A 60,948-nucleotide genomic window follows, 5' to 3' on the forward strand; every position below is an offset into this window, starting at 1 on the left:
TGCACCCGACTGTTTTTTTTCCTTTGGGCAATGGAACCAAGGTCCATGTTTGATTCTTTAGTAGTGCTCCCATTTCTTCCTCTATTGCCTGTGTCCACTTGGGATCAGCTAAAGCTTCCTGAACTGTAGTGGGAATATGACATGCAGACATCTCATGTGAGAATGTGAGAGGTTCAGGTAGCTTTTCGATGGAAACATACTTGGCAATTAGATACCTCGACCTTCTTTCTTCAATGTCTGGAGAGTATCTATTTGGTGGCTTGCCATGGTTATGCCTGAAAGGTAAGGTATACCCAGCACACGTATTTATGTTATTCATAAATGAGTGTGTAGTGAAATTGCTTACCTCATGAATATTCTCAGGAGATGGGTCTGCAGGCACTGAGAGATGGGGGGATTCGGGTTCTTCTCCTGATGATGTGAGCTCAGTTGCCGAAGGCCCTCTAGATTCAGAGGATATGTTATGCCCTGAAGATGTATTTGTCGATTCCTTGCCAATCATTGATGTGTCATTCCGATCTTCAAGCCAGTCAAAACTTAGTCAATTCAACTCTTCATCTAGTGTTTCCCCCTGAAGAGAAGAAGTGGATGCCGAAGAAGGATAGAACGGTTCGGATTCCGGAAAGGTGACATCCATAGTCACATAGTTACACTTGGTAGAAGGATTATAGCAGTGGTAGCCTTTTTGATGCATAGCATAACCCAAGAAGAGACACCGAAGGACACATGGGTCAAGTTTGGTGCGTTGGTTCTTAAGGAGGTGCACATACACCACACACCTAAATATGGGAGGAGGGAGCATTAGAGTCGTAGGTAGAAAGACCAAGGCTGATAGAGACTATAATGGAGTCTTAAAATTTAATATTTTTGAAGGAAGGTGATTGATTAAATATACGGCAGTGGTAATAGCATCGGGCCAATGTCGTGTGGGAACATGAGCGCCTAGAAGGAGAGCCCGGGCAGTCTCAAGAATATGTCAATTCTTCCGTTCAGCGACTCCATTTTGCTAAGGAGTCTGAGGACATGAGGTATCATGAATAAGACCATATTGTTGAAAATAAGAATGAAAGTAGTAATTAACATATTCACCACCATTGTCAGAGTGGAAAATCTGAATATGAGCGAAAAACTGGGTCTGAACTATAACATGAAATGACTGAAAGATACGAAATACTTCATCCTTATGTTTCATCAAATATAGCCACGTCATCCGGGTGCAATCATCAACAAATATCACAAACCACCGTACACCAGATATAGTAGATAAAGGAGAGAGTCCCCATACATCATAATAAATTAAAGCAAAAAGTGTATTACTTTTATTCATACTTAATGGATAAATAGCACGATGACTTTTGGTTAAAATACAAATATCATAGTGAAATTCAGAAGTCTCCACATTAGAGAATAAATCAGGAAATAAATGTCGTAAATACTCAAATGACAAATGTCCCAAATGATGATGTCATAGCCAAATTTGTTGAGCCTTAGAACCAAGTGTAGAAGACATATGGTGCGCACAACCCAAGCTGAAATGTTCCATGTAGTATAATCCCCCCCTCTTAGTACCACGCCCAATTATCTCCTTGATGAGAATATCCTAAATAAGACAAAAATCGAAAAACATTAACACAACACAATTTAGATTTGTAGTAACTTGGATAACAAATAATAGCTTGTGAGATAAAGAGAGAACAAACAGAGTGTTGGGTAAATGAAGAGAGGGTGATAGGGTTACAGATCCGGCTCCTATGACAGGTGAGGTCACTCCATTAACATTCGCAATGCTAGTGCACCTTAGAGGTGAGTGATGGGAGAAATCTGTAAGATCAAACGTCATATGATCCATGGCCTCAGAGTCGAGGAGTCAATCACTACTGTCCACATCATGATGACGACTAAGCAAGGTATGATAGATGTTACCTAGATCCATAGGAGAGAAGTTCGATTTAGGTGAGGCAGTGGGCAGGATGAGAGAGAGATAAGGTTCGGCTACTGCCACAGCAGCCTTTCCCGCACCTTTAGCCGTACCGTCTCGTTTTTTTGGCTTGAAGCTCGTGCCACCAATCGGGGTACCCATGCAACTGGAAGCAGTTTTTACGTGTATGCTTCGTATTGCCACAATAAGAGCATTTGAGACCATCAGATGGGGTACGAGCTTTAGAAGAAGATTTTCCAGTATGCTAAGAAGTCGATCTAGACATCCAAGTGCCTTTCAAAGCAAGCACCACCCCTAGAGGTGGTTCGTGGTTGCCAGCGTTCATCACCACCTGACGAAGAGCCTCCCTGTGGACATGGGCATACACTTGCTCCACGGTGGGAAATGTGTGCATCTGCAACATGTCGCTATGAATATTGTCCAACCTATCATCAAGACCATTCAAGAATACATAGACCTGATCTTCTTGGAGAAGATTATTATAACGTTCAATATCGGCAGGGCACTCCATCGGATTGGGACGTCGAAAATCAATCTCACGCCAGAGGCCTTGCAAATCGGTGTAGTATTTTTTTAAGGAGCCACCCGCTTGGCAGAGACGTGAGACACGCAGCCGGAGATCATGGACTTGAGAAGTATCGCCACCATCAAAATAGGTGGTAGCAACTGAATCCCAAACCATTTTGGCCGTGAAAAATCGAATGAAATTTCCAATTAACACCGGATCCATGGAGTTAATCACCATCCTTTAACAATGGCGTTGTCAGTACGTCATTTACGGAAGGACAGATCGGCCAGAGATGGCTGAGGTAACTCGCCATTAATATAGCCCAACTTGTCTTTGCCGAAGATGTACATCTCGACAACTTGAAACCATAAAGCATAATTGGATCCATCTAACTTGATGCTAATCGGGACAACCGCAGGTTCAGAAAGCACGGTCGGGGCCTGAGCTTTGGACAGAGCTTCGGCCATTTTTGTGGTGAATATTTCAGAGAGGAGCGTATTATGGTCGATGGAGGAGTCACCGGACTTCGTCGGGGTTTCGGTGTCTCCCATATGTGAAGGTGGCGGCGGAAGAAGGCTATGAACAAGGGTTAGACGTAAACCAAGAGCCAGAAATCGACTAGCTTTGATACCATGTCAGAATTTCTATTATCGTATTTCTTTCATCTTTTCTTTACAGAGATATTACAGAGATATTGTACAAATATATAGGGAGATTAACAACCCTATTCTTAGTTATACATAAATATTGTACAATCAATCAATGAGTTGTACAATCACAAATATAATCCTTCTAATTTTCTCTTAATTGACAACTCATTGATTGATTTGACGACAGCTCATTGATTGATTTGACAACTCATGCCAACAACAAAGACCCAGATGAATGTAAAAGAAAAATATGAATAAGAAGTTTCTAACGGTAGATATTCAATCTTCAATATTTTCTATGATAGGTCCACTTGAAATTTGGATCTACTTCATTTTTAAGCTCATGCCCTTAAAATAACTTGGCAAAGCTGGTGGATCCTTACTCTTGCTCGGATGGTAGACTCTCAGGAGTTTCAACACCCAGACAAGGGTTCGAGCATCCATAGGTGGTGAAATTCCACCAGCGTGAGTGTGTGGGGGTGCGTGTGAGTGTGTAAAAAAAAAAAACTTTGGCAAAGCCGGTGGACAATGGAAATAAAACACATACAAAACGATGTAGATAAAACACATAAAAAAAGGTAGGGTCATAGAGCTTGGGCCACCTCGCGCAACAAGGTATCAGATCATCTATAAATCATGTTTGAAAGGAAGCTGATTTCGTACTACCCTGTCGGTCCCAAGCCTGGAATAAGCTAGGTTATGAGGGGCCCACCTTGATGTATTGGTTTATCCACACTGTCCATCTATTTTTCTTTATAATTTAAGGGATTGTTTGGCACCATGGATTTGGGGGGATTTGAGGGGATTTCAAATCCCTTAGTTGTTTGGTGCTACAAAGTAACTGGGGGTTTCAAATCTTCCATCAAAGAGGGAGTTTGAAATCCACCGTGAGAGCTTGGATTACATCCAAAATCTTTTCAAGAGTTGTATTTGTAATATGCATGTCACTATACTATTAAACTTGATGATATCCCAAAACAACTTGATTATCAATTGCATCACTGTAATTATTTTAATATAATGATCAACACTGTCCAAACATTGTTCATTTAAATGGGTATAAAAGAAGTGATAAAAGATGAAGAGCAAGCATGTGTAACAACCCTAAATTTTTGTGCATTAAAAAAAACTAAAATAAATATTTAAAGATTTTATTTTTAAATAAAAAATAAAAGCAAGTCAATAATTGAGTTGGTAGATACATTCTTAGTTGAAAGAGAGGTTTAGGGATCAATTCTTGAACTAGTAATAGTAAATTTTTTATCAAATGTCATAAAAAAAAAATTCAAATTCAAGATAAGGGAGGATGTGCTCATCCTATCTTATCAAGAGAAGTTTCTTTAAAAAGGGATAGGGTGAGGATCTTTTTAATTTTTTATTATGTTGTTAATTTCTTCTTGATTTATACAACGGATGATGTGGATCATCCACACGATCATTATATATGTGTGTAGAGACAATTTTAACAAAGTGAGGTTTTTATGATTTCAGATCTTATTAGTAATATTTTAGAAATAAATTAAATTGATAGAATCTGATTGTGTCAAAATAGATTTGAACGGGTCAAGCACCAAAAGATAATAGTGCCTTGAATTTCAGATCGATCCGACCATCAGATGGGCCACACTAGTCACATCTATGAATGTTTTAATAAAGAAAGTTGAGATTTCTATGCAACTGATTGATATCACTCAGCATAGAAAGTTGAAATGGACCATTGACGTATATGTGGTTAGATTCACACCATTCATCCAATGTGTAGAGGCAAAATATGCCAAGATCTGAAGAATCTAAATGATCCAATTATCCGATGGGCCACCCCAATTAATTATTTGATATTCACTTTTAGGATCTTAAAAAGAAAATCTAAATCTTGATAATTAAATTTAATAAAGATATAATTTTAATTATTTGATCATTTAAGGTTTAGCTACTTAAGATGTATATCAAAGGTGGGTCACACCATGTAAAATAACTAGATGAATAATAATGTTGTTGATATAACTAATAGGATCTCTGAATTCAAACCAACCTAATTACCTTGTAGATTCTACACTACCAGACTCAGGTGAGTAACCTAACATGTCTCATGATTTATTGGAATTAAAATAAATTATTTGAGATGGTTTGATTGATTGATCTACTGATTTGAATGTTTTATTAAATAATTGTATGATGCGGTAAATTATATGCTAATTTGTGTCAAATTGCATAAAATTATAATTGTATATTGAGTTTATTTATCAAGACAAGTATATATGGTAGTTTTGAAAATGATACATTCATACATCGTCTATCATTCATTGCATTTGCATTATGCATGGTCGATCTTAGGGGCCCTCCCTGGAAGAAATGTCAATCTTGTTAGAGTGTTACCAAATGTGGGCTATCCAAGCCTATCGAAAGATAGAAGCCTACCCAACAAGTAGATGCGAGTTGATGACCTCCAACCCAAGCAGATAGACGATCATCCCATCTAATGCATTCATACACCATTTGTATCTATATCATTGTACATACATTTTTATATTATTTTAATTGCTATGATTATAAACCATGCTGGGTTATCTCACTAAGTCTGACCAGCTTACCTTTTTATTGATGAAAAAATCGTAAAGAGAAGCCATTTGCAGATGATGTGGCGAAAGAACCGGAATGATTTACTGCACCTGAACACGACCCATGTGAAACATGACCATACTTATCTGAAGATGAAGTGTCGGCATTAGACCATTTTTAATTATATGATTTATTTACTAGAATAGTTTAATTAGCGTATAACGCATATTGGTATTAATTTTGAGATTTTAAGAAATTGTTTAGATTTATCTAATTGAAATAATGTTAGTCTGGAATAAACAAATTTGTAGTATGATGATATAATAAATGAATGATTTTTAATATTTATATTATTTGAAGGGTCGTCAAGATTTATATATACTTATTTGATTGGTGTTAAGTGTTATGTATGTGTGATTGAAGTTGGGGTGGAACTTCAACTGAATGTAATTATCACCTCTGATTAAACTAATCAAGGAATTAAGTTAGTACACTTTGTGTACGAGTTATAAACTAAAACTCAAGTCTAAGGGTGCACACTCTATACTCGAATTTCGTAACGTGACATGTAGCCCATCCGAGACTTAGGTTGATGCATAAATTGACTTACTACACTCACTGCATAGGCAATATCTGGACGAGTATGGGAGAGGTAAATAAGTTTACCAACTAATCTCTAGTACCTTCCTTTGTCCGTTGGCATTTGACTTGGATATTCTCCGAGCTTGTGGTTCTAAATTATTAGAGTGTCTGTTAGCTTACAATCCAACATTCCAACCTCACATAGTAAAACTAATATATGTTTTCGCTGAGAAAGAAATATATCTCGCCTTGATCTAGAAACCTCTATTCCCAGAAAATATTTGAGTCCTCTTAGATTTTTCATCTCGAACTCGGCCGCCAATTATTTCTGAAGCTTAGTGATTTCCTCCTTATCATCCCACGTGATGATTATATCATCGACATATACAATTAAAGTTGTTACCTTGCCCTGTTAGTGCTTTAGAAATAATGTATGATCTGAATTACTTTGGTGGAAGCCATATTTTTTCATTGCCAGACTGAACCTCCCAAACCATGCTCGTGGAGATTATTTTAATCCATACAGTGCTCGCTGCATTTGCACACAACTTCAAATTTTGAAGATGCTGTGTAGCCTGGAGGAGTATCCATGTAGACTTCCTCTTCAAGATCACCATGAAGAAATGCGTTTTTTATATCAAATTGGTGCAATGGCCAGTCCAAGTTGGCTGCGAGAGATAACAGGACCCTAACTATATTTAACTTGGCTACCAGCAAAAAAGTTTCTTGATAATATACGCTATATGTCTGAGTGTATCCCTTTGCGACTAGCCTTGCCTTGTATCGTTTTATAGATCCATCTGCCTTGTGTTTAACAGAGAAGACCCATTTGCACACGAATATTTTTTTTCCTTTGGGCAATGGAACCAAGGTCTATGTTTGATTCTTTAGTAGTGCTCCCATTTCTTTCTATATTGCCTGTGTCCACTTGGGATCAGCTAAAGCTTCCTAAACTGTAGTGGGAATATGACATGCGGACAGCTCGTGTGAGAATGTCTTGAGAGGTTTAGGTAGCTTTTCAGTAGAAACATAGTTGACAATTGGATACCTCGACCTTTTTTCTTCAATGTCTGAAGAGTATCTGTTTGATGGCTTGCCACAGTTATGCCTGAAAGGTAAGGTATACCTAGCAGACGTATCTATGTTATTCATAAATGAGGATGTAGTGAAATTCCTTACCTCAGGAATATTCTCAGGAGATGGGTCTGCAGGCACTGAGAGATGGGGGGATTCGGGTTCTTCTCCTGATGATGTGAGCTCAGTTGCTGAAGGCCCTCTAGATTCAGAGGATATGTTAGGCCCTGAAGATGTATTTGTCGATTCCTCACCAATCATTGATGTGTCATTCCGATCTTCAAGCCAGTCAAAACTCAGCCAATTCAACTCTTCATCTAGTGTCTCCCCCTGAAGAGAAGAAGTGGATGCCGAAGAAGGATAGAACGGGTCGGATTTCAGAAAGACATCCATAGTCACATAGGTACGCTTGGTAGCAGGATTATAGAAGCGGTAGCCTTTTTGATGCATAGCATAGCCCAAGAAGAGGCACCGAAGGACACATGGGTCAAGTTTGGTACGCTGGTTCTTAAGGAGGTGCACATACGCTACACACCCAAATATGCGAGGAGGGAGCATTAGGGTCGTAGGTAAAGAGACCAAGGCTGACAGACACTGTAATGGGGTCTTAAATTTTAATATTTTGGAAGGAAGGCGATTGATTAAATGTATGGCAGTGGTAATCGCATCAGGCCAATGTCGTGTGGGAACATGAGCGCCTAGAAGGAGAGCCCGGACAATCTCAAGAATATGCTCAATTCTTCCGTTCAGCGACTCCATTTTGCTGAGGAATCTGAGGACATGAGGTCTCGTGACTAAGACCATGTTGTTGAAAATAGGAATGAAAGTGGTGATTAACATATTCACCACCATTGTTAGAGCAGAGAATCCAAATATGAGCGGAAAACTGGGTCTGAACCATAACATGAAATGACTGAAAGATACGAAACACTTCATCCTTATGTTTCATCAAATATAGTCAGGTCATCCGGGTGCAATCATCAATAAATATCACGAACCACTGTACACCAAATATAGTAGATAAAGGAGAGGGTTTCCATATATCAGAATGAATTAAAGCAAAAGGTTTATCACTTTTATTCATACTTAATGGATAAATAGCACAATGACTTTTGGCCAAAATACAAATATCACAATGAAATTTAGAAGTCTCCACATTAGAGAATAAATCAGGAAATAAATGTCGTAAATACCCAAATGACGGATGTCCTAAACGATGATGCCACAGCTAAATCTGTCGAGCCTTAGAACCAAGTGTAGAAGACATGTGATGTGCACGACCCAAACTGAAATCTTCCATGTAGTATAATCCCCCCTATTAGTACTACGCCTAATTATCTCCTTGGTGAGAATATCCTGAATAAGACAAAAATCAGAAAACATTAGCACCACACAATTTAAATCTGTAGTAACTTGGCTAACAAATAATAGCTTGTGAGATAAAGAGGGAACAAGCAAAGTGTTGGGTAAATGAAGAAATGGTGATAGGGTTATAGATCCGGCTCCTGTGACAGGTGAGGTCACTCCATTAGCATTTGCAATGCTAGTGCGCCTTGGAGGTGAGTGATGGGAGAAATCTATGGGATCAAACGTCATATGATCCGTGGCTCCAGAGTCGAGGAGCCAATCATTACTATCCACATCATGACGACGACTAAGCAAGGTATGACAGATGTTACTTAGATCCAGGAGAGAAGTCCGATTTAGGTGAGGCAGTGGGCGGGATGAGAGAGAGATAAGGTTCAGCTGCTGTCACAGCAGCCTTTCCCGCACCTTTAACCGTACCGTCTCATTTTTTCTGGCTTGAAGCTCGTGCCACCAATCGGGGTACCCATGCAACTGGAAGCAGTTTTTACATGTATGCTTCATATTGCCACAATGAGAGCATTTGAGACCATCAGATGAGGTACGGGCTTTAGAGGAAGATTTCTCAGTATGCTGAGAAGTCAATCTAGACAGTCAAAGCTTTAGGCCTTTCGAAGCAAGCATCGCCCCTAGAGGTGGTTCGTGGTCGCCAACGTTTATCACCACCTGACGAAGAGCCTCCCTGTGGACATGGGCATACACTTGCTCCATGGTGGGAAATGGGTGCATCTGCAACACGTCGCTACGAATATTGTCCAACCTGTCATCAAGACCATTCAAGAATACATAGATCCGATCTTCTTGGAGAAGATTATTATAACATTCAAGATCGCAGGACACTCCATCGGATTGGGACGTCGAAAATCAATCTCACGCCAGAGGCCTTGCAAATCGGTGTAGTATTTTTCTAGAGAGCCACCCGCTTGGTGGAGACGTGAGACGCGTCGCCGGAGATCATGGACTTGAGAGGTATCTCCACCATCAAAATAGGTGGTAGCGACCGAATCCCAAACCATTTTAGCAGTGGAAAATCAAATGAAATTACCGATTAACGCCGGATCCATGGAGTTAATCAGCCATCCTTTGACAATGGCGTTCTCAGTACGCCATTTGCGGAAGAACAGATCGGCCGGAGATGGCTGAGGTAACTCGCCATTGATATAGCCCAATTTGTCTTTGCCGGAGATGTACATCTCGACAACTTGGAACCATAAAGCATAATCGGAACCATCCAACTTGATGTCGATCGGGACAGCCGCAGGTTCAGAAAGCACGGTCGGGGCCTAAGATTTAGACAGAGCTTCGACCATTTTGTGGTGAATATTTCAAAGAGGAGCGTATTATGGTCAATGGAGGAATCATCGGACTTCGTCGGGGTTTCGGTGTCTCTCATATGTGAAGGTGGCGGCGGAAGAAGGCTATGAACAAGGGTTAGACGTAAACCAAAAGCCAGAAATCGACTAGCTTTGATACCATGTCAGAATTTCTATTATCATATTTCTTTCATCCTTTCTTTACAGAGATATTGTACAAATATATAGGCAGATTAGCAACCATATTCTTAGTTATACATAGATATTGTACAATCAATCAATGAGTTGTACAATCACAAATATAATCTTTCTGATTTTCTCTTAATTAACAACTCATTGATTGATGTGACGACAACTCATTAATTGATTTGATAACTCACGCCAACAACGAAGACCTAGATGAATGTAAAAGAAAAATATGAATAAGAAGTTTCTAACGGTAGATATTCAATCTTCAATATTTTCTATGATAGGTCCACTTGAAATTTGGATCTACTTCATTTTTAAGCTCATGCCCTTAAAATAACTTGGCAAAGCTGGTGGATCCTTACTCTTGCTCAGATGGTAGACTCTCAGGAGTTTCAACACCCGGACAAGGGTTCGAGCATCCATAGGTGGTGAAATTCCACCAGCGTGAGTGTCTAGGGGTGCGTGTGTGTAAAAAAAAAAAAAAAAACTTTAGCAAAGCCGGTGGACAATGGAAATAAAACACATACAAAAAGATGTAGATAAAACAAATAAAAAAAGGTGGGGTCATAGAGCTTGGGCCACCTCGCGCAACAGGGTATCGGATCATCTATAAATCATGTTTGAAAGGAAGCTGATTCCGTACTACCCTGTCGGTCCCAAGCCTGGAATAAGCTGGGTTATGAGGGGCCCACCTTGATGTATTGGTTTATCCACACCGTCCATCCATTTTTCTTTATAATTTTAGGGATTGTTTGGCACCATGGATTTGGGGATTTCAAATCCCTTAGTTGTTTGGCGCTACAAAGTAACTGGCGGTTTCAAATCTTCCATCAAAGAGGAAGTTTGAAATCCACCGTGAGAGCTTGGATTACATCTAAAATCTTTTCAAGAGTTGCATTTGTAATATGCGTGTCACTATACTATTAAACTTGATGATATCCCAAAACAACTTGATTATCGATTGCATCACTGTAATTATTTTAATATAATGATCAACACTGTCCAAACATTGTTCATTTAAATTAACATTTAAAAATCATTGGTTAGTCACTCAGACATGATCTTGTGCTTGTAGTGTAACAACCCTAAATTTTGGTGCATTAAAAAAAAACTAAAATAAATATTTAAAGATTTTATTTTTAAATAAAAATAAAAACAAATCAATAATTGAGTTGGTAGATACATTCTTAGTTGAGAGAGAGGTTTAGGGATCAATTCTTAAACTAGTAATAGTAAAAATTTTTTATCAAATATCATAAATAAATAAAAAAATTCAAATTCAGGATAAGGGATGATGTGCTCATCCTATCTTATCAAGAGAAGTTTCTTTAAAAAGGGATAGGGTGAGGATCTTTTTAATTTTTTATTATGTTGTTAATTTCTTCTTAATCTATACAATGGATGGTGTGGATCATCCACACGATCATTGTATATGTGTGTAGAGACAATTTTAACAAAGTGATGTTTTTATAATTTCAGATCTTGTTAGTAATATTTTAGAAATAAATTGAATTGATAGAATCTGATTGTGTTAAAATAGATCTGAATGGGCCATTTGATCCTTAGCACCAAAAGATAATAGTGCCTTCAATTTCAGATCGATCTGACCATCAAATGGGCCACAGTAGTCAAATCTATAAATGGTTTAATAAGGAAAGTTGAGATTTCTACGCAACTGATTGATATCACTTAGCATAGAAAGTCGAAATGGGCCTTTGACGTATATGTGGTTAGATTCACACCATTCATCCAATGTGTAGAGGCAACATATGCCAAGATCTCAAGAATCTAAATGATCCAATCATCCGATGGGCCACCCTAATTAATTATTTGACATTCAATTTCAGGATCTTAAAAAGAAAATCTAAATCTTGATAATTAAATTTAATAAACATATAATTTTAATTATTTAATCATTTAGGGTTTAGCCACTTAGGATGTATATCAAAGGTGGGTCACACCATGTAAAATAACTAAATGAATAATAATATTGTTGATATAACTAATAGGATCTCTGAATTTAAACCAACTTAATTACCTTGTGGATTCTACACTACCAGACTCAGGTGAGTAACCTAACTTGTCTCATGATTCATTAAAATTAAAATAAATTATTTGAGATGGTTTGATTGATTGATGTACTGATTTGAATGTTTTATTAAAATATTGTATGATGCGGTAAATTATATGTTAATCTATGCCAAATTACATAAAATTATAATTGTACATTGAATTTATTTATCAAGACAAGTATATATGGTAGTTTTGAAAATGATACATTCATACATCATTATCATTCATTGCATTTGCATTATGCATGGTCGATCTTAGGGGCCCTCCCTGGAAGAAGTGTCGATCTTGGTAGAGCATTACCAAATGCGGGCTATGTCAAGCTTACCGAAAGGTAGAAGCCTACCCAACGGGTGGATGCGGGTTGATGACCACCAACCCAAGCAGATAGACGATCATCCCATCTAATGCAATCATACACTATTTGTATCTATATCATTATACATACATTTTTATGTTATTTTAATTGTTATGATTATAAACCATGCTGGGTTATTTCACCAAGCCTGACCAGCTTACCTTTTTATTGATGGAAAAACCGTACAGAGAAGCCATTAGCAGATGATGTAGCCCAGTGGCAGATTGGAGCAGGCAACTAATCCCCGGCAATGGCGCCAAAAACTTGTTCACACCCCAAGTGCAGGGTTGTGATGTAGTAATAAACTCGGTAAGACCGAGGTCGAATCCACAGGGACTGATACCTGTACGTTATCTGAAACCAAGTAGAACTAGGACCAGACTAAGATGTGATCTAAACCAAATAGAATTTAAGAAATATTTGTGGAATAATTATCTAAAACTTTAAGGAATTCAGAGGAATGAAACTAGGGTTTCAGAGGATCCACTTGTAGAGATCAGGGAGATCTTATGCCTGCTTCAAAAATCATAAAAATTAAACTGAACTTCTTCTGATATAATTTTAAAGAGATGAAAGGTATATGAATTAGAATGGATTCCATCACCAAACCATGCCCAGGAGACAAAGTAAACAACAGAATTAAACTAATTACCAACCAACCAACAATGTATGAAGATCAGGAAGGGTACTGTCATCCTACCATGCCCATGGGACAATGATGAACAACAGGGCTTCCTGACTTCATAAACATAAAAAAGGGGAAGGAAATACTCAAAGCCATTGCAAACCCATTGTAATTTCAGTCACAACAGACCATAAAAGACTAAAAAATATTCCTTTAATAATCACTAAATCAAATTTAGTTTATGAATTAAAGGCACAAAGTAGAATCTCCCATCTCGCTACAAGCTTCACCTCTTAGCCCTAGCTAAGAGGTTTAGCCTAGCATGGATAGGCTATACATCTTAAAAGAATAAATAAGGAAACCAGTAGAAAAAAACTAACTGTTACTCTCTCTCCATATCCCTGCTTCAGCCCAACTCCCAGCCGTAGATACCCTTGGCCAGCCCAAGCTTTTCTCCTCTTATAGGCCGAGGTTGGTGTGCGAAAACTAGGCCTTCCACAGAGTCTTCCACCTTCCGTATCTAGCTGGAGAAGAGTCAGTTTAGAGGACTGACTCTCTGTTACGTAGCAGAGCAAAAGACCTCCGTTTGAAACGGAATTTTCTGCAACAAAACTTGATCCAAGACGTTCAGTCGTCTTGGTTTTAATCAGACCCACCATGGACAGAATTTGGACGGTCCAGATAGAGAATCCGATCCTCCCCCTGATTACAAACGGCCCGAAAGTCTCGATTTTCCCGGACTGCGTATACAGAACTTTCGAACGCACTGAAACTTCTGTTGGCTGACGGTGGGGTCCATGATCGGATTTATCAACGAAATCCACACCGTCCGTCGGATGTTGGAGGAAATTTCGGTCGGAGAGGGCCTGTTTTGGATTGATTCTGACGCGGCCCACTGGATATTCTATTCCGCCGTCCATCATGAGTTTCGGCGGTCGAAATCCGATTAAAACTGTCCTCTGCAATTCCACCACCTAGGCGCTGTTTTCAGGGAGCATGGGCGTCTGATGAACGATCCAGATCCGACTGATAAGTCACGACAGTGGCCCACAAGCTTTCTCCGCAGCCTCAGACGCGAAACAGAGCTTCCGCGTCGGAATATCCGTTGATTGATGGACCCCACAGTGATGTTTTTGATAAAATCTACCACATGCACTGAGTTACTGACGAAAAATCAGTCAGGAATGGACGGTTTTGGAGTGTAGTTGGTGTGGTCCACTGAACTTTGCTCGCTGCCGTCCAACCTGCGATTTATAGTTACGATCTTCCCGTAGCTTGCATGAGGACAAACGGACACCTAGGAGAGGGTTTTCGCCCCCTATGGACGCAATAGACGGCACTAATCATCCATTTGGATGGTGTGTGGGGCCCACAACTCGAAACCGCGATGCACGGCGTAAAGCGCTGTTGCGTTTTGGTTGGAATTGGAAGAAGGAGTCGGTCAGAAGTCGGATTGACCGACTTCTCGTTCCTGTGCACGGCCAGTGCACTTATGCACTATGCACACGTATACTCCAGTGGGGTCCCTTATGATGTTTTTGAGAGATCCACTCCGTCTATCCGTTTTTTCAGCTTATTTAAACAGTTGAGACCAAAACTTGAGAATATCCAGATATCAGGTGGGACCCACTTAAGGTTTTAAGGGGCTGATCTAACCGTTGGGCCATTTTCACAGCGGTCCGATAGCTGATTTTTGATTTGTACGGCTTATTTAAGGTCTTCAGGCCACGTATGGAGTTTTGAACTGATCAGATGGTGGGAACCCTATGATCTTGCATTCTGGACACTTTTCAGCCACTTGAGCTTCAATTTCTCAATTTTCTTGGATCCTTGGCGTGTAAATTTATCGATCTTGGTCTCCTGGGATCCATCCCATGCTTTGGTGTCATCAGAGCGTTAAATCCATGCTTTAAGCATCCCGATCCAGTCCCAGCTCGCAATTCCACCTTACAACACAAACATGATTAAAATAGGTTATTAAACGGTACCATGTTCATAAATCCAGGTAATAACTGGGTCTGATATGCAATATTTGACCCTCAACAGCCGGCATTAGACCATTTTTAATTATATGATTTATTTACTAGAATAGTTTGATTAGCGTCTAATGCATATTGGTATTGATTTTGAGATTTTAAGAAATTGTTTAGATTTATCTAATTGAAATAATATTAGTCTGGAATAAACATATTTGTAGTATGATGATATAATAAATGAATAATTTTTAATATTTATATTATTTGAAGGGTCGTCAAGATTTATATATACTTGTTTGATTGGTGTTAAGTGTTATGTATATGTGATTAGAGTTGAGGTGGAACTTCGACTGAATATAATTATCACCTCTAATTAAACTGATTAAGGAATTAAGTTAGTACACTTTGTGTACAAGTTATGAACTGAAACTTAGGTCTAAGGGTGTACACTCTATGCTCAAATTTCATGACGTGACATGTAGACCATCTGAGACTTGGGCTTATTACAACCATTGTGTCAAACATTACATACATTTACTAGTTAGAGATATTAAGTTGATTTACTAATTAAATTCAAACCCCGTAAATATATCATGCATAACTACTTTTGGATAAAAGTTGATTCCCAATCTAGGGTGCCAAACACAATAAGGGCGTGTTTGGACGGATGGATTGCAAGGGATAGGAAGGGATAGAATGGTAAAATCCTAAGAGTGTGAAGGGTGCATGTGTTTGGGCAGGTATATATCCCACAGAGGCGTTGGATTTTGAAGGGATTTATCTGCGAAGGGAGGGATATATATCCCACAGGCGTTACCTCTTGGAGATGACGCCTGGGACGCTGCCTGCATCGAGCCCATCCCATAGCTCTTCTTCCATCCAGTTGTACAGATTGAAGGGATCGAAGCTTTCAACTCGACATGGCCGCTCGAGTTGGTGGGAGTGGAAATATTGGCGTGAACAGGTATGTCTACAAATAGGGTTGTTTGAAACGATGGTGGTTGTCTTCATCCCTGTGACGTTCGATTTCAGGTAAGCAACAACCTTTGATTCAAACCCATTTCGGTCGAGGTACGTCTCCCTCTTCAATGATTGAAGCAACATAGATTGTTACTCTAATTTCTTCGAATCGAATTATTATATTGATTTCTCATGTGATGCTTTCCTAAAATCATGACCTTGTTGGTCCTACTTCGGATTTGAGATAGAAATTGGGGGTTATGCTTCCTACATGTTGTGATTCGTTGTTCCTTTGATTATAATGTCGAATGGATTTTTTCCTGAACGAATTTTGAGGGCTTGCTGTCTACGGATTGTGCATGGTACCTGAGATGGTTTCCATGATTTCATATAATTTTTCTCGAAATTTGGGGGTTTGCTGTAGATGAAGTGCATGGTACTCGAGATGATTTTCACGATCTTATAAAATTTTTCTGGTTATTTATGTGTTTGTGGTTGAGAACTTTTGCATGAGACCCTAATCTACATCATTTGGATTTATCGTTTTTGTCTGAAACATTAGGGGTTTTTAATCTACATGTGTTAAAAAATAGAGATCTACATGAGTGCATGAGAATCAGACTGTTGTTCAAGTTCCTTTTATCGTGTGATTTCATTGTAGCCAGACATACAGAGATTGTTTCATGTCCTTCAAATTCATGAGTCAATGTATGTGATTGGTGATGCCTTATTTGTAGAATGGGTCTGGCCATTATAATCCCATTTGAATTGTTGCTCAGTATTTTTTTTAAGTTTTTTTTCTTTTTTTTCTTTTTCAAACCATAGAAGTGTCTCAGTTACCGTTACACTTCCTATGTGCTGGGCAAAACAAGTATTAGATCCAAGTCTCAAGTGGGAAGAACATATATTGGATACTTTTTCCTTTTTTTTTTTCTTTTTTTTTTGTGGCCCATATTTAATTTACATTAGTACGTCACCACTGTTTCTTATGCTATGGTCCACTTAAGATGTCAATGAGTTTCAGTCCACTTAAGATCTTCATGTTCATTGTTTAAGTATGAGGTATTGGTGATGTATTTAGACTGGTTGCATTTCCTATAATTTTGGTTACTCTGAAACTGTTACATTTCCTATATTTAGAGTTTCATGGACACTGAACTGTTATAGAGTATGTTATGTTAATGGAGACCCTAATTTACTTCATGGATTTTCTTGATATGTGTAATTTGTGTTCAGTCTATTATGTATATTAGCCCCTACAAATGGTTCATTTCCAACTCCATGTCCTTCATTCTTCCTAGGACAAGAACTGGTTGGCTTGGAATGACATTGCCTTTATGAATGCTACAAGAAACCCATGCCAGTAATGGCATTGCCCTCATTTAAGGCAAATCAATAGGTTATGGCCACCTTGATGTACATTCTTTATCCATGAGGTATTGGTGATGTATTCTGCAGTAAAGTATGTACAAGCCATGCTAAATCAAACGTCTCTTCTCACATATATTCATCAAGTCATTTCATTATGGCCAGATATACAGAGATTGTTTCATCTCCTTGATCATGTTCAAGACTTAATGTATGTGATTTGTGATGCCTCTTTTGTAAAATGGATCTGGCCGTCATAATGCTAGATTGGAATATTTCATTGTATTTTTATTTTTCTTAAGTTTTTATTTCTTAGAATTGACTCTGTTACTGCTATACTTCCTAAGTGTTGGGCGAAGCAAATATTAGATCCATGCCTAAGGTGCGCAGAACATATATTACATACTAAATTGTTTTTGCAACCCATATGTAATTTAAATTAGTAAGTCACCACTGTTTCTTATGGTATGATCCATATAAGATTTCAATGACTTTCAGTTTTGACTCTGAAACTGTTACATTTCCTGTATTTGAGTTTCATGGACACTAAACTATTATAGAGTATGTTCTAATATATTGGATACCCTAATCTACTTCATGGATTTTCATTATATGTGTAATTTGTGTTCAGTCTATTATGTATATTAGCCCCTGCAAATAGTTCATTTCCAACTCCATGTCTTTCATTCTTCCTGGGACAAGAACTGGTTGGCTTGGAATGACTTTGCCTTCATAAATGCTATAAGAAACTCATGCCAGTAAAGACATCGCCCTCATTTAAGGCAAATCAACAGCTTATGGCCTCCTTCATGTACATTCTTTATCCATGAGGTATTGGTGATGTATTTTGTTGTAAGAGTTATAGAGTATGTTCTATTAATGGAGACCCTAATCTACTTCATGGATTTTCATGCTATGTATAAATTATGTTCAGTCTATTAGTGTAAACTAGCCTAATGGATTGGTTCATCTTCAGCTGCATATATTTCATTCTTCCTGGGACATGAATTGGTAGGCGTGGAATCGCATTGCCTCCTTCATGTACATTTTTTATCTATGAGGTATTGGCAATGTATTTTGCTGTAAAGTATGTCCAAGCCATGCTAAATCAAATGTCTCTTCTCACATACATTCATCAAGTGATTATATTGTGGTCAGACATACAGAGATTGTTTCGTCTCCTTTCTGTTCATTTCTTAGTGTATGTGATTTGTGATGCCTTTTTGGTAAAATGGGTCTGGCCATCATAATCCAATTTGAATTGTAATTTATGTTTTTTTTTTTTTTCCTTTTTAAAACCATATAAGTGACTCTGTTGTTGTTACACTTCCTATGTACTAGGCAAAACAAGTATTAGATCTGTCTCAGGTGGGCAGAACATATATTAGATACTTTTTTTTTGGCCCATATATAATTTACATCAGATAATCACCACTGTTTCTTATGGTATGATCCACTTAATATGTCGACGAGTTTCAGACCTAATAAGATCTTCATGTAAATTCTTTTAGTATGAGTTATTGGTGATGTATTTGGACTGGTTGCGTTTCCTATGATTTTGTTGACTCTGAAACTGTTACATTTCCTGTATTTTGAGTTTCACGGACACTGAACTATTATTGAGTATGTTATGGTAATGAAGACCCTAATCTACTTCACGGATTTTCATGATATGTGTAAATTGTGCCGAAAAAATAATACATTAGCCCTTGCAAATGGTTACATTTCCCACTTTGTTGAACTCTTGTCTCCACTTTTTTGCAGGTACCTCTTCTTGTTCTTGAAATTCGTGGCATCTGTAATTCCAACAATTGAATATGACTACACCATGGACTTTGACCTTGGGAGCTCCAGCCACTAATTAGAGGTAAGCCTGAATAACTATATTATTTCTCCCCAATCACTTATTATCTCTCTAATCACTGATTATTGGTGGATTTGCATGTTGGGATGAGATAGCCTCTCTTTATTATCACATGTTATGAAAGAAGCTTTAGAGTGATTTTCTTTATTCTTAATTATGATGGCTTCTTTACATAACTTGTCATGTCTGCTTTACTTTTGATGTGTAATTCTGCATATGGGCTTCTCTGAAACCATGTTAAGCAGATTGGAGATTTGCTCCGTTTTGTCACTGATGTGAAGAACCCCAGATTTCCTCGTATTGGGATGTCTTTATCTGAAATGGGTCTATATGGCATGTCAAGGGATGTAGATTTAGTCAAAGGCCCTTCTTGTAAGCCAAGGCTGTGATAATTTTCCCCGAAGTACAAAGTTAGTCATATAGTCTTATCCGCATGAGATATTTATATAATTCACTGTTACCATGGGATAGTTTCATGGTTGATATTGCAAAATTGAAACCCTCATTACTTGCCAAAAAAGAAAATACTTAAATATTTAACCACCAGTAAAGGCCAGTTTTCTTTTAGTGAATGGTTGGACAATGGACACATTAACCGTTGTTTGGTAGGAAATAGAGGTAAGATCCCTGAAAGTGCTCTTTAGCCTCTCGCTGTCTTAAATGGAAGATAAAAATGCTATAATATGATCTCCAAGGACAATCCATCGCTTGAGATGGGCATCCCAATGTATAGCTGGTAGGTATTTTGGTACTGACATGTTCCCTTGAAATATGACTCAAATAAAAAACTTGTGGAAATCACTTCTCAAAGTCCCATGATTCTATTAAAACCTGGCCTAATGGATTGATATTTTGCTTAGATGATCCATGTAATGGACTCATACCTGCAAAAGTTTTTGAGGGTTTGAGGAATTGTTTTCACCATCACAAATTGCATTTGACTTTTTACCGAAATCCAACACAGATGTACATGTATCAAACTTTGATATCCAATTTTCTATGAAGTTAATTTGGGTATAAATTTTACATATTATGATGGTAGGTTTTTTTTTTTGGATTGATATATTCGGTATACAATGTATACCAATGTGAATGATGTTGTAATGAATACCTTTTGTTATTTAATATATTTAATATATGTAATCACATGCTTGTTGTATGCACATTAAGACAAATATGACCACACACTTCGTTTGGAGAAAGGGTATGTACTCACAACTTTTTTAATACAGACCATTTCATTGTATTTTTTTCTCGGTTGAACAATATTTCATATTTTTTAAACATGATTCTATTCCAATACACGAATCTCATGCCAATAATGAGCATGTCAAAGCAGATGACAAAAAAAAGTACTACGTTGTACCGGTGGGCCGTCAGCCAGGCATATATCTGACATGAGACTATGCTAGATTGGAGGTCGATGGATACAATGGAGGGAGGCATCGAGCTTTCAATAATTGAAAGGAAGCTGTTGCATGTTGGGATAGTCACTTCGGTAATACCAGTGCATAGTCGAGACTTGGCACAAAATCTCATGCGGGATATGTTGCCGCATATTCTAACGAAATTGACATCCATCATTCATCAACTTCGTCTATCCAACACACGACCCGGGCCATGTCAACAATGATTCTGCCCCATCATTTGGAGAGAGATTATGTGCACTTCTGATTGTCATCCTAGTTCTTTTCTTTGCGTTATTTATTATTTTTAAATTCTATGTATTAGTGTCGTTGTATACCTAAAAGAATATTACATATTTTGAAGTGTCATTGTATGGTAGTTGATTTGGGATAGATTGGTAACAGTTGTCGTGGTCACCTGTATATTATCAACTACTTCACCTTGTCGATAATTGTCTCCAACTACTATCATTTTGTGTGGTCCACTAGATATGTGGACTTGATACATGTGAAAGTTTTTTTTATTGGTGGCCGAATCATTTGGTGTGGTCCACTGGATATTTGGACAGCACCCATTTTTTGCCTAACTTTTCATAAATGAACTGGGCAATTACATTAGATGGTCCAAATTTGGCAATCTTTACGTGGTGCACTGCTTCATTAATGGACTTGCTACACATGCATATGATTATAATGCCCCGTAATGAGAATGGTGTGGTCCACTGGATATCTGGACCACATTCTTTTTCTTGTAAGACGCTAAGTCTTCCTTACATCAGTTATATTAGATGACTTGGATGACACTGTTTCAGATTGTGCGGTCCATTGCAGACCCGTTTTCATTTGTTGGACTGTGTACAACAGATTGTGCATGTGGATGGAGTTTTATCCAACCCAATATCAATTCTGGAATTTTGAAACTATAATCCAAACGGGTAGTATGTTTGCGCCCAATGAATTCGTACCATTCCATGCCACATCCAAACAATCTCACTTCCGTAATCTTGGGATATGTCAAATGTGCCAAACAGACCCAGTGAACTTCTCCCAGGATATAGCAATATCATGGATCTTAAACCAATCCACTGACATCACCATCATTACCTTAAAATTGATCCCATCCCTCCTAATCCCATTCAATCTGGCCGGCCAAACAGGCCCTAAGAAGATTTTAAATCCAGGGGTTCCAAATCCACGCCTTCAAACGGCCAAAATAATTCCAAGAATGAGGTAGATCCAAAACTTAAGTGGACCGCATAACAAGAATTAAACACATATCATTAAAAACTTCTTAAGAATAAGAGTAGCAGAAGTTTTGGATCAAATTAATATGTGTTTTGCCTTCATGTACCCTATTCGTTATATCGAAAATTAGGAAGCTTTCAACGGTTGGGCCATAGGAAGGTTTCAACGGTTATATGTGGTGTTGTCCACTAGCTCTGTTTCATTTTTACAAAAAAGGTTATTCCATAAAACGATATACCCCATTCTCGGCTCCTAACGTCCATACGCCAGATTCCGATCCTGGAGATCCTACAAGGAGAATTTTTTGTACATTTAACTCATAATAAGCATAACCACAAGATTAGCCAATTCACAAAGGCAACATCATCATCACATATCCACTAATATAATCATTTGAGTACAATGCTAAAAGGGAAATACATAAATCGAAATTCCAGCTCCAGAAGACCGATGCATACTCTAAGCTCAACACTGCTGCATCCTAACATCACCTGCAAGCATCTATCGTGCATAAGCTTATAGAAAGCTTAAAAGGTGGTCTAAGTGTGTGCACAAGGTAAGTGCTAAGTATTCAATACAATGCTATCATTATACAATACTGGAAATACTGGTAATTCATAAATCGTACAATATCAGAATAAGCAGAAATACTGATAAGATCATGAATAATCAGAGTAAGCAGGAATATTGACAAGAGCAGGAATTATCAGAGTAAACATAAATACTGACAAGATCATAAATCATATGATAACAAAGTAAGCGGAAATACGATACCGAGGGTACAAAGCAAGATGTAAATCCTGCTAAGTCCGTCTGGGCCATATAAATGTCGAAACATAGTAACCCAAAATGCTAAGTATTGCGAATGCAATGTAATATACTGCGAATGTAATGACCATGCCGGAGTGTGAAGTCGGGATGATAGTACGTAGTATGCAGATTATGGTCTATCACAAAGGACTTTATCCAAACTAGTCTCATATCTAAATTTGGATAGTCGGACTCATTGTGGTAAACTCCTAATCTCGATTAGTAGCGTGCCCAACCGAAATCCTGGTCACACGAAGGTACACGTAACAAATAGTTACGCACCACCATCCGAGTGGATAGTGAAGGAATGAATAAATGAGTATACAACTCCTGCTCCATAAGTCCACATATCGGTATAGTTCCTCTCTGAAAAATCACTGGGGTCTAGTACACTCCAAACCAGATTGCCCCCCTATCGCGTATAACAAGGTGAGTGGAAGAGACCTCACTATCCGCCTGCCAATATCGGGCTTAGCTGGTCGATAGCGGACTCATTCCTCAAGCTAGTCAAACTCAGCCTAGTTTTGCCCCCTCCTCTCAGGCAAGTAAAGCCGAACCCTATTCCAACTAGCCACGACACAGTGAGAGATGCGGCCTAATGGTATACGACCCTCATGCACTCATACATCCACTCGGTCTAGATGTTGGAGCAACCTTTGGAACCAAGAGGGTTTGGAGAATTTCACCTAGGGTATCTATAGCACCCCATGTAGAATAAATTTTTAGTGTCCAATCTGACCATCCACAATATACCTGTGGAGGTTACGACCCTGATGTCACTAGGGTGTACAGTGATCACAATGCAAGATGCATGAGTCATACAATCCAGTCATGCACCACTCCTACGCAAACAATGCACTGAGGTGAGACACTCTCTGCCTATCAAGGAGTCCCATAACAACCTACCTAATAACATATGTAATGGTCAACCACATCTCATAATAAACATACATATGATACGTATGGGCATGTATCATGATGCTATGCTATCAGATAGTCATAATCGGTATCAATAACCGCCAACGACAATCGACCTCAATAATGTGGACATTTAACCCACATTGCCCCCAAAGAATGGCCCACATAGAGCCTAACATATAGTGGACCCATGGCCTCTCACAAGGGTTAAATATACAACACCATGGGCCTCACTCAAGAGCCACATATACACAACAGGTGGGCCCTACACATAGGTCACGAATACATCAAATGCGTCATACATCCTAGGCTTAATACATATCACAATGGCCTTGCCCATAGGCCACGAATACACCACAATGGGCCTTGCCCATGGCCATGAATACATCACATTAGGCATCAACTACGGCATATACATCATAAAGGTCTCGACAATCTAATCGACACTTAATCACTCAACAATCGGGTGGCTTATACAATCGACCTCGACAATCGGAATCACCTTGATACTCGGCCTTAACAATCGGGATCGATCGATAATCGGAATCGTAAATCGGTCACGATAATTAGCCTCGATCGCTAATCGAAATCGGCAAATCGGCCACAACAATCGGATAGATCGATAATCGAAATCGGTAAATGGCCACGATAACCGGATCGATCGATAATCAAAGTCGGCAAATCGTCACGACAATCGGATTGATGGATAATCAGAATCGACAAATCGGCATGACAATTGGATTAATCGATCGATAATCGAATCGGAAATCGGCCACGACAATCGGATCAATTGATTGATAATTAGAATCGGCAAATCGGCCACTACTATCGGATCGATCGATAATCCAAATCGCAAATCGGTCACGACAATCGGATCAATCGATCTATAATCAAAATCGATAAATCGGCCACGCAAATCGGATCAATCGACCGATAATCGACCGAATCACCACGAATCGGATCAATCGATCGATAATCAAAATCAGAATCGCCACGACAATCGGATCAATCGATCGATAATCGAATCGGCAAATCCCACGGAAATCGAGATCGATTGATAATCAAAGTCGGCAAATCGGTCCGATAATCGGATCAATCGATCGATAATCGAATCGGTAAATCGGTCACACGAAGTCGGCAATCGGTCATGACGATTAGAATCAATCGATAATCGTAATCGGTAAATGCCACGCCAATCGGAATCGGTGTCGGTCATGACGATTGGAATCAATCGATAATCGGAATCGATAAATCGGCCACGCCAATCGAAATCGTCAATCGGTCATGGCGATTGGAATCAATCGATAATCGAATTGACAAATCGATCAAATCGGCAATCGGTCATGACGATTGGAATCAATCGATAATCGTAATCGGCAATCGGCCACGTTAATCAGAATCGGTAAATCAGTCACGACAATCGGATCAATCGATCGATAATCAAAATCGGTAAATCGGTCACGTCAATCGGAATCGGTAAGAATGGGCTTAACAAGGCTTAAGGGAAGGTCATAATGAGGACATCTAACCATCATTGCCCATCAATGTGGACATTTAACCAACATTGCTCCCAAGGAGTGGCCCACATAAGGGATTCATATGTAATCGCAATGGCCACACATATATCACATCGGGCCTCGCCCATGGGCCTCAAATACATCACAATGGGCCACAACCCATGGGCCTCGAATACATAATAGGTGGGCCCTACACATGGGTCTTGTATACATCAAATGGGCAACGCATCATGGGCCTAATAAATGTCACAATGGGTCGCACGATAAGGGCCTAATACACCTCATAATGGGCCTCGTGGACATCAAGTCGGGCCTCATCATATGGGCCTCATATACGCCAAGTGGACCGCATCAATAGGCCGCACTAATGGGCCTCATACACATTAAGTGGGCTGCATCAATGGGCCTGCTACACAACACAATGTGCCTTATACTTGAGTCACAAATACACATCAGGTGGGCCCTGCATATGGGCCTAATACATCATGATGGGCCTCATGGATGGGCCGCACCGATGGGCCTCAAGTGGGCTTGGACCACACCAAAAATCATTTCAATAGTTGTAGAGGTAACATGTGCGTCACTGTACACTGTCAACCCATAGGGCTCATGGCACATCAATGAGGACCAGCGCTGCCCAAACATTATCCATATAAATCAGCATCCTCCAAACCGTTTCCAGGTGCATCAGCACCTTCTAAACATTCCCCAAGTAAATCAGCACCATTCAAACTTGTTCATACGGTCACAAAGACCTAGTTGAGAGGAAAAATAAATATCTTTTGATCTAAAGCTGTTGTGGTCCTTAAAAGGATTTCAATGGTGGACATTCAATCTTTACTGATTTGCAGTGTGGTCCACCTGATAGGCGGTTGGATGTAACATATACATCATGGCATGGTCCATGGAACTTCCTGCCTAAAAAAACAGCAGCTATATATATATATATATATATATATATATATATATATATATATATATATATATAGGGTCCCACCGTCCAGATGGACGGTGGAGATACTACCAGGCCCATGCGACTTGCTGACGTGAGAGGTACACCAGCCAATCCTCATCCACGTGGGTGGGTCCCACGTAGGACCCACCATCATATAAAATAATATATTATTATTATTATTATTATTATTATCTTACAAACGCCTGGATGATCATTGATGGGCGGTTGGATATAACACAAATGGCAAGGTGGTCCCCACCCTCACACGTGCAGAGTGGGTCCCACAGGACTTGCTGACGTCGTGCACAACAGCAGCTGGTGCTGCTCATCCATCAGATGGCCGGTGCAGCTATAACACATTCATTAAGGTGGGGTCCACATCCATGTGGACGGACGGGGGGATGGAACCCATATGCCTGGGTGGTCCCACGTAGCTAGGACGACGTGGATGAAACAATACATTATGGTGGTATCCCATACATCACAGTATGCACCACCGTCCAGTTAACTGGACGGTGGATGCAAAATAGATGGACGGCATTGCTAAACACATGCACGTGGAGTCCACATGTGCGTGGGTCCCACAGCTACTCTGCAGCATGGATAAATCACATATATCATGAGTGGGGTCCACAGGACCTACTGCTGCAACATGGCAGCTATAAGCTGGTGTGAGACTCCCCAGCCAAACCGCATCCACGTCCGGGAGATCTGACGGTGTGGGTGGAATAAATACATCACGGTGGGTCCCTATCCAGCGTGGACAGCGTGGACATTCATCATCAAAGTGGGCCCCACGTGCTGTACTCAACACGGACGGCATGGATATAAACCACACGCATCATGGTGGTAGGGTCCACCTAACTTACTGGAGTCTGGGGTAGCAGCAGCTGCCTACTACAAGGGACCCAACAGATGGACGGTTTGGATATATACACATCAAAGGTGGGTCCACGATCGAATGGCGAAGATAATATACATGCAACAAGGTGGCCCATGTCCAGCACGTCCAGCAAGGACAGACAACCTGGATGTAATGTATGCATCAGGTGGGTCTCATTGTCCAGATTTGCTGGACGGTGTGGATCATACACATTGCAGTGGGCCTTCCACTGGACGGTGTGGATAATACACCTAGAAAGACTCCACTGTGATGGGTGGCATGGATATAACGCATGCATCAGGTGGGCCATTCATCAAAGGGGGAAAAATAGAGAAAGGGAGGAAGAGAGAAAAAGAGAGAAAGAGAGAGGGGGACGGATGGAGGAGGGGCCCCGCCACTATGGGCCCCTCTATACAATATATACATCAAGATGGGTCCCACCATGTGGGTCCTAAATCCACAAAATACTCACAAACAATGAAGATTCACCCACCGTTCTTGCTTCTTTTAGATTTCTTGGACCCTTTAGCTCCAAAGCTCCAACATTGATGGAGTATGATGGGGGTTGGACGGTGGAGATGAGAGGTGAGGAGGGTAGGAAGGTGGGCCACACCAAGCTCTCTCATGGAGCTTGGACGTGGGTTGCTTGGAGAATGAGGGAGAGAGAGATGAGAGAGAGGGATGATGGGAGAGAAGTAATGGTGAGTGATGTAAATAGGCATGTAAGGGATGGGTAGCTTTGACTTTGGGGTTGCTTAGGGATGGGGTGTGAAGTGATGTGTACTTGACCCTAGATTGATTGATTGATGTGACATTCTCTTGGAATTGCAACGCGCGGCGTTTCTCTCGAAATGAACACGGGCCCACATCTCCTGGCTCGGGTATCGTCTCGGCGCGTGAGATGCGGCATCGGAACCGCGACGACGGCGCGGGCAGAAGTTTTGGATCAAATTAATATGTGTTTTGCCTTCATGTACCCTATTCGTTATATCGAAAATTAGGAAGCTTTCAACGGTTGGGCCATAGGAAGGTTTCAACGGTTATATGTGGTGTTGTCCACTAGCTCTGTTTCATTTTTACAAAAAAGGTTATTCCATAAAACGATACAGAAAAATGGATGGCTAATGTTGATAAACCCATGCGTCATGGTGGCCCCAGCCTACTCTGAGCTCCGGCCTGCAGGGGTAGTGTCGAATCCACGTTTATGAGTGCATGGTCAGTTCAGCCATTTCTAACAACACCACATGGCGCCATCAAATCCTACCACGTAGGGTTACCGTGATATGTCCTGGTGGGCAACTCGCTTCCTCAAACGGGAGGCTAACTACAAGGTCACTTTGATATATTATTTTTATTATATCCAAGCCATTCATCGGTCTATTCAGATCATTTAAGACACTATTCCAAAAATAAAAAAGATCCAAATTTCAGGGGGAACACACCATCCGAAACAATGGTAATTGATCATTAAAAATTTTTGGTGGGGCACAAAAGTGTTGGATCAATATGATATTTATGTATCCCTTTCATCTATGTCCTTGTGACATTCTCAATAGGTTGGATGGAAAATAAAAAATTTGGTGGACCCCAAGAAAATTTTAATAGTGTGCGTTCAATCACCACTATTTCCTTTTTTGTCATCCACATAAGATTTTTAACCTCTCCAATTTTTATGTTGTATCCTAAAATGATCTGGTGAAACGGATGGACGGTGTGGATATAATATAAATACATCAAGGTGGGCCCCATAGTCAAAGATCCACCCAAGGCGCATCCCCCCAAACACTGCCATCGTGAAATTCCAATTCACAAGAACCATAAAAGTGAAGGAAATAGGTTATTCCATATCTGGACCACGTTCTTTTTCTTGTAAGATGCTAAGTCTTCCTTCCATCAGTTATATTGGACAACTTAGATGACAATGTTTCAGATTGTGCGGTCCATTGCAGACACAGTCCAGCGAATTGTGCATGTGGATGGAGTCAATTTTGGGATTTTGAAACTATAATCCAAACGGGCAATATGTTTGCGCCCAATGGATTCGTACCATTCCATGCCACATCTAAACAATCTCACTTCCGTAATCTTGGGATATGTCAGAAGTGCCAAACAGACCTGGTGAACTTGTCCCAAGATATAGCAATATCATGGATCTTAAACCAATCCACTGACATCACCATCATTACCTTAAAATTGATCTCATCCCTCCTAATCCCATTCAATCTGGCCGATCAAACAGGCCCTAAGAGGATTTTAAATCTAGGGATTCCAAATCCACGCCTTCAATAATTCCAAGAATGAGGTAGATCCAAAACTTAAGTGGACTGCATAACAAGAATTAAAGACATATCATTAAAAACTTCTTAAGAATAAGAGTAGCAGAAGTTTTGGATCAAATTGATACATGTTTTTTTACCTTCATGTACCCTATTCGATTATATGGAAAATAAAAACGAAGGCAGGCCACAGGAAGGTTTCAACGGTTGAGCCATAGGAAGGTTTCAACGGTTATATGCGGTGTTGTCCACTAGCTCTGCCTCTTTTTTTTCTTTTTTTTTTTTTTTAAATAAAAAAGGTTATTCTATAAAACGATACAGTAAAATGGATGGCTGTGTTAATAAACCCATGCGTCATGGTAGCCCCAGCCTGCCCTGAGCTCGGGCCTGCAGGGGTAGTATCGAATCCACGTTTACGAGTGCATGGTCGGTTCGGCCATTTCTAACAACACCACGTGGCGTCGTCAAATCCTACCACGTAGGGTAACCGTGATATGTCCTTGTGGGCAACTCGCTTCCTCAAACGGGAGGCTAACAATAGGGCCACTGTGATATATTATTTTTATTATATCCAACCCGTTCATCTGTCTATTCAGATCATTTTAGACACTATTCCAAAAATAAAAAAAGATCCAAATTTCAGGTGGAACACACCATCCGAAAACAATGGTTATTAATCATCAAAAACTTTTGGTGGGGCACGAAAGTGCTGGATCAATATGATATTTATGTAGCCCTTTCATCTATGTCCCTGTGACGTTCTCAATAGGTTAGATGGAAAATAAACATTTCGGTGGACCCCAATAAAATTTTAATAGTGTGCGTTTATTCATTACTATTTCCTTTTTTGTCATCCATATAAGATTTTTACCCTCTCCAGTTTTTATGGTATACCCTAAAATGATCTAGTGAAACGGATGGACGGTGTGGATATAATATAAATACATCAAGGTGGGCCCACAGTCAGAGATCCACCGGAGGCGCATCCCCCCAAACGCTGCCAACGTGAAATTCCATTTCACAGGAACCACAAAGCGAAGGAAGGGCATTTCAGACAATTCAAGGAAAATATCAGTCGGATTTTTTATTTTTATTATTAAAAAAAAAAAAGGTATCTCCAAACACGATCCGCCCAGGGGTATGGCGGTCTAGACATTTTGGAGTGTCTTCGCCATCCAATCCGGATAACTCTCTCTCTCTGTCTCTGCACCATGAAAGCCTGAGAGAGAGCTCCAGAACCAGAAACCCTAGCCATGGCTGCCAAAACCTTTATATCTCCTTCTCCCTTCCTCGCATCCCCTCTCCCTTCCCTCTCCCGCCCTTTCCACGACAGATCTCTGCTCTTCCGTCCTCGAAAATTCAACACCAGGATCGTGAAATTCAGCTTCAATGAGATCCCCCCTCTTCATTCCCTCGGCTCGGCCGTCGATTTCAACGGAATCGTCAGCCGAGCTGAGAGCCTCTTGTACACGCTCGCTGATGCTGCTGTCGTTGCTGCCCATCCGTCTGCGGATGCTGCAGCAGTTCAGAAGAGCGGAGGTTGGTTCGGGTTCATATCTGAGGCCATGGAAGTCGTTCTGAAGGTATGCGTCGAATTCTTTAATTGTCTTCTGGAGTTCTGGAATGTAGTTGGAAGTAATTTGATTTTGTCGACGTTGCCAAATTCCTGATTATTCTTTCTGTGGGAAGGGATATTTGCAACATGTTTCTACTTGTGGATATTAGAATTACTACAAATGGAAGTTAGAATTTTAGTGAAGTGGTAGTATGCAAAGCTCGGTAGAGCTAATAGACAGCAACTTTACATGTGGGCCCCACCTCTTGGCTATACAGACTGTTCATCTAGTGAATTACTGTAAACATTTCCTCTGTGTGGGATGTTTTGAAGTGTCTGATTGGTGGTCTACAAGTGCTTAGCTTGCTAATTGGTCCATGTTCAACTGCAAATGAATTTGCAGGCCATGTGGCTAGGACTCTTGGGGGCATCTCCTATTCATGATGGGTTCCACCAGATGAAAGAAATGGATCACAGAAAGGAGGGACCTTAGCTGTATATTTGCTGGCGTTAGAAAAACTTGATGTTTTTGCTTGGATGAACATTTTATATTTTCCATTTATTGCAAGATGGAAAGTTATGAAGATCGTGTCAGAAATATCTGTAAAAAAAAAAAAAAACAAACTGTATTGCAATTTGCAATCTAATGGTTATGATAATAAGACATATATATATATATATATATATATATATATATATATATATATATATATATATATATATATATATATATATATATATATGTTCAAAAGAGCAAACTATATTGCAAATTTCCAACTGAATGGGCAGGGGCTGTTTTAGATTACCGAACTGGGTAATTTCTGTGGGGCTGAGCACCTACAACTTGTTGTGGTTTAACCTACATTCCATTTTACAACCTTCATATATTTTTCAAAGGGAAACCTCCTAGAAAATTTTTATTTGAAGCTAACAGTGCAGTGGTACGGTCGGACCTTATCAAAGATACGAGAATCAGTTTTGTCAGTTTCTGCTATATATTTGTTGTAGTTTCCATTGGTTTTTTCAGTAGCTGTGCGGTATTCTTTCTGTGCCTGGGTTTTCTGTGGTTCTCGGCAAGCTGTTCTTGTTTACAGTGTTTTCCTGCTAGGTCTTCTGGTGTGATTTCCAGGTCATAACTACGGTTTGCTGTATCTTTGTTTTTGCCTTTTTCAATAATTCAGTTTATCCATTAAAAGTCTAGAAAAATCTCAAGGTAAAATTAAATTGTTGTATTGCAAGTTAAGTAGTTAACGTACAACCCATTTTTACAACCGTTATGTATGCAAGCTCACAAGACAAAAGTAAATGGCTGGTAGCTTGCAACTACAACACATTGTAGGTTAACCTACAACCCATTTTTACCACCATAATACAAGGGCAAATTGGAAATTTTCTGAAGGCAAGTAAATGGATTGTAGCTTGCAACTGTTTGTAGGTGATAATTTGTCTTCTCTTTATGATATTATACATCTTGCATCTTCTTACATTAGAATATATCTATGTGCGCAAATTGGCATGTTGAGTTTCAGAGTTTCATGGGTTTGTTGTATTTGATACACCGTGCCCATGACTAGCACTATACGCGCGTTTATGCCCAAGTTACAGGGATGTTGGCTTGATTATATCTGTTGCACATTCAGTACCTCGGTCTCCTTTTATCATTCTTGAATGAAATTATGCTGGAGTTTAAAAAAAATAAAAAAAACTCCAAATTGACTGACTAGAGTCATTTGACAAAGATTCATCATTCAATCTGAACTGTTATTTGATCTCCATACGAGGGATTTGTTTATGTTGTCATTCACTCTAGCACAAGATGGTTGACACATGGTTATAAAAAATGGTTACGATATGACCGTATCGGCCATATTGTAATTGTATTAGTCCACACCATTACATGATGAAGGGTGAATCAGTTGACTGGAAAAAAAGGGCCGCATGGGCCTGTATTGGCAATACGGTTCAATAGGGGCCGTGTCGTCATCAATAGGGTGCAAATACAGCCATAAAGGGCCTCTTTTGTTTTCTTTTTCTTTTTTTGTTCTCTCTTTTTTTTCTTGTTCTTTTTTTTTTTTTTCAAATTTTCTTCGTTCAAGCCTAGAGGAAGCTTAGAAACTTATTTGAGACCAAGTTCCGGGCCTATTCTTAGGAATCAAAACATGAGATTTGAGTGGAATTCAATGAATCAAAGTGGAAAGGGACCATCTTGGGGAAAATTAGGAAAACGGTAAATGTCACCCTTTGTCATTTTTTTAATTATTTTTATTTTTTTTCTTTTTTGTATTTCAATGAAATGGGCCATTAATTTATCCACCAAATCATGTTTGATTTGCGTTTGAATGGGATCGAATTGGTTAACTTTCAGCATTTCATGCCGACAAACAACAATCTTATCAAGGAATAGTCTGGTACACCATCAAATGCATGTTAAAAGTACAAAGATTAAAATCTTCGCAACTGTTAGAGGAGAGAATTTGAGAGAGAAAAGAAGCTCATAGGGATGGGATGTTTAGCCTCACTTTGTTTATAACAATAGGAGAAGGGTACAACTACATATATACCCTTATTAGGCGGGAAAAAAACTAAAGAAAGATAAGGGACAAATAAGGAAAGTCTTCGGCATGAGAGAAGGTGAGACCCGCGACGAGAAGTGTGGCATGAGAGAAGGCGAGACCGATGGCGGGATGCGCGACGCCAGCCGAGATCGAAGGAACCATAGGAAAGGCGACAACATAGTAAGGAGTAGAATCGCAGGAGCTTTGATCCACTTTTGAGAAGAAACACGGGGGTGTTCTAAAGGCTAGGGAAGAAGTGGGACTAGGAGATAGTGTGGAGGTAAGGTGGCTTTGGAAGGAGGGGGTGGAGATCTGACGATCAAGTTTCATCTGACGATTGTTGGCCTAGCTTGGGAATCTCTCCAATGGATTTTGGTAATGACGGTGGAGGAGGGAACTCTGACGAGGGTGGTAGAAGAAGAGATGATAGAAATTGGAGGGTTGGATGCTACACTATTTTGCTATACTTTTCTTCTACTAAGATTTGGTTTTCGATGAAGTAGGAGGTGAATCTCGATCAGACTCTCATGGTGGCTGCTCTGTGCCGAAAAATTCCAATCATCAGCCTGGCCAAGGTATTCCGTAATGGTAACGGTGGCCATAACGGCCACCACTATTACCTTTATGACACAGGTCGTATGGCTTTTACGGCCCTCGTAACGACCGTTATAATTTCTTTTTTTATTGAAAGAAAAAAATCCAAAAAACTTGCATTTGCTCTATAATGTTGATTTTATTTTTTTCGAAAAACATGTATTTGCCCCATAACAGACCATTACGAGGTTGTTACGACTTTATAGAGGGTGTAACGGGCCGTTAACGATAGTTACATGTCATTTTTTTATAATGGTTGTTACGACTGTTATGACCTTATAACATGTAACAGTTGCCACCATTGCCTTTACGTAACAACCTTTACAATCCTGTAATAGCCTTTACAGCACACCATGAGCATGGCCAAATGGGCTGATCGATTGGCATTTGCGTGGGAGGATGAGTGGTTTCGACTCGCGAATATTCCCTTTGAGCTTTTCTTTCTAGAAGCCTTTACGATGATCGTTTCATCCTTTAGCTAGTTGTCAGAGATGTCTCTGACGACAGAGAAAAGGGAGGAGATGAGGTGGGCCAGATTGCGGGTGCAAAGGAAAATGATGATTCCGATGCCGGAGAAAGTATTTGTGGTGATCGGTGATGTTTGAATCCCTGTGTCGGTGGAAAGGGAGGAAGCTCATCTCCATTCTTGCTGGTGGGAAGGCTTCGAGTATGCTTCTGGGAGGCCGAAAATGGCAGTCCGGGAATCAAGTGTTGATGAGGGAGCATGGATTCCCTTGTCTTACGGAGTACCGGTTAGGGAACTTGATTCGTGGCGACAATCAATGGTAGCTCGGGATCGACCAGGGGAAGGTTTAACTATGCAAGGTTCGAACTCACAAACCGATGGTTAGTACACAATCGGTTGATATTGTTGCGGCATCCATCTTCGAGCCTCCCTATTAGTCAGGCTCAAACGTACGAGCTATATATACGTTGAACACATGTAAAAGAAGGTCGGCAATGGAGGATCTCAAAAGTTCGACTCTTACTTTGGTGCCACATGTGTTTCAGAACACATGTCTCTTTACACCCAGACTTCACACGTTGCATAGATGTGTTAAGTCATCGCATGTGCGTCGACAAATCGTATTTCATTTCCAGAGACTCCTTCCTCTTTCCAAAAGTAGATGTTTTCGCTTCGGCTTTCGGGTTTGCGACGGTTGCGGACTTCGTTCCTATGCTTCCTCTTGACAATGACGGCGACGATCAACTTCTTGAGACGGACGTTTCCCTAGCTCTGGTTCTTGTCCACGATGACCAGGTCATGTTTTCTCAAGCCTGGTGTACTTCAAACACTCTTCAAGTAGCGTCAGGGGACATTAAAGCCAAGAGTGCTAGACTTGGAGGCTCTAAAAGGTAAAGTGCTGAATGTGATTAGCACAAGGGTGTCGATAGATGGAACACTGGATGCGGGCACGCGGGATGAAGACACTTCGGTGTGTCTGGATGGCAGCTTAAGCAGCCAAGTGGAGACCATCAAAGCAAGCAGTGGATCAGAGGTGCGTTGATGCATATTGGTAGATAGGTGGGAGTTGTTTTCGACGATAGGGATGGGGATTATTATGATCTCTTCCACTTTATCGAGGCTCGTGGTAGAAAGGGGCATCTTGCTATATCGCAAAGACAATCTTAGGTAGCAACAAAGAACTAGTACACCTTCATTCTTCTTTGTCTTCTAAGGATGGCCAGCTACACAGAGGGAATAGATTGGGGCGCAAGGTGAGATCCTTATCCAATTGAGGATCTTGTCCTAGAATGTTAGGGGCTTGGGTTCTAGTGATAAAAGGATCCAAGTTTGGTATGTCTGCAAAAGGGTAAAGGTGCGGCTTTTAACCTTTCAAGAAACAAAATCCCCTACTTTTGATGTTGTTCTGTTGGAGTCTGTCTAGGATTCTAGGGGGAAGGATTGGGTTCTTTTGGAGTTAGATGGGTCTGCTGGGAGAATAGTGATGGCCTAGGATTCGAATATGTGGAAGAAATGCTCTTCTTGGTTCAGGAAATACCCTATGTTTGTGTTCTTGGAAGGGGTTTCTGATGGTTTTCGTTGGTTGTTTACAGTTGTCTATGGGCCCAATGTGGTCGCTGACAAAAACTGCATTTTGGAATAACTCAATCAAACCAACGGCATCAACCCGAATCGATTGATTTTTTGTGTCTTCTTCCTAGGTGGAGAAATATTCTCAATGATCTCTCTCTCGTCCGGTTTTAGATCACCGCTCGATCTTACTTGATGTGGTGGAAGAAAACCGGGGGCCGAAACTATTTAGGTTTGAGTTATGTTGCTTAGAAGTGGAAGGTTTCTTGGATCTGGTTAAACAGTGGTGGAATTCACTCTCAGTTGAAGGTTAGGGTTTAGATTAAGTTAAAAATTGAAGCTTCTAAAAGGAAAGATTATTGGCTAGAAGAAAGAAGTGTTGGGAAAAAGATTTATTGAAAATGAAGCAGTGTTGGAGCAGATTCATGAGCTGGACATTAAAGTGGAGGATGTGAAGTTTTCAGAGGACGAGAAATGCCTTCGTGGAAAGCTTGGCCGTGACTACGCTAATCGTCTCAAGGAGGAGAAAATTAAATGGAGAAAACAGTCTCGGTCTACCTGGCTCAAAGAATGGAATAAAAACACTTGAGTTTTTCCATAGCAATTTGGTGCTCGTGCTAGATGCAATAAAGTGTCTGGTGTGGTGGTGGGGGAGGAAAGGTTTGATGAGAAAGAGAAGGCGCGCAAGGAGTGTGCTTCGTGCTTAGGGATGGCAAAAATATCCGTTTTTGAAAAGACTAGTGGATTGGAGAGGAAACCTTGGAGTTGTGATTCCCACGGATTGCAGATTATTGATGGACTGCAATGTGCTTGTGGGACGGTGCTTCTCTCGAAGTGGGAATAATATGGCTTGGACCCTTCCTTGCCGTCTCTTTATGTCTGAAGAAGAGGTGGGGGAATTGAGCTGCTTGTTGGATCATATCAAATTTTGTTATCTAGCTTTTGGTGAAAAGGATAAGATGTGTTGGCAGTTGGAGAAGTTGAGATGTTTCTTGGTCCGTTCCTTCTACAAGTCGCTTCAAGCGGGAGGTATTGGTGAAAACTCTAGTGGTGTAGCCACTACCAATTTTATTTGGTCCTACGGTGCCCCGCTGAAAGTTGTAGCATTTGCATGGTTGGTAGGCCGAGACAAGGTTTTGACAATGGATCATTGTTCAGAGTATCCCTGATATTATCCGTATCTCCACCTTGGCAGTACCGATAACATTGGCAGCGATACAAATAACATTGGTCGTCCTAGAAATTCCAAGTATTGGTGATGTATCACTAAGTATCGCCAATATTTTCGATTATGTAAATTCCAAGTATCGCTTCTAATGCCAGAGTGTATCAACGATATTTTGATAATATCTCCAATGTATCGCTATCGCCAAAAATCTGCTTATTAAAAATATTTCCTTTTCAATTTGTTTATGGGCACATGGTTGTATGCAGTGTTCAAATTGTCAACGATAATATCAATGATATCACGATATTATCGTTATCACAACGTGGGTGATATCAAGGCCACAATCTTTTGTTTACTTTGCAGTTGTCAACGATTTCTCAATGAAATATCGTGTGTTGTCAATATTCTAAAATATCGATGGACGTTAGGATGGAATGTTGGATGGTTGGACAAGTTTCTTACGGCAACACATGCGTTGAGGCTTCCATTAAATGGAAACTAATTATGTATGCATTCTTTTTGCAATTTTTTAAAAAATTCCTAAATGTGCAAATATGTGTATTTTAGTATATCCTGAAGTTTCATTGAAAAATTCCACCGTTTTCCCCATGTTTCCCCGCATTTCCGGTTATCAGCGATATCGATATTGTTTCCATATCCCCAGCCAATGAAACTTATAGCAATACCGATACTTCGAACACTAAAGCGGATAACCTTTGGAAAAGGGGGAATGGTTCTCCTAAATGTTTGCCTTATGTGTATGGCTGATACAGAATCTATTAGCCACCTCTTTATGCATTGCCCGGTAGCCTCCTCTTTGTGGAATGTCATACTATCCATGTTCTGGGTCAAGTGGGTCTGCCCAAATTCCATTGATTTATACCTATTGTCTTGGCACGGGGTGCAGCTCAAAGAGGATTTGAAAATCCTTTGGCGTTTGTGTCTCTTAATGGGGCTTTGGGCCATCTGGGAAGAGACGAATGGGAGATGCTTTGGGAACATGAGCCACTCATGGGAAGTGTAATGTTGAAAGCAAAGGGCCTGGTTATTGCATGGGCCATGAGCTTGAAAGGGGAAATTGATTAATCTTTTATCATGTAATTAGTTTGGGTGGCTGCCCATCCTATCTCTGTACAGTTTTTTTGCCTTTTGGCGTTTGTTTATAATATACTTTTCGTTTCCTTTCAGAAAAAAAAAAAACACAAAAAGCAATACAGTCTGCTTTGGGTTTTTTTTTTTTTTTTTTCTTCTGTTTCTTGTTTATATTCTTGTTTCTTTTTTTGGCCCTTAGGCATTCATCATCTTTTGAAAAAAAATAAAAATCCCATAGTCCGATATGGTCCGTTTTGCCCCATATCGTATCATTTTGACCCTGATGGATACACCGCCAGATACCGCCACCTTATACTGATATTCAAAACCTATTTTGACACTTTCATTAGTTGCTATACTATGCTATTTTACTCTAGAACATTAAACAGACCAAAAGCAACTGGGTAGCTGAAAGTTCTGTTCTCATCTAGAAGTTAAAACAGTACTAGAACAATGCACTTCCTCATCCACAACATTGATTTTGTTTTATTTATACTAAGGAGGCTATGTTGAATGAAGGGGGGGAAAAGGCATTGTTTGGGATCAAGGAAATGAGAATGTGAATTTGGTAAATCCAGTAACTTGTCAAATTAATGGGTTTGCATTGGATTTGGATTTGACAAAGTCCTAAGTCAATTGTTTGGGAATAAAACTACAAATCCATGGTTTTGGGAGTATTTATTGCAAAAGAATTACTTCTTTGCTCTTATAAGAATATCTCATTTTGAGTATTTGCCAAGTTTTTTGTTTTTTTGTGGATTTGGATTTGTCCCCAATCCATTGATATGAATACAACTAAGAAAGAAACCAAATAAATGAACATCTCATCTAATAGAAGTTGTGTGTTGTGTAATTGCATCTATGTATCTATTTAAAAGCTACATTGTGTGAGGGCCTGTTTGGATTCACGTATAGTATTGTATTGTATTGTATTTGGGTACTGTTCATGTATACATTGGATGGTTTTCAGAATACATCCAAATCAATCAGATACTAATCAATGTTTGGATAGGAGGTATTGTTTGGCATAGTATACAATATGTTATACAAATCAATGTTTGGATAGGACGTATTATGTCTTTGTATTGTACAATCTTAATTGGGTTGGGTGGCCTGTTTGACATATGGAACTTTCTGATTTCTAGCCCAGATGATTTTCACGTTGAAATGTACCAAATGAATGGTCCCGATCTTACACTGCATAGGTACCAGATATCTTGTAATCGTACAAATTTCAGACTTTCATCCGCTGCCGAATACAGCGCAATGAATACGAAGTATTGACGGCAACAGAACCCACTGACAATACTCTACCGTCTGTTCGAAAATTTGGCTGGAGTTTGTATTCGCACGTATGGGATTCAACTCCTATTCACTCCAATCCAAACACGGTAAACGTCAAATCATAACTTCTAATACGATACAATACATCCCAAAACGCGTATCCAAACAGGCCCTGAAAGTTTCTGGATTTACTCTGTATTTCTTGAACTTCAGCACAGTAGATAACCTAATCTGATTGAACTCATTCTTGCATAAACATTCTCCCCATTTCTTTGCTTTTGCTGTTTGTCATGACAGATGAAATATTTGTGTTTAATTTGCTCAACTGTTCTGGATTTTGGGTGCATTGAGGACCGGTGTAGATGTGAATGATTGAACTATTGCATTGGTGACAGGTGCTGAAGGATGGACTTGCAACTTTACACATTCCCTATTCATATGGATTTGCAATTATCTTGCTCACTGTTATTGTGAAGGTGGCTACATTGCCTTTGACAAAGAAGCAGGTAAATGACTCCACTGCCACTCTAATATATTAAAAAGCAAATGTTGACTTCTGATTCTTAAACATCTTAAATCTAATGTTTTTAGTGTAGATTGACTGTGCAACACTGGAAGGAGTGTATCTTTTTATTTGCGAAACATCTCATGCATGAACGGTTTTCAAGAATTGCTTTTAGCTTTTCTTTTCTTTTCTTTTTTCTTTTTTTATTCATTTGTACTGACTGGATTTTAGTGGGAGGTTTTCTTATTAGCACTGGACTCTTTATATTTGTAATTATTGATAAAAACCTCTGTTGATATTTCTACACCATTCTATAAACAGAATCTTTTATTAGTTTTCCTGAGTCTGTACTTGCATCTAATTCATTTTACTTTCAAGGTTTCTGTTTGATGCCAAGATAATTGAGTGTATCTCACTTCTGGTGTGTGTTTACCATATTTTCTGATGTTATGAACTTCAAAAGTATGCCTTAGGCCAATGACTTTGTTATTTGTGTAGGTGGAGTCGACACTGGCAATGCAAAATCTGCAACCTAAGATCAAAGCTATCCAAGAAAGATATGCAGGCAATCAGGTAAGCATAACTTCTTATAGCTTTTGTTATGTGGAGAACTTTAGACATTACCAAGCATGACTTGTTTGCATGACCCTTGTGTGAATGGCAGAAGCAGCTCGAACAAAACAATTTTTTTGTTTTTTGAAAGGGCATTTCTCACTTTTGTTCCTTTAGAGATTTGGTATTTAGTGATCTTTCTGTGAGAATGATTGTTTGGAACCAAAAGGGAGGAAATCTGTTAATAGAAATTGCTTTTGACAGTACCTTGTCTTTACATCCATGTGAGGAAAATTGCTGGATTTTTTAATGAACTGCAGCACAAAAATTTAGCTCAAAGCAGCTAAGTTTCTCCCACAATAGTATTTGTTCAAACCCTCTTAAAGACTATATGGATGCCAACTGTGCAGTAATGATGGTGTACCACCATCATAGGCTTTGTTATTAACTTAGTTCCTACCATTTAGTTCCAAAGGAGCCCTTAGTGATAAAATTGCAGTTCTTATTAGTCTATGCGTATCTTGCAACCTGTTTGGATTCCTTACTGGCATAAAGTTACAAGAACTTCCTCACATCCAAGTACATCTTTTGTAATATTCAGAATTCCAAAATTGCATGTCAAAACAGTAGAGTTTTTTATTTTTATTTTTTATGCTCCTTTTTCCATGCTTTATGGGACAGAATGTTGGGAAGTTACAAACGACATGTTCATAGGATGAGTGTAGCTGAAATGAGGATGTTGAGATGGATGAGTGGCAAGATAAGGACAAGATTAGAAATGAATGCATTCAAGGGAACTTAGGAGTAGCATCGATAGGTATTATGATGAGGGAAAGTAGAATTAAATGGTTTGGTTATGTGCAATGGAGACCAAGATCTGACCCATCTAGGAGTGAGTTGGTACGAGTAGTAGGCTCTAAAAGGGCAAGGCGAAGGCCCAAAAGGATATGGGTGGAAGTAGTAAGAAAAGACTTGATGACCTATGGTCTAACTGAAGTTATGGGCCCTTGATAGAGTCGAATGGCGGAAAAGGATTCATGTAGCCAACTCCAGTTAGTTGGGATGAGGCTTACATTATGATGATGACAACGATGATGAACGCTACTCTTTAATTCAACATCCCATGTGGTTTATACTTGTTGATGAATCATGAAAGTGGTAAGAGGGTTATTGTCTCCTTGCACATGAAAAGCACGAGTTGCTTGTATGCCTAGTATATGTTTAGTAGCGGTAATTCACATCTTTTATTCAGCATCATATGTATTTTCATTGTTTTCATTTTTTTTGTACTTTGTTCAGTGGCAATTATCAGATTCTAAAATTCAGGATGAGGCTGTCATGTTAGTTTCTTTTGCTTCTTGAACAAGAAGTTCAGTATTTTCTGATTCTCTCAGTTCTTGTTTCTTTTGCCTTAGGAAAGAATACAACTCGAGACATCCCGTCTTTACAGGCAAGCTGGGGTTAATCCATTGGCAGGTTGGTCTGTAATTTATCAAGCAACAATGCTTGCTTTATCATTGAGATATGCTTATTAATGCTTAATGGGATGGCTGGACCTAAAAGTTGAGTTTCATTGGGACATTTGGGAATGACTGGCGTGATTAGTCTTTCACTCATGTGTGAAAAACAGTTAACAGTAATATACCACTAAAATAGCATTTGAATATTTCAGGCAAATGATGTTATTTATGTTGAACTTTCTTATTTAAGAGTATGGAAAGGATTAAACCTTTTTCTCCTTATTATCAGTATATACTGCTATTGCCATATTGGTTTTAGTGTATATAAGCATGCTATTTTTGGTATGTCGATTTATGGTAGGCCTTGCTTTTTCTGTGTTGATTTTGTTGTGTACTGATTCCTATGTTTTAGGGGCAGGCTGCCTCCTTAAGTAAAACATTCCGTTAATGTAGGTTGAATATATGCCTTCGTATCCCAAGGAGCCTTTTAGTAACCTGAAAACTTGAGTGCAACGAGGTCATCCTTTACCTCGTCGTCATGCTCAAGCAAACATTATTTGGATTTGTCTCTTCGATTTGCAGCTTATGATATTGATGTTACCCTGTTCTTGAATAGGAGGGCCCTTTTAATCACCTGCTTGAATTTTTTGACACAATTCCAAAATATGATTCTCTTTGTTTGCCGTTTGTTTTGTATCAGCATTGCTTTTGTTGTAACTGGGTTTTTTTCACCAGATTGCCTAGTCATGTCTAGAAATTTTATGTTGAATCCAGGGACTTTCAGGATCCACTATTTTAGATCCTTGTATATGAGTTTTGGGTCTGAATTAGAAACTGTGCCAAACATCCATGTTACTGCTCTTGCAACTGGTGTTCCCCCCACCCCCCTTTCTTCTCAGTTCTTTAGCCTTTGTATCTAATCCCCTATTCCCCATTCTTCATTCATTTCTTCTCTGTTCTTTTGCCTTTGCATCTAATCCCCGTGCCTTTCTTTCATGGCTCAATTCTTGGTTGTTTCTCTCACTCCCCTAACTCCACCAGTGGGACTTTTGTGCTCTCATTGCTTGTCCAAAGCCTGGATAAAGGAGGTCGCGTTGGGTTGGCAACCAGTGTCAAACTTGATTACACCTTTTTGCATGAACTCTAACAGTCCAACATAAGAACAGGATTCGTTTAGCCAACCCCAATTAGTTGAGATAAGGCTTAGATGATGATGATGTTGTTTTCTCATGTCTGTCCTCACTCTGCATCATTATTCTGCGACAGTTTTACAATGTTGGGGGACATTCTATTCCTATGAGCCTCTCTGAATCCTGACAATCAAGCTCTAGTTTTCTCCTACATGGCTATATCTCTACCTGAATGTGATGTAGGATGCATGTGTGGATGTCATGTTTCACAGGAGCTTATTCAAAGGACAACTCAAAGCAAACAGGTTATGGGCCAAGCCTACTAAACAATAATTTCAGCAGAACAGCTCACCAAACAGTAATTTCGGCAAGCAAAAATGCATGTCATTTCATAAGAAATCATCCCCACATGCACACGTTCATATAAAGATTAAATCGCAGGATGTCAAGGTTGTTAAAACAACCCCTTAGCACAGAATATCAACAAAATACTCATGGGAAGATTCATACACATGTAGAATTTGCCATACTCATTCACCACATAAACTATGTTTAGAGGAGATGAAAATCACGTGGGATATGGGGTGGGATAAATCTGTAATTTGGGAATTGAGGATTGTGGGAGGAAATTGGGAGAGGGTCTAGGGTAGGTTTTATGTGGGAGGTAGGGACATAGGGTATCGAGGTTTTGGGCGCAATGGACTGAAGGATTTAGGCTAGATAGGATCAAAGAGGTGTTTTTAAATGAGTAGAAGGAGAAAGAAAGACCATACCTTGCGAAGATAAATACGTGAGCGAGTCGCACGCCCATAAAAAGATGGAATCTCACCACCTTGCTCCAAGTCTCATGGAGGGTTCTTCCAAGTCGCATGGAAGAAAGAAAGGCTTCTCTTTAGAAAACAAACGTGTCCTCTTTATTACCCATAGGGTTGGACGTTTCCCCCCCCCTTAAATAGAGTTTTTACATTTAAAAGTAAAATGACCAACATGCCCCTTTTTAAAATCTAGCAAAGTAGGGGCCCACTAAGAAATCCAAATCAACCAAAAATGTGCAGAAAAATAACAAAACATAAATGGACACTAAAAACTGAAAAAGGACTTGATCACATGGTGGGCCACCATGTGATCAGACGCGATCCAACTGTCAAATCTCAACCAAAACTCTCAAAAACTATCCTGGCACTCCAAATAATGTGGCCCATGTGCATCCTCCCAGTTTGGGGCCTTCATGATGCTCATCCTATGCACATGGGGTCTTCAAAGTGGCCCACGGGCCAGGCCCAAGTAGTGATCACCCAAATAAAGTGTGGGCTGGGTTGGGCCAAGGCCTAGGGCTCTCCTACGGCGACGCTGGTACACTTTGATGTCCGCATCAACTCTCCCCGGCTGAGAAAGTCTCGCTGCTGATGAGACAAAACTCCTGTAACGCTCTAGTAGATCGGGGTCAAGCCGCTGTAGCTCTGCCTCTGTAATCCACGTGCAGTCTGATGTAGGTCGATCCTTCCACTTGATGAGAAACTTCTGAAATCCACTTTGGCGGGTAGACTGTATCTGCTCATCCAGAATGTCCTCGATATGCTCTCTCATGTGTACAGATGTTATGGGGGGTGCAGGCTGGGAGGAAGGCTCAGGTATAAGCCATGGGTCAGGGGACTGATCAGTGGGAGGCTCAAGGTGTGGATCATGAGGTGGGCTTCTAAATGGCACGAGATCTTCCACGTTGAATGTAGAGCTGATATTCAATGTAGGTGGAAGCTCGAGAACATACGCATTGGGACTCATACAGTTTAAAATTTTATATGGTCCTGCATTGCGGACATGTAATTTCTTAGCGGCATCAGGTGGTATCCGCTCTGGCCTAATACGGACCATGACCTCATCACCCACTTGAAATTCCCTGAATCGACAGTGCATGTCTGCTTGAAGTTTATAATTTATATTACTTGAATTAATCCTTTCTCTAATCTCTCTGTGTAAATCATGCATGTAATGTGCAAGGGACTCAACAGACTTAGTGACACATACATGGGAATCAAATCTATAGGTCTCCTAGGCTTATAACCAAGAACAATCTCAAACAGACTCTTACCCATAGGCTTATTTATTGAACTATTATATGCGAACTCTACAGTTGGCAAGACTGCGTCCCAAGTCCTAATATGATCACCAACCAGACATCTCAACAAGTCGCCTAGGCTCCTATTCACCACCTCAGTCTGGCCATCAGTCTGAGGATGGTATGCCGAAGAAAACTGCAGACGAGTTTCCATAATATGCCACAATGTCTTCCAAAAATAGCTCACAAACTTGACATCCCAGTCAGATACTATGGTTTTTGGCAAACCATGCAATCGAACAACCTCATCAAAGAAGATCTGAGCAATGTGTGAGGCGTCCGACGTCTTGGAGCACGCAATGAAGTGGGCCATTTTGGAAAAACGGTCCACCACGACAAATATGGAATCGTGCTTCTTGATAGTCTTGGGAAGCCCCAACACGAACTCCATACTAAGATCGTCCCAAGGGGCATATGGCACAGGCAAAGGAGTATACAATCCTGTGTTTTGTTTCTTTTGCTTTGTCAACTGACATGTACGACATTGCCCTACAATTCTAGCCACATCTCGCTTGAGACTTGGCTAGTAAAATCAGTCCTCAAAAAGGGTTATCGTTTTATCCCTTCCAAAATGACCAGCTACACCACCTGCATGTAGCTCCCATATCAGGAAATCCCATAGGGACGTGCGAGGAATGCAGAGCCGATCTCCACGAAACAGGTAATAATCATGAATGACAAACTCACTAGTTGTCCTCGTAGGATCCTCTAGAAGTGACACATATCTCTCTCCAAAGTCCGGACACTCATGATATTCGTCTTTTAACCGCTCAAAACCCATAACCTCTACTCTCAGAGAATGAAGAGTCACAACCCTACAACTAAGGGCATCCGCGGGTTTGTTCTCGACTCCGGCCTTGTGCTTGAGAACAAACGAGTACTCTTGAAGAAATTCGACCTATTTGGCATGCCTAGGGTTCAACTTCTTCCAAGAGCCTAAATATCGCAAGGCCTCGTGGTCAGAGAACAAGACCAACTCATGCGGGAGTAAATAGTGGCGCCAATGCCTCAATGACTACACCACCGCATGAAATTCCTTGTCATAGGTGGAGTATTTCTATTTTGCCTCATTCAGTTTCTCACTGAAATAGGCAACTGGGTCTCCCTCCTGACTTAGTACTCCCCTTATTCCCACACCTGAGGCGTCACATGCCACTTCAAAGACTTTAGAAAAATCTGGAAGTCGCATGACAGGGGCCTCAACCATCTTGTCCTTTATGTCTTTAAAGGCCTTAGAGGCCGCACTGATCCACTGGAACTCCTTTTTTTTTTTTTTTATAAATGCAATCGGTAATGGGAGCCATAATGGAACTAAAGCCTTTAATGAACCGACAATAAAAGGTAGCTAAGCTGTGGAAGCTACGCACCTCATGAATGTTCCGTGGTTCTTGCCAACTCACTATGGCCTGGACCTTTTCAGGATCCGCACGCATACCTTCGGACGACACTATGAACCCTAAGAAGATAACTTGATCTGACATAAAAGCGCACTTCTTTAGGTTCGCATATAATTGCTTCGTCCCAAGGATCTCACAGACCTGACTCAAATGGTGGAGATGTTGTTCCTTAGCAGTATTATAAATGAGAATATCGTCAAAATAAACCACCAGGAACTTGCCCATGAAGGGCTTCAACACTTGGGTCATCACTCGCATTAAAGTACTTGGGGCATTAGTCAACCCAAAGGGCATGACTAGCCATTCGTACAACCCATCCTTCCTCTTGAAGGCTGTCTTTCATTCATCACCTGGGCAAATGCGAATTTGGTGATATCCACTCTTGAGGTCAATCTTCGAGAAAATCGTGGCACCGGCCATCATGTCAAGCATATCATCAAGCCTCGGTATAGGAAACCGATACTTGACTGTAATCTTGTTAATTGCTCGACTGTCCACGCACATGCGCCACATGCCATCCTTCTTAGGTGTGAGGAATGCAGGCATAGCACATGGACTTAAACTCTCTTGAATGAACCATTTTATCAACAACTCATCGACTTGCCTCTTCAACTCGGCATGCTCGGTCGGGTTCATTCAGTAGTGAGGAAGGTTCGGGAGAATAGACCTAGGGACTAAGTCAATGACATGCTGGATGTCCCTCATGGGTGGAAGTTCATCTGGTAAGTCCTCAGGAAATACATCGCTAAACTCCTCTAAAACTGGACTCACCCTAGACGGGATCTCTGCCCTAACCTTTGGTGTAACCTCTCTTGTCACTAGGACATACATCTCCAAACTCTCTGTAGTCTCTTTCTCAAATTCTTTCGCATTAATAATGTGAAGAGACTTAGTTTGGGATTTCCTCACTTCTTTTCCATCACCCTTCTTGATGTTTCCCATTTTAGCCTGGGTGTTCTTGGGAGGCAAAGGCTTCAGAATAATCTTTCTGCCTTCGTGTAAAAATGTACACGCATTTGAATGACCATATATCGTGACATCCTTATCAAAGAGCTAAGGCCGACCCAAGATGATGTGTCGCACATCCATGGGCAAAACATCACAACACAGTGTGTCTTTATAGGATCCGAACTCCAAAGGCACCAGACAATACTGGGACACTGGCATGGAAGAGTCGTCAACCCAAGAGACTTTATAGGGTTGAGTGTGGGGAGTGGGCTTGAGGCCCAAACGATCCAAGGTGCTAGCGGAGACCACATTTGCACAACTTTCACTGTCGAGAATGATTTTGCAATTCTTTTCCTCACTTTTGGCGTAAGTATGGAAAATGGTAGAACGACGCCAGTCATCCTGGTCCTTAGCCTGAGTTAGGATACGTCTGACTATAGCAAGTGGGATAGTCTCCTCATCATCTTCATCACTAGCACCCACATCAGGGCGATACTCTTCTTCTTCATAGTCGCCCTGGTCATTATGATCTTCCCCTTGATCTTTAATCAAGAGGGCCTTTCCTCGCACCTTTTGGGGAAACTCATGTGCGAAATGACCCGTTTTGCCGCACTGGTAGCATTTTGTAGGCTCACCTCCTCTTGAGGTAGATCCCTCAATGGCCTGACCCTTGAAATCTCTAAGATTGGGTCGACTAGAGGAGGATGGTTTGGACTGAGTCCCATAATTAGGTCTCATACCCTGAGATGGAGCCCTAGAACTGGAATCTCAATAGTCCATACGTCGAGAACGCTGGATTGCTATATACCGCTCTAACTCAGGCACCAACTGGTAGGCATGATCTAAGGTGCCAACATCGCGAGTGAGCAGCTTGTGCTAAAGATCAGGTCGGAGCCCCATCCTAAATCTGGTGAGTGTTATATGTTCATTAAATTTAGCAATATAATCAGTGGCTAACATGTTCCCCTAGTGAAGAGACCGCCATTGATCCATGAGCTTCCGTTGGTAGGACAGGGGAAGATACTTCTTCCTCAGGGCCTCTTTCAGCTCGGCCCATAGTGTGATGGGAGGTTGCCTAGACCTCTCAACTCGGCGCTCATATTTCAACCAAAAAGACTTAGCCTAACTAACAAGCTTCATCTTGGCGAACCACACTCGACGGTCGTCAGGCATGTCATGCCACTCGAAAGAGTGGTCCATGTCTGCCAACCAGTCGACAAAGACTTTGGGGTCCAGCTGACCATCAAAGCTCGGCGCATCGACTTTCACACCTCTCATGACACGGTCTTCAACATAATGTCGTTCATGGTACTCGAACCGGGGTGGCTGAGGACGCACCCCTGCATGGCCAACTACTGGGCCATGCCCCCTCGCATAATCCCTAACAGGCTCTCTCTCTAAGGGGTAGGACGTGCTACGGGAGCCCTAGCTGGCTCTACTGGGGTTGTGAGATCCTTCCTAATACCACGCTCCAATACCTCAACCTGAGACTCATGCTCGTTACCAGGATCCTCAAGGTCAGAAGGCGCCGCTTATTGGTTTCTGTCGCTGTGCGTTGCTCCTCAACGGCTGTTTCAAGCCGATCTAGCCTAGACGTGATGGCTTGTAGTTGTGCTAGGATCTGTTGAGATAACGGGTCGGGATCACAACTATTACTCACGGTTGCCATACCGCGACACACCTCAGACAACTTTAATGTAAGGACTCACGCAAAAGGAAGAAACTAATTCTAGGACTGACACGAAAACTGATTTTATGAGGCACGGGGTGTACCCAATGTAACCCTAGACTCTAGTTCAGATTTACTATCCTAATGGTGTGGCCTAAACACTATATGAGATGCAATCTCAACCTATATGCATGCACACAAAAGACCCTAACTTTATATGGGACTTACAAATACTCTATGCTAAACCTTCTCTCTAATACCAAAAATGATGTAGGATGCATGTGTGGATGTCATGTTTCACAGGAGATTATTCAAAGGACAACTCAAAGCATACAGGTTATGGGCTAAGCCCACTAAACAATAATTTCAGCAGAACAACTCACCAAACAGTAATTTCAGCAAGCAAAAATGCATGTCATTTCATTAGAAATCATCCCCACATGCACACGTTCATATAAAGATTAAATCACAGGATGTCAAGGTTGTTAGAACAACCCCGTAGCACAGAATATCAACAAAATACTCATGGGCAGATTCATACACATAGAATTTGCCATACTCATTCACCACATAAACTATGTTTAGAGGAGATGAAGATCATGTGGGATACGGGGTGGGATAAATCTGTAATTTGAGAATTGAGGATTGTGGGAGGAAATTGGGAGAGGGTCTAGGGTAGGTTTTATGTAGGAGGCAGGGACATAGGGTGTCGAGGTTTTGGGCGCAATGGATTGAAGGATTTAGGTTAGATAGGATCAAAGAGGTGTTTTTAAAGGAGTGAAAGGAGAAAGAAAGACTATACCTTGCAGAAGATAAACAGGTGAGCGAGTCACACGCCCACAAAAAGATGGAATCTCACCACCTTGCTCCAAGTCTCATGGAGGGTTCTTCTAAGTCGCATGGAAGAAAGAAAGGCGTCTCTTTAGAAAACAAACGTATAATCTTTATTACCCCTAGGGTTGGACGTTTCCCCCCCTTAAATAAAGTTTTTATATTTAAAAGTAAAATGACCAACATGCCTCCTTTTAAAATCTAGCAATAGGGGCCCACTAAGAAATCCAAACCAACCAAAATGTGCAGAAAAGTAACAAAACATAAATGGACACAAAAAACTGAAAAAGGACTTAATCACATGGTGGGCCACCATGTGATCGGACGCGATCCAACAGTCGGATCTCAACCAAAACTCTCAAAAACTATCTTGGCACTCCAAATAATGCAGCCCATGTGCATCCTCCCAGTTTGGGGCCTTCATGATGCTCATCCTATGCACATGGGTCTTCAAAGTGGCCCACGGGCCAGGCCCAAGTAGTGATCACCCAAATAAAGTGTGGGTTGGGTTGGGTTGGGCCAGGGCCTAGGGCTCTCCTACGACGACGCTGGTACACTCTGATGTCCGCATCAGAATGACTACTTGCAACTGGATCAGTGAGGCATTTTCTTGGGGTAAATATGGAATAGGGATGTGCTAAGTGCATAACATGTCTTCCCCCAACTATCATGTGGCAACACCATGAATTAAGCACAACTGTATGAACCAGGGATGTTATGGCTCATAGATCCATGGTGCTTAGATCATCTGTCTCATGTTTATGTAATCAGCAGAGTTGTTGCAGCATGTGGCGAATTTGTTCTTTCAAAGCAATGACTCCCAAACAGCCAGATGCAGGGATTCTTGTTTTGTTGCTGTTTCTTGGTTTTCTTTTTATTCTGCATCTGTTTTTTCTTCAGGGTAGTTTTTATTTTCTTTCATTTTTTGGTGTGTGGGTGTTGTTCATGTTGACAGCGTTGTTGTTATTCGGGATAATGCAAAGGCTATCTTTGATCTAAGAAGCAGCTGTGGAAGAAACTTCATATTGAAAGGTCTTAGGAAGTTGAAGTATTTCGAAGAATTGCAGCTCCAAGCAGCTTCGGTTTGGTTTTTGACTTACTAAATATTGCTGCAAGTCATGTACTTGTTGTCTCAATCTGCAAAATGTTTGCTGTACCACTCATCTCCTTCTGAACATTTTTAATGAGAAGATAATAGTTAAGATGATACAATACCATGTTTTACCAATATTTCCTGATTTGAGGAACCTATGTAGTATCCCATGCATTCTCTGATTTCTTTATCCTTTTATTGGTAAATTTTAGTTTGTTTTACGCTATTTTCCATATTAAGCCAAGTAGTTTTGATCTTCTTTCTTTCACGTGGTTTATAATTTTAATTCATAGTTTCTTGTGTTGCCGTTACTTGAATTGTGCCTAATAATTTGTTTTTACTTTGTCAAAAGGTTGCTTTCCAACTTTGGCTACAATTCCTGTTTGGATCGGTTTATACCAAGCTTTGTCAAATGTAGCAAATGAGGTAGATCCTTAGTTTAATTTCTTTATGGATGAAGTTTGTGGCAGATACGATTGAATTTGAAATAAGTTATTTTACTGATTTTGGCAACTCTTTGATCTGTAGGGACTGTTGACCGAAGGTTTCTTTTGGATTCCCTCATTGGCGGGCCCAACCACAATTGCTGCTCGGCAAAGTGGATCTGGCATTTCCTGGCTTATCCCTTTTGTGGTAATTTGAATATAAGTTCCAGGCATATGAATCTTGTTTTTGTCTTAGTTTCTTTCTACATTGGGCATGACATTGACATCGGCATATCCTTATATTCATCTGTCCTTTTAGTATTGGTTGCTGGGGGTTTTGTTTTCAACAAGTTCAATGCTTATGTGTCATGCTACTTCTGACTGTGCTTTGTTATCCATGATACATTGATTTAATCCCTGAGTAATCCTACTATTCACTGATCTAGAATAATATTCATCATTAATGGCACATTGTTTTTCTTCCTCCCTCTTTTCTTTTTCTGAGTGCTCCACATATTACTTTTCTTTTAGCAGCAACCAAAATTTTGTTCACAATAAAAAAGAAATAGATATTGCATTGGTCATTAATCATTATGCATTTTTTGTTCCTTGAAGCATGTGGCATGCTGTATAGATATATCGTGTCTTTGTATGTGTATATAACGATAGATTCATGCATGTATGTATACTAAAACATGTTACTCCTATTCTTTTGAATCTGTGCATGATGGCTACCGTATCAGCATCATTATTGAACATGCTAGGGCTTCTTTTCGAGCTTTCTATGTAATTTCTGATTACATCCAAAGTTAAGATGTGCTTCTCAAATGGTTTGTGGAAGTGTCAGCTTCAATAAGCAGAGAAACTGATCTTTTCTGTGAATGGTACACTGTTTCGAAGCGTCATTCAATATAAACATAGACTTATGTGGATTTTGTTGAAAAGCTTCTTTAGCCAACAAACAAACCAGTAGCTTGTTGAAAATAACAGAAAATGTAGCTGAATCACTGTTAATGGTGAGCATATGTGACTGACAAAAGAACAACCCCTGTTCTATTGAATCCAGAACTATGTGCATTTAGCTCTCTGATGTGCTCTTTCAAATATTCTCCTCATGAATTCTTTCTGCTAGCTAATCATAATCAAAAGGAGGCTGGGCTTATCAGGAATTTTAAGTAAAGTGCATATCCTTTTTTTTTAATAGCTGATGGAGAACATATAACTGCTTTAGATAGAAATGGGTGGATCTGAAGAACCTGTAAAAAACTACGATAGGTTTAATGTTGTAATGATCACTTGTAATTCCACCTGCAGGATGGACATCCACCTTTAGGCTGGTCTGACACAGCAGCATACCTTGTTTTACCTGTGCTCCTTGTTCTTTCTCAGTATGTGTCAATGGAGCTTATGAAGCCACCTCAGGTTAGAATCAAGTTTCTTTAAGTCCTCGCCTCATTTTTGCTCATCATTATGCCAAACATTTGAAAATGTCCTGATTTTGTTCTCTGTTAACAGACGGATGATGCTTCAAAGAACACTCTTCTCATTTTCAAGTTCCTTCCTCTTATGATTGGTTATTTTTCTTTGTCAGTCCCATCAGGATTGTCAATTTACTGGTTAGTAACTGATTTGGATATTCTTATATCACTGTGTGGATATTTTTGCTTGGTTTTAGTGTGACGTTCCTACTTCGTACCACATGAAGAACAGCTATTTTGCATGATAATGTTCTGTGATTTCATGCATGTATACCTCACCATCCAATCGCATTGATCAAATTAAAATACAAATGGATCATATTTTATCTGGATTTTTTTTCATCCAATTCAAGTATAGCAATTCATTTATGCCCTCATGTGCTTTTGAGCGGTTTTTTTTTTCTTCCACATGTTTTCCTCAGTTTCTCTATGCTTTCCAGAACTGTGCTTAAATGATATTCTAATTTAATTAAATTTTTTTATATTAAAGTCCAAGGTGACTAAACCTGTACACGTGAATAATGTTGTCAAAGTCCGATGATTTACAATTTGAGTATTAAGCAAAACGATTTGAATCCCACCTTGAATCCCTTTTTATATGAATCCTACAGTTCTATGATTTGAATCCTACGATTTACGATTCTACTTTCGATTTACGATTCAAATTATACTTGTTCTCTTCTATTTTAAGCTCCACTTGGCTTTCATTTTATGCTTTTAAATTGGTAGTGGCTTTAAGAATTGTTTTGAAAAACCTTTTAAAAAAAGAATTGTTTAGAAAAGGTAAATTATTTTATTTTGTTCTTTATAAGAGATTAAATGAAATATACTCTTCAACGTTAAATCATGGAGCTTTTTAAAAAAAAATATGATTTCTTGCTTCTTAACTTGTCGAAACACTAAATTGATTTATGACTTACCTAGAATGTTTTTATGGATGGTTATGATCACATTGAGTTATATGTATATTATTATTATTATTATTATTTTCTTTTGTGGAATAATGGTTTGAAATCAAAATATCTTTTGTCATTGATCTATAGAATCAAAAGCTGCTTTTCCAACGTGCTTCTACATTCAAGAAAAATAATATGAATATAAATTACTAAAGGATCTTAGTATATTTTTTAAAGGATATTTCTTGAAAAAAAAAAAAAAAGAAGAGAGAGAGAGAGAGAGAAAAAAAAAGGGAGAGATAAAAATCCTTTAACACTATCATGACATGGTATTATTGGTGCATATTGATGGCAAAAGGATTATTTAAGAGTTTTTAATTTTTTCTGATTTATTTCTATTTTTCTTTTTTCTTTTTTAAGAAAATCATAAAAAATCTTACGATTTATGATACGGTTTGCGATTTGATACGATTCAACCCCTATTATGACAGTGTTCAAATTGTCGACGAAATGTCGATATTATCGCAGATAATATCGGTGTCGCTAGTCTAGCGATACCGAAACCCCAATTTATTTTTCGTCTCTCCCTATTATCGGCGAAAAATCGGAGATATTGTCGATAATTTTGGATTATCGTCGAGAATATCGACCATAGCCACCAACGACGTAACCTATCAATGGAAAACTGTAGCCAACAACCTATTTTTTCGATAAATAGGAAAAAATAAGGGAAAAAAAAAATCAAAAAATCCCTTTGATTTCGCTGTTTTTGTAAATACGTGAGAGTGATCGCGTACTGGTTAATCGGAACTCACAACTCGGAAGAATGCCTCCCGTCGATCTGCGAACATTGCAAAGAGGTAAGAAAAACCTCAAAATTCCCTTTCCTTTTTCGATTGGAAGCTTGAAATTTCGGCGAAAAATCAGCAATTTTGGGAATTTCCTCGCGATTTGGGAATGATATAGGGTTTCGAAACCCTCCCTCAAAAACCCCCTTTCTCCGGCAAGAATCCCTCACGAATGAAATTTCAGGGTTTTCTTCTTCATCCTTTTTTTTTTCCTCTTTATTTCGAGGCTCGATGATATAAGGACGCGGATTAAGCTACAGACGGAAGCGGATTGGCTGGTGTACCTTACACCATCTATATAGCTGCTATATTGACATCAGCAAGTTCTGTGGGTCTGATCATGAGGTATGTGTTATATCCAAACCGTCAATCCATTTGGCGAGCTCGTCTTAAGGCTTGAGAAGAAAAATAAGACAGATCTAACTATCAAGTGGACCACACTGCAAAAAGCAGTGGGGGATTGAACGTCTACCATTGAAACCCTTTTTGGGGTCACAGAAGTTTTGGATCAATATGAAATTTGTTTTTCCTCTTCATTCAGGTCTTTGTGACCTTATGAACAGATTGGATGGAAAATAAACGTTATGGTGGGCCCTACGAATTGTTTAACGGTGAAAATCATTATCTCCGCTGCTATTTGTGGTGTGGTCCAGATGATCTTTGGATATGATTCATTTTTTGGATAATGCTCTAAAATGATCTCTAAAAATAGATGAACAGTGTAGATATAATAAATACATCACTGTGGGGCCCATGTAACTTTGATCTCCTTTGAACCGTTCGTACAACTCGGAGCTCGAGGAGCGTCAGTGCTCGTCTTCGCACGACACGTACCTACAGCAGCTATATAGTTGTTGTGTGGTACACCAGCCAATCTGCTTCGGCTTCAGCAATGATCTCATATTGAAGGACGTCACCAAGTTCTGTGGACCCCACCATATTTATATATGTTATATCCATACCATCCATCCATTTGGCGAGATCATATTATGTCATGATCCCAAAAATGATGCATATCCAAAGTCAAAGTGGACCCCACCACAGAAAACAGTGGGGACAGTAACGCACACCGTTGAAACTTTCCTAGGGCCCACCATGATGTTTTTTTTTTTACACACGCACACACACCCACACACTCACGCCGTAGTGGGATTTCACCACCTATGGATACTCGAATCCTTGACCGGGTGTTAAAACTCGTTAGAGTCTACCACCCGAGCAATAGTAAGGATCCAATTTGTTCACAAGTTCACAAAAACATCGAATTTGTTCATAAGTTCATTGGAAACTTTCCTAGGGCCCACCATGATGTTTATTTGAGATCCAATTTGTTCATAAGTTGACACAAACATCAAATAATGGGAAACATAAATATCAACCTGATTGAAAACTTCTGTGGCTCCCATTAAGTTTTTAATGGTAGGCGTTCAATCCCCACTGTTTTCTTTGGTGGGGTCCACTTGAGCTTTGCATCTACCTCACTCTTTGGCTCATGCCATAAAATGATCTCGCCAAATGGATAGACAACATGGAAATAACAAATATACCATGGTGGGGTCCACAAAACTTGGTGACATCCCTAGCTAATTTGTGTCAAGCCTGTGACGGCTTTTTTGTTGCGTACCTAGTAACTCGTACACTATCGTACTAAGTAAACTCTCTTGGGCCCACTATGACTATATGTGGCTTATCCATGCCGTCCATCCGTTTTCTAGGTCATTTTAGGGGTTAATCCCAAAATTGAAGCATATCCAAAGCTCGAGTGGACCACACAAAAGGAAACAATGGGAATAATGATTCCACCGTTGAAACCTTTCTAGGGCGCACAATGATGTTTATTCGTCATCAATACTGTATATAAGATCATACAAACATGGATGAAGGTAAAACATAAAAAATCAGCTTGATCTAAAACTTATGTGGCCTCTAAGAATTTTTCAATGGTATATGTTCAATTCACATTGTTTCCTATGGTGTGGTCCACTTGAGGTTTCGATATGCTTCATTTTTTACATGAATACCTAAAATTATACGGTAAAATGGATGGACAGAGTAGATAAAGTACATAAATGACGGTGGGCCCCTTAGAGTTTCCTCAGTATGCTCGACACCAATCAGTGTGTTCACGATGAAGTCGCGTGTGCGACTTGGCTTGGTGCTCTATGGGGGCCACTGTAATGTCTTTCTACCATCCAACCTCTTGATTGGGTCACACTGACTTGGATGAAGCGAAAACACAATTATCATCTTGATCAAAAACTTTCATGGCTCGTAAAAGGTTTTTAATGGTGGGATTCAATCACTACTATTTCCTTTAGTGTGGCCTGCTTGAAATTTGGATCTACCTCATTTTTGGGGACCACGTATTAAAATGATGTTTCGAAACGGATGAATGGAGTGGATTTGTCACAATGATAAAATTGGGCCCCACACAGTAAGAGTAACATGGTGTTACCCGGGTAACATGGGAGTGGCTTTGATGGATCCCCAAATCCACCAGGTGCATGGTACCCCTGAGTGTGGGGCCACCTTGATTATGTGACTAAATCTATGCTGTCCATCTATATTAAAAACTAAATTTAGGGCATGATCCAAAACTTGAAGCGTATCCAAATCTCAAATGGACCATAGTACAAGCAGAGGATGACCTGGTAACAATACTGCCCACATGTTGGGCAACAGTACCACGCCCCAACTGCAACGGGATCCAGATGATGACTATAAGCCACCTCGTCACTCCATGTGGGATGAAATATGGCCAGAAAAGTGTACCTTTTGAATTCATTTATTATTACATGTATTAATTATTGTACGCTAGTTGCATTTTTATTATATAAACTCATTTTGTTTATTAGAGTGATATTTTACGGCAACGTATGCTTTTGGGTCCCATTAAATGAAAACTTATTATTTAATGCATTCTTCTTACCATTTTTTTTTTAAATTCCTAAATATGCAAATATGTGTATTTAGGCCTGTCCTGAAGTTTCATTAAAAAATTCCGCTGTTTTTTCCCATATTTCCCACTTTTTCCCTGCATTTCCCGGTATCGGCGATATTATCGACGATAACGATATTATATCTTTATCTCTAGCTAGCAAAACTTTAGCGATACCGACAACTTGAACACTGTATTACGATAATACGATTACGATTTTGACAACATTGCACATGAAAGCCCAGTTGAGTTGTTTGTTTCTCTCTATTTGGTTAGTGCCATATTTTCACCATCCAAGATTATGGCTCAAAGTCAATGTCAAATGATGTCAGAATGACATGGAAATGGTACTTTTTGTTTCATGCATATGTTGGAATGTTATATTTATGTGTGCGGTTTTTTCCTTTGGTTTAGGTTCACGAACAATGTTCTCAGCACAGCACAACAAGTATGGTTAAGGAAATTAGGCGGTGCAAAACCCGTTGTTGGTGAGGATGCGAGTGGAATCATTAGTGCGGGACGAGCAAAGCGTTCAACATCTCAGCCAGTACGGAATGGTGAAAGGTGGTTACTCCATTTCAACAAACTTATGCTCTTAATTTTCCAGATCGATCATTATTCATTGATTTTTCCTTAATACTGATTAGCGTATTGAAAAACAGGTTTAGGCAATTAAGAGAAGAAGAAAATAGGAAGAAATCGAACAAATCGTTGACAGCTGAAGAGATTGAGGTGCTGGCTTCCATGTCTGATTCTGATGATGTCTCTGATGAAGAGACAAAGGAGAAGGTGGGTTCTTGGCCTTGAATGCTTTGTGCAGTTGTCAGCAGGGCCCTGTTTGAACAAAGTCAAAATTTTTAATATGCCAGGCCTGACCAGTTTGTGTCTGGGTCCAAATCAAAATAGGCCCGGGCTGTTGACTGCCCTGGCAGTGTGAACCATGGTTTAAAAACTTGTCGAGTATTCTTGAAACTTGACTGAGTCAACTTGCAAAAGCTCATTTCCTTTGAGTCTGTTTTGAGTGTTTCAAGTCAATGCCAGTTTTTTCTTTGGTTTTAGGTTTTCTAATAGGATTTCATATTTTTACTAGTTTATTTATCGTATTGCATTGTTTTTATTTGAAATAATTATTGAGTTTTTACTATCAAGTTTTCTGACTTTCCGGATAAGATTTCAAGTTAACTTGACCTGATGGACTTTAAGTCAACTTTTCGGGTTTTCAAACAATAAGCTGACTTTTCATGATTCAATATTATTGTCTTTTCTTGTCAGGTTTTAGTCATGCTCATTATACTTAGGAGGTCTCACACAAAACTAGTTGGACAATGATGCTATCATCCAACTTGCGCATAAATGCCAACGTGTCAAGTTTGTACAACATCCAACCTGTCCAAAATGTCCGCCCCACCACGAAGACGCAAAAAGTGGACCAATCCAGTCATCATGTGGGCCACACCATTGAAAACAGAGGACAACCATCAATCTGGTCTGAAGAGCACATGTGGACCATCGGATGAGTGGATTTGTCTGATTATTGTTCTGGCTGATCTTCATGATAGAGCCAACCTCTTGGGTGGGTTGGATGTCATACACTCATGACACAGGCAATTATGCACTAGTTCGAAGAGAATGCTATTGTCCAACTAGTTGTGTTTGTGACCTGCTCTATATTTATATGCCTCTTGTGAAGGTTTTTAGTACAATAATCAGGAAATTGAGAAGCATATAATGAGCTCAACTAGTTGGACGAGAACGCTATTGTCCAACTAGTTGTGTTTGTGACCTTCTCTATATTTATATGCCTCTTGTGAAGGCTTATAGTACAATAATCTAGAAATTGAGAAGCATATAATGAACTCAATCACAAGATTTTTCACATGAACAATGAGAGAAACTAAACATTTTGTACATTGAATTCTTTTTCTGTCTTGTTTTGTTTTGTTTTGTTTTTTTCTTTTTTCTTTTTTTTTTTTTCGTTTTCGAAAGAGCAACCTGCAAATGAGAGGTGAGAACTCCTTTGCCAAGTTGCTGTTGTGGGCCCCACCGCGTATCGGAATTTTGTGAAACAGGGATTCAAAAATTTTCCTGTCAGATAAAGCCTCTATTTTAATTTATAAAATACAAATCCATTAGCCTAGAAAGTTTAGTTCGAGCCTTTCTGAACTGACCTTACATCAACAGGAGGAAAACGAAGCCCTTGAACAAGCATATGCTTCTAGTAACAGCAAACAACTTCCAAATTATACCGGACCGAGGAGAAGCAAGCGGTCAAAGAGGAAGCGTGCAGCATGAATACATCATGTATATCCTTTGAGCTTGTTGTAGCTTCTGGTGAGTCATGTATATCTCAAGAAACTGCATCTGTTTAGAAAATTTAATGGCCATTTTTATATTGGGCTATTTTAAGATAAGGTTTCTATTCCTGGCCCAAATAATAATTCACTTGTTAAGAAAAAAAGGAAAGAAGGAAACATGATTTTGCTCAGGATCTCACATGTGCCTCTCTTTCGCTTATAGGATAGTTTTTGAGCATCAGAAGAAAATAGATACCTTAGTCGTTCGGCTGTGTTAAGAAGAGCTTAGGTAGGCAACGTATTTGCATCATAGTTGTTTCAATTTAGGCACTGACGACATGTGAACCGAGGTTGGAATTAGAACAACAGTGTTCAGGCATTTGTCATTTGAAGACATCTGAAACTGGATCATCTTCCATTCTGGTTAAGGTGCTGGACTGACTACATCTGTTGTTTTGGGCTAAACTGGGGCTGATTGAACCCATGACCATATGTTGCGTCACTTGGATCATGAGCCATAACCTCAGGGACATGAGTCTACACCCCTATGGAACGTGCTGATTAAACAAAGGTATTCCCAATTCCCAAGCTCATACATGCTCATTGTGAACTATCCATGCTCCTAAAATTGGTGGGCTGCACCCTGACTTTTTATACCTTTAGTCAGAATATCTA

The 60,948-nt window shown here is 39.9% G+C and overlaps 1 protein-coding gene across 1 annotated transcript; it reads left to right on the plus strand.

Moving 5' to 3' along the window:
• The first annotated feature begins 30,569 nt into the window (after positions 1 to 30,569).
• On the plus strand, positions 30,570 to 60,472 carry LOC131252945 (inner membrane protein PPF-1, chloroplastic). Its single transcript, XM_058253741.1, has 11 exons — positions 30,570 to 30,993; positions 40,089 to 40,199; positions 40,697 to 40,771; positions 42,166 to 42,226; positions 51,747 to 51,820; positions 51,923 to 52,027; positions 53,134 to 53,241; positions 53,335 to 53,435; positions 58,394 to 58,543; positions 58,642 to 58,768; positions 60,161 to 60,472. The coding sequence occupies exons 1-11, from the start codon at positions 30,664 to 30,666 to the stop codon at positions 60,269 to 60,271; spliced, it is 1,353 nt and encodes a 450-aa protein (XP_058109724.1). The 5' UTR covers positions 30,570 to 30,663; the 3' UTR covers positions 60,272 to 60,472.
• Positions 60,473 to 60,948: the final 476 nt, after the last annotated feature.

This window comes from Magnolia sinica, chromosome 8, assembly GCF_029962835.1.
Source record: "Magnolia sinica isolate HGM2019 chromosome 8, MsV1, whole genome shotgun sequence".
Classification (NCBI taxonomy): Eukaryota; Viridiplantae; Streptophyta; class Magnoliopsida; order Magnoliales; family Magnoliaceae; genus Magnolia; species Magnolia sinica.

Excerpts from the sequence above, each read along its gene's own strand:
- LOC131252945 (XM_058253741.1), top strand. The coding sequence starts at position 30,664 with ATGGCTGCCAAAACCTTTATATCTCCTTCTCCCTTCCTCGCATCCCCT. Across the intron at positions 40,200-40,696 it reads TGCCTTTGACAAAGAAGCAG|GTGGAGTCGACACTGGCAAT; the intron begins GTAAATGACTCC and ends TTATTTGTGTAG. Across the intron at positions 53,242-53,334 it reads AGCTTATGAAGCCACCTCAG|ACGGATGATGCTTCAAAGAA; the intron begins GTTAGAATCAAG and ends CTCTGTTAACAG.